This window comes from Mobula hypostoma, chromosome 9, assembly GCF_963921235.1.
Source record: "Mobula hypostoma chromosome 9, sMobHyp1.1, whole genome shotgun sequence".
NCBI classification, from domain to species: Eukaryota; Metazoa; Chordata; class Chondrichthyes; order Myliobatiformes; family Myliobatidae; genus Mobula; species Mobula hypostoma.
Genome location: NC_086105.1, coordinates 107,268,426 through 107,340,514, shown reverse-complemented (window position 1 = coordinate 107,340,514; position 72,089 = coordinate 107,268,426). Strand labels below are relative to the sequence as shown.

General features: G+C 44.1%; 1 long non-coding RNA gene across 1 annotated transcript; it reads left to right on the top strand.

Annotated features, from left to right (window-relative positions):
* Positions 1 to 59,156: 59,156 nt before the first annotated feature.
* Positions 59,157 to 67,087, top strand: LOC134351349 (uncharacterized). Its single transcript, XR_010019132.1, has 3 exons — positions 59,157 to 59,447; positions 60,912 to 61,065; positions 66,297 to 67,087. It is a non-coding gene; the product is annotated as an uncharacterized LOC134351349 (long non-coding RNA).
* The last annotated feature ends 5,002 nt before the right edge of the window (positions 67,088 to 72,089 follow it).

Sequence of the window (72,089 nt, the reverse complement as noted above, 5' to 3'; positions counted from 1 at the left end):
TACATTCCCCCCATGACTGTACATCACACCCCTTGACTGTACATTCCCCCATAACTGTACATCCCACCGCATGACTGTACATTCCCCCCATGACTGTACATTCCACCACATCACTGTACATTCCCCCCATGACTGTACATCCCCCATGACAGTACATTCCCCCCATGTCTGTACATTCCCCCCATGACCGTACATCCCACCCCCATGACTGCACATTCCACCCCCCCATGACTGCACATTCCACTCATGACTGTAAATCCCACCCCCATGACTGTACTTTTCCCCATGACTGTACATTCCCCCCATGACTGTACATCCCCCCATGACTGTACATCCCACCCCATGACTGTACATTCCCCCCATGATTGTACATCCCACCCCATCACTGTACATTCCCCCATGACTGTACATTCACCCCATGACCATACATTCCACCCCCCATGACTGTATATCCCCCATGACTGTTCATCCCACCCCCCATGATTCCCACATGACTGTACATCTCCCATGACTGTACATCCCCCATGACTGTATATCCCACCCATGACTGTATATCCCCCATAACTGTACATCCCACCACCATGACTGTACATCCCCCCATGTCCGTACATCCCACCCCCATGACTGCACATTCCACCCCCCCCATGACTGTACTTTCCCCCAGGACTGTACATCCCCAATGACTGTGCATCCCCCCATGACTGTACATTCCCCCCATGACTGTTCATTCCCCCATGACTGTACATCGCACCTCCTTGACTGTACATTCCCCCATAACTGTACATCCCACCCCATGACTGTACATCCTCCATGACTGTACATCCCCCCATGACCGTACATCCCACTCCCATGACTGCACATTCCACCCCCCATGACTGTACATTCCCCCATGACTGTAAATCCCACCCTGATGACTGTACTTTTCCCCATGACTGTACATCCCACCCCCATGACTGTACATCCCCCCATGACTGTACATCCCACCCCATGCCTGTACATTCCCCCCATGACTGTACATTCCACCACATCACTGTACATTCCCCCCATGACTGTACATTCCCCCATGACTGTATATTCCCCCCATGTCTGTACATTCACCTCATGACCATACATTCCACCCCCCTATGACTGGATATCCCCCATGACTGTTCATCCCACCCCCCATGATTCCCACATGACTGTACATCTCCCATGACTGTACATCCCCCAATGATTGTACATCGCCCATGACTGTATATCCCACCCATGACTGTACATCCCCCATGACTGTACATCCAACCACCATGACTGTACATTCCACCCCCTCATGACTGTACATTCCCCCCATGACTGTACTATGACCCAGGACTGTTCATCCCCCAATGACTGTGCATCCCACCCCCATGAACGTACATCCCACCCCCATGACTGCACATTCCACCCCACATGACTGTACGTTCCCCCCATGACTGTACTATCCCCCAGGACTGTTCATCCCCCAATGACTGTGCATTCCACCCCCATGACTGTACATCCCACCCCCATTACTGTACATTCCCCCCATGACTTCATCCCACCCCATGACTGTACATTCCACCTCATGACAATACATCCCACCCCCCCATGACTGTACATCCCACTGCATGACTGTACATTCACCCCCATGACTGTACATCCCCCCCATGACTGTACATTCCCACATGACTGTACATCCCACCCCCATGACTGTACATTCCCTCCCATGACTGTACATCCCCCATGACTGTACATCCCCCCATGACCGTACATCCCACCCCCATGACTGCACATTCCACCCCCCATGACTGTACATTCCCCCATGACTGTAAATCCCACCTTCATGACTGTACTTTTCCCCATGACTGTACATTCCCCCCATGACTGTACATTCCCCCATGACTGTACATCCCCCCATGACCGTACATCCCACCCCCATGACTGCACATTCCACCCCCCATGACTGTACATTCCCCCATGACTGTAAATCCCACCCTCATGACTGTACTTTTCCCCATGACTGTACATTCCCCCCATGACTGTACATTCCACCACATCACTGTACATTCCCCCCATGACTGTACATCCCCCCATGACTGTATATTCCCCCCATGTCTGTACATTCACCCCATGACCATACATTCCACCCCCCTATGACTGTATATCCCCATGACTGTTCATCCCACCCCCCATGATTCCCACATGACTGTACATCTCCCATGACTGTACATCCTCCAATGATTGTACATCGCCCATGACTGTATATCCCACCCATGACTGTACATCCCCCATGACTGTACATCCAACCACCATGACTGTACATTCCACCCCCCATGACTGTACATTCCCCCCATGACTGTACTATGCCCCAGGACTGTTCATCCCCCAATGACTGTGCATCCCACCCCCATGAACGTACATCCCACCCCCATGACTGCACATTCCACCCCCCCATGATTGTACGTTCCCCCCATGACTGTACTATCCCCCAGGACTGTTCATCCCCCAATGACTGTGCATCCCACCCCCATGACTGTACATCCCACCCCCATTACTGTACATTCCCCCCATGACTTCATCCCACCCCATGACTGTACATCCCCTATGACTGTACATCCCACCCCCATGACTGTACATTCCCCCCATGACTGTACATTCCACCTCATGACCATACATCCCACCCCCCATGACTGTACATCCCACTGCATGACTGTACATCTCCCCATGACTGTACATTCCCACATGACTGTACATCCCACCCCCATGACTGTACATGCAACCCATGACTGTATATTCCATCCATAACTGTACATCCCCCAATGACTGTACATCCCACCCCATGACTGTACATCCCACCCCCATGACTGTACATTCCCCCATGACTGTACATCCCACCCCCACGACCGTATACTCCCCCAATGACTTTACATCTCACCCCCATGTCTGTACATCCCCTATGACTGTACATCCCACCCTCATGACTGTACATTCCCCACATGACAGTACATTCCTCCAACGACCGTACATACTACCCCCCGATGACTGTACATTCTCCCTATGATTGTACATTCCTCCCTATGACCGTACATCTCACCCCATGACTGTACATTCCCCCCATGACTGTGCATCCCCCAATGACTGTACATCCCCCCATGACTGTACATTCCCCCATGACTGTACATCCCACCCCCATGACTGTGCTTTCCCCCCGTGACTACACATCCAACCCAACCCCATGTCTGTACATTTCCCCATGACTGTACTTCCCCCCATGACTGTACATCTCCCATGACTGTACATTCCCCCATGACTGTACATCCCACCCACCCTATGACTGTACATTCCCCCCATGACTGTACATTCCCATGTCTGTACATTCCACCCCATGACCATACATCCCACCCCCCATGACTGTACATCCCCCATGACTGTTCATCACACCCCCATGACTGTACATTTACCCCTATGACTGTACATCCTCCCATAACTGTTCATACCCCATGACTGTACTTCCCACTCCCATGACAGTACATCCCCCCATGACTGTACATCCCACCCACCCCATGACTGTACATCCCCCCATGACTGTTCATCCCACCCCCATGACTGTACTTCCCCCATGACTGTACATCCCCCAATGACGGTACATCCCCCATGACTGTACTTTTCTCCCATGACTGTACATCCCCCATGACTGTACATCCCACCCCCATGACTGTACATTCCCCCATGACTTTACATCTCACCCCCATGACTGTACATCCCCCACATGACAGTATGTTCCTCCAATGACCGTACATACCACCCCCGCCCCCCGATGACTGGACATTCCCCCCATGACTGTATATTCCCCCCATGACTGTACATCCCCCATGACTGTTCATCCCACCACCATGACTGTACATCCCCTCATGACCGTACATCCCACCCCCATGACTGCACATTCCACCCCCCATGACTGTACATTCCCCCCATGACTGTAATATCCCCCAGGACTGTACATCCCCCAATGACTGTGCATCCCACCCCCATGACTGTATATTCCCCCCATGACTGTACATCCCACCCCCATTACTGTACATTCCCCCCCATGACTTCATCCCACCCCCATGACTGTACATTCCCCCCATGACTGTTCATCCCACTCCATGACTGTACATCCCCCCATGACTGTACATCCCCCATGACTGTTCATCCCACTCCATGACTGTACATCCCCCCATGACTGTACATCCCCCCATGACTGTTCATCCCACTCCATGACTGTACATCCCCCCATGACTGTACATTCCCCCATGACTGTACATCCAACCCATGACTGTATATTCTGCCCATGACTGTACATCCCAGCCCCATGACTGCACATTCCACCCCCCCCCATGATTGTACATTCCCTCCATGACTGTAAATCCCACCCCCATGACTGTACTTTTCCCCATGACTGTACATTCCCCCCATGACTGTACATCCCCCCATGACTGTACATCCCACCCCATGACTGTACATTCCCCCCATGATTGTACATCCCACCCCATCACTGTACATTCCCCCATGACTGTACATTCACCCCATGACCATACATTCCACCCCCCATGACTGTATATCCCCCATGACTGTTCATCCCACCCCCCATGATTCCCACATGACTGTACATCTCCCATGACTGTACATCCCCCATGACTGTATATCCCACCCATGACTGTATATCCCCCATAACTGTACATCCCACCACCATGACTGTACATCCCCCCATGTCCGTACATCCCACCCCCATGACTGCACATTCCACCCCCCATGACTGTACTTTCCCCCAGGACTGTACATCCCCAATGACTGTGCATCCCCCCATGACTGTACATTCTACCCCCCTCATGACTGTACATTCCCCCCATGACTGTTCATTCCCCCATGACTGTACATCGCACCTCCTTGACTGTACATTCCCCCATAACTGTACATCCCACCCCATGACTGTACATTCCCTCCCATGACTGTACATCCTCCATGACTGTACATCCCCCCATGACTGTACATCCCACTCCCATGACTGCACATTCCACCCCCCATGACTGTACATTCCCCCATGACTGTAAATCCCACCCTCATGACTGTACTTTTCCCCATGACTGTACATTCCCCCCATGACTGTACATCCCACCCCATGCCTGTACATTCCCCCCATGACTGTACATTCCACCACATCACTGTACATTCCCCCCATGACTGTACATTCCCCCATGACTGTATATTCCCCCCATGTCTGTACATTCACCCCATGACCATACATTCCACCCCCCTGTGACTGTATATCCCCCATGACTGTTCATCCCACCCCCCATGATTCCCACATGACTGTACATCTCCCATGACTGTACATCCCCCAATGATTGTACATCGCCCATGACTGTATATCCCACCCATGACTGTACATCCCCCATGACTGTGCATCCCACCCCCATGAACGTACATCCCACCCCCATGACTGCACATTCCACCCCCCCATGATTGTACATTCCCCCCATGACTGTACTATTCCCCAGGACTGTTCATCCCCCAATGACTGTGCATCCCACCCCCATTACTGTACATTCCCCCCATGACTTCATCCCACCCCATGACTGTACATCCCCTATGACTGTACATCCCACCCCCATGACTGTACATTCCCCCCATGACTGTACATTCCACCTCATGACCATACATTCCACCCCCCCATGATTGTACGTTCCCCCCATGACTGTACTATCCCCCAGGACTGTTCATCCCCCAATGACTGTGCATCCCACCCCCATTACTGTTCATTCCCCCCATGACTTCATCCCACCCCATGACTGTACATCCCCCATGACTGCACATTCCACCCCCCAAGACTGTACATTCCCCCATGACTGTAAATCCCACCCTCATGACTGTACTTTTCCCCATGACTGTACATTCCCCCCATGACTGTACATTCCACCACATCACTGTACATTCCCCCCATGACTGTACATCCCCCCATGACTGTATATTCCCCCCATGTCTGTACATTCACCCCATGACCATACATTCCACCCCCCTATGACTGTATATCCCCATGACTGTTCATCCCACCCCCCATGATTCCCACATGACTGTACATCTCCCATGACTGTACATCCTCCAATGATTGTACATCGCCCATGACTGTATATCCCACCCATGACTGTACATCCCCCATGACTGTACATCCAACCACCATGACTGTACATTCCACCCCCCATGACTGTACATTCCCCCCATGACTGTACTATGCCCCAGGACTGTTCATCCCCCAATGACTGTGCATCCCACCCCCATGAACGTACATCCCACCCCCATGACTGCACATTCCACCCCCCCATGATTGTACGTTCCCCCCATGACTGTACTATCCCCCAGGACTGTTCATCCCCCAATGACTGTGCATCCCACCCCCATGACTGTACATCCCACCCCCATTACTGTACATTCCCCCCATGACTTCATCCCACCCCATGACTGTACATCCCCTATGACTGTACATCCCACCCCCATGACTGTACATTCCCCCCATGACTGTACATTCCACCTCATGACCATACATCCCACCCCCCCATGACTGTACATCCCACTGCATGACTGTACATCTCCCCATGACTGTACATTCCCACATGACTGTACATCCCACCCCCATGACTGTACATGCAACCCATGACTGTATATTCCATCCATAACTGTACATCCCCCAATGACTGTACATCCCACCCCATGACTGTACATCCCACCCCCATGACTGTACATTCCCCCATGACTGTATTTTCCCCCCATGACTGTACATCCCACCCCCATGACCGTATACTCCCCCAATGACTTTACATCTCACCCCCATGTCTGTACATCCCTTATGACTGTACATCCCACCCTCATGACTGTACATTCCCCACATGACAGTACATTCCTCCAACGACCGTACATACTACCCCCCGATGACTGTACATTCTCCCTATGATTGTACATTCCTCCCTATGACCGTACATCTCACCCCATGACTGTACATTCCCCCCATGACTGTGCATCCCCCAATGACTGTACATCCCCCCATGACTGTACATTCCCCCATGACTGTACATCCCACCCCCATGACTGTGCTTTCCCCCCGTGACTACACATCCCACCCAACCCCATGTCTGTACATTTCCCCATGACTGTACTTCCCCCCATGACTGTACATCTCCCATGACTGTACATTCCCCCATGACTGTACATCCCACCCACCCTATGACTGTACATTCCCCCCATGACTGTACATTCCCATGTCTGTACATTCCACCCCATGACCATACATCCCACCCCCCATGACTGTACATCCCCCATGACTGTTCATCACACCCCCATGACTGTACATTTACCCCTATGACTGTACATCCTCCCATAACTGTTCATACCCCATGACTGTACTTCCCACTCCCATGACCGTACATCCCCCCATGACTGTACATCCCACCCACCCCATGACTGTACATCCCCCCATGACTGTTCATCCCACCCCCATGACTGTACTTCCCCCATGACTGTACATCCCCCAATGACGGTACATCCCCCATGACTGTACTTTTCTCCCATGACTGTACATCCCCCATGACTGTACATCCCACCCCCATGACTGTACATTCCCCCATGACTTTACATCTCACCCCCATGACTGTACATCCCCCACATGACAGTATGTTCCTCCAATGACCGTACATACCACCCCCGCCCCCCGATGACTGGACATTCCCCCCATGACTGTATATTCCCCCCATGACTGTACATCCCCCATGACTGTTCATCCCACCACCATGACTGTACATCCCCTCATGACCGTACATCCCACCCCCATGACTGCACATTCCACCCCCCATGACTGTACATTCCCCCCATGACTGTAATATCCCCCAGGACTGTACATCCCCCAATGACTGTGCATCCCACCCCCATGACTGTATATTCCCCCCATGACTGTACATCCCACCCCCATTACTGTACATTCCCCCCCATGACTTCATCCCACCCCCATGACTGTACATTCCCCCCATGACTATACATTCCACCTCATGACCATAATACCACCCCCCCATGACTGTACATCCCCCATGACTGTTCATCCCACTCCATGACTGTACATCCCCCCATGACTGTACATCCCCCCATGACTGTTCATCCCACTCCATGACTGTACATCCCCCCATGACTGTACATTCCCCCATGACTGTACATCCAACCCATGACTGTATATTCTGCCCATGACTGTACATCCCAGCCCCATGACTGCACATTCCACCCCCCCCCATGATTGTACATTCCCTCCATGACTGTAAATCCCACCCCCATGACTGTACTTTTCCCCATGACTGTACATTCCCCCCATGACTGTACATCCCCCCATGACTGTACATCCCACCCCATGACTGTACATTCCCCCCATGATTGTACATCCCACCCCATCACTGTACATTCCCCCATGACTGTACATTCACCCCATGACCATACATTCCACCCCCCATGACTGTATATCCCCCATGACTGTTCATCCCACCCCCCATGATTCCCACATGACTGTACATCCCCCATGACTGTATATCCCACCCATGACTGTATATCCCCCATAACTGTACATCCCACCACCATGACTGTACATCCCCCCATGTCCGTACATCCCACCCCCATGACTGCACATTCCACCCCCCCCCATGACTGTACTTTCCCCCAGGACTGTACATCCCCAATGACTGTGCATCCCCCCATGACTGTACATTCTACCCCCCTCATGACTGTACATTCCCCCCATGACTGTTCATTCCCCCATGACTGTACATCGCACCTCCTTGACTGTACATTCCCCCATAACTGTACATCCCACCCCATGACTGTACATTCCCTCCCATGACTGTACATCCTCCATGACTGTACATCCCCCCATGACTGTACATCCCACTCCCATGACTGCACATTCCACCCCCCATGACTGTACATTCCCCCATGACTGTAAATCCCACCCTCATGACTGTACTTTTCCCCATGACTGTACATTCCCCCCATGACTGTACATCCCACCCCATGCCTGTACATTCCCCCCATGACTGTACATTCCACCACATCACTGTACATTCCCCCCATGACTGTACATTCCCCCATGACTGTATATTCCCCCCATGTCTGTACATTCACCCCATGACCATACATTCCACCCCCCTGTGACTGTATATCCCCCATGACTGTTCATCCCACCCCCCATGATTCCCACATGACTGTACATCTCCCATGACTGTACATCCCCCAATGATTGTACATCGCCCATGACTGTATATCCCACCCATGACTGTACATCCCCCATGACTGTGCATCCCACCCCCATGAACGTACATCCCACCCCCATGACTGCACATTCCACCCCCCCATGATTGTACATTCCCCCCATGACTGTACTATTCCCCAGGACTGTTCATCCCCCAATGACTGTGCATCCCACCCCCATGACTGTACATCCCACCCCCATTACTGTACATTCCCCCCATGACTTCATCCCACCCCATGACTGTACATCCCCTATGACTGTACATCCCACCCCCATGACTGTACATTCCCCCCATGACTGTACATTCCACCTCATGACCATACATTCCACCCCCCCATGATTGTACGTTCCCCCCATGACTGTACTATCCCCCAGGACTGTTCATCCCCCAATGACTGTGCATCCCACCCCCATTACTGTTCATTCCCCCCATGACTTCATCCCACCCCATGACTGTACATCCCCTATGACTGCTCATTCCACCCCCCATGACTGTACATTCCCCCCATGACTGTACTATCCCCCAGGACTGTTCATCCCCCAATGACTGTGCATCCCACCCCCATGACTGTACATCCCACCCCCATTACTGTACATTCCCCCCATGACTTCATCCCACCCCATGACTGTACATCCCCTATGACTGTACATCCCACCCCCATGACTGTACATTCCACCTCATGACCATACATCCCACCCCCCCATGACTGTACATCCCACTGCATGACTGTACATTCACCCCCATGACTGTACATCCCCCCCATGACTGTACATTTCCACATGACTGTACATCCCACCCCCATGACTGTACATTCCCTCCCATGACTGTACATCCTCCATGACTGTACATCCCCCCATGACCGTATATCCCACCCCCATGACTGCACATTCCACCCCCCATGACTGTACATTCCCCCATGACTGTAAATCCCACCCTCATGACTGTACTTTTCCCCATGACTGTACATTCCCCCCATGACTGTACATTCCCCCCATGACTGTACATCCCCCCATGACTGTACATCCCACCCCATGCCTGTACATTCCCCCTATGACTGTACATTCCACCACATCACTGTACATTCCCCCCATGACTGTACATCCCCCCATGACTGTATATTCCCCCCATGTCTGTACATTCACCCCATGACCATACATTCCACCCCCCTATGACTGTATATCCCCCATGACTGTTCATCCCACCCCCCATGATTCCCACATGACTGTACATCTCCCATGACTGTACATCCCCCAATGATTGTACATCGCCCATGACTGTATATCCCACCCATGACTGTACATCCCCCATGACTGTACATCCAACCACCATGACTGTACATTCCACCCCCCATGACTGTACATTCCCCCCATGACTGTACTATGCCCCAGGACTGTTCATCCCCCAATGACTGTGCATCCCACCCCCATGAACGTACATCCCACCCCCATGACTGCACATTCCACCCCCCCATGATTGTACGTTCCCCCCATGACTGTACTATCCCCCAGGACTGTTCATCCCCCAATGACTGTGCATCCCACCCCCATGACTGTACATCCCACCCCCATTACTGTACATTCCCCCCATGACTTCATCCCACCCCATTACTGTACATCCCCTATGACTGTACATCCCACCCCCATGACTGTACATTCCCCCCATGACTGTACATTCCACCTCATGACCATACATCCCACCCCCCCATGACTGTACATCCCACTGCATGACTGTACATTCACCCCCATGACTGTACATCTCCCCATGACTGTACATTCCCACATGACTGTACATCCCACCCCCATGACTGTACATGCAACCCATGACTGTATATTCCACCCATGACTGTACATCCCCCAATGACTGTACATCCCACCCCATGACTGTACATCCCACCCCCATGACTGTACATTCCCCCATGACTGTACATCCCACCCCCATGACCGTATACTCCCCCAATGACTTTACATCTCACCCCCATGTCTGTACATCCCCTATGACTGTACATCCCACCCTCATGACTGTACATTCCCCACATGACAGTACATTACTCCAACGACCGTACATACTACCCGGGATGACTGTACATTCTCCCTATGATTGTACATTCCTCCCTATGACCGTACATCCCACCCCATGACTGTTCATTCCCCCCATGACTGTGCATCCCCCAATGACTGTACATCCCCCCATGACTGTACATTCCCCCATGACTGTACATCCCACCCCCATGACTGTACTTTCCCCCCGTGACTACACATCCCACCCAACCCCATGTTTGTACATTTCCCCATGACTGTACTTTCCCCCATGACTGTACATCCCCCAATGACTGTACATCTCCCATGACTGTACATTCCCCCATGACTGTACATCCCACCCACCCTATGACTGTACATTCCCCCCATGACTGTACATTCCCATGTCTGTACATTCCACCCCATGACCATACATCCCACCACCCATGACTGTACATCCCCCATGACTGTTCATCACACCCCCATGACTGTACATTTACCCCTATGACTGTACATCCTCCCATAACTGTTCATACCCCATGACTGTACATCCCACTCCCATGACAGTACATCCCCCCATGACTGTACATCCCACCCACCCCATGACTGTACATCCCCCCATGACTGTTCATCCCACCCCCATGACTGTACTTCCCCCATGACTGTACATCCCCCAATGACGGTACATCCCCCATGACTGTACTTTTCCCCCATGACTGTACATCCCCCATGTACATCCCCCATGACTGTTCATCCCACCACCATGACATTACATCCCCTCATGACCGTACATCCCACCCCCATGACTGCACATTCCACCCCCCATGACTGTACATTCCCCCCATGACTGTACTATCCCCCAGGACTGTACATCCCCCAATGACTGTGCATCCCACCCCCATGACTGTATATTCCCCCCATGACTGTAAATCCCACCCCCATGACTGTACATTCCCCCCATGACTATACATTCCACCTCATGACCATAATACCACCCCCCATGACTGTACATCCCCCATGACTGTTCATCCCACTCCATGACTGTACATCCCCCCATGACTGTTCATCCCACTCCATGACTGTACATCCCCCCATGACTGTACATCCCACCCCCATGACTGTACATCCAACCCATGACTGTATATTCCGCCCATGACTGTACATCCCAGCCCCATGACTGCACATTCCACCCCCCCATGATTGTACATTCCCCCCATGACTGTACATCCCACCCCCATGACTGTACATTCCCCCCATGACTTTATATTCCCCCCATGACTGTACATCCCACCCCCATGACTGTATACTCCCCCAATGACTTTACATCTCACCCCCATGACTGTACATCCCCTATGACTGTACATCCCACCCCCATGACTGTACATTCCCCACATGACATGACAGTAATTTCCTCCAATGACCGTACATACCACCCCCGATGACTGTACATTTTCCCTATGATTGTACATTCCTCCCCATGACCTTACATCCCACCCCATGACTGTACATTCCCCCCACAACTGTGCATCATCCCATGACTGTACATCCCCCCATGACTGTACATCCCACCCACCCCCATGACTGTACATTCCCCCATGACTGTACATTCCCCCCCATGACTGTACTTTCCCCCCCAACCCCATGACTGTACATTCCCCCATGACTGTACATCCCACCCAGTCTATGACTGTACATCCCCCCATGACTGTACTTTCCCCCCCAACCCCATGACTGTACATTCCCCCATGACTGTACATCCCACCCCCATGACTGTACTTTCCCCCCATGACTGCACATCCCACCCAACCCCATGACTGTACATTCCCCCATGAATGTACATCCCACCACCATGACTGTACTTCCCCCCATGACTGCACATCCCACCCAACCCCATGTCTGTACATTTCCCCACGACTGTACTTCCTCCCATGACTGTACATCCCCCAATGACTGTACATCCCCCATGACTGTACATCCCACCCAGTCTATGACTGTACATCCCCCCCCATGACTGTACATTCCCCCCATGACTGTATATTCCACCCCATGGCCATACATCCCACCCCCATGACTGTACATTTACCCCGTGACTGCACATTCCACCCCCCATGACTGTACATTCCGTCCATGACTGTACATCCCACCCCATGACTGTACATTCCCCCCATGAATGTACATCCCACCCCCATGACTGCACATTCCACCCCCCATGACTGTACATTCCCCCCATGACTGTACATCTCACCCCCAGGACTGCACTTTCCCCCTATGACTGTACATCTCCCCATGACTGTACATCCTCCATATCTGTACATCCCAGCCCCATGACTGTACATTCCCCCATGACTGTACATTCCCCCATGACTATATATTCCCCCCATGACTGTACATCCCACCCCCATGACTGTACATTCCCCCCATGATGGTGTGGTAGCTTCTGGATACTCCCACACTACAAGGACATAGGGATAGTAAGATGTGGGCGTGTTATATTAACAGTTGGAAGCATGACAATTGTCCAGAATAATCCTTGCTGATTTGTTGCAAATGATGCATTTCACTCTATATTTGTACATGTGACAAATAAAGTCAATCTTCAATCTTTAATCTGTAGAGTGCATAGGTAAAGAGGAGAGTGGATAGATATAAAGTGGATCCAAAGGGCAACTTTTTCACACAGTATACAGAACAAGCTGCCAAATGATTTAATAAAAGGACATTGCAGTGTTTAAAAGATATGGTACATTACAGTGTTAAATAAACATTTGGACAGGTTCATGGATAGAAGCAGTTTAGAAGGATATGGACCAAATGCAAGCAAATGGGATTAGCGCTGATGGGCATCTTGGTCGATGTGAATGAATTGGGTTGAAGGTCCTGTGTCTGTACTATACAACTGGATAACTCTATGAACCTGTTACTCGAAGTTGTGTACTTTCAGAAAGAAAACTGCTGCTGTGAAAGTTTACCATCAAGATGGATCAAAGATGTAGTATATCCTCAATGACTGCGTAATGAATATTTTGACATACAAGCTTTTGTACTCTTTCTGCATTAGGCAAGATTATTTTTGGATAGTGTAAGTATAAACTTAGCTTGAAATACTGGAAATAATTTTGACTGTGTGATTATGCAAAATGGACAAAAGTAGGCTGACAGCTTGTTTTACATCGTCCTGACTTTCTCTTGAACAAAAAAGTGGGGCATAGAAATGCACGCAGATTCCTGTGATACACTACCATCCAGCTAATGTTCTTGCTCGAATCCAAAATAACTCTCATTAGATGTGGAGTTAATATATAGTCAAGGACTGGGATCACAAAGCAGTGTTAGGGTTTATTTCCTCTTTTCATGTCCATCCTTGTACATCTAAATAATTGTCTATTATTATTATTATTATCATTATTATTACTGTTATCATATAACCATATAACTATATAACAATTACAGCACGGAAACAGGCCATCTCGGTCTTTCTAGTCCGTGCCGAACTCTTACTCTCACCTAGTCCCACCGAACTGCACTCAGCCCATAACTTTCTATTCTTTTCCAGTCCATATATCTATCCAATTTAACTTTAAACAACAACATCCAACCTGCCTCTACCACTTCTGCTGGAAACACGTTCCACACAGCTACCACTCTCTGAGTAAAAAAGTTCCCCCTCATGCTACCCCTAAACTTTTGTCCTTTAACTCTCAACTCATGTCCTCTTGTTCGAATCTTCCCCACTCTCAATGGAAAAAGCCTATCCACGTCAACTCTATCATTCCCCTCATAATTTTAAACACCTCTATCAAGTCCCTCCTCAACCTTCTACGCTCCAAAGAATAAAGACCTAACTTGTTCAACCTATCTCTGTAACTTAGGAGATGAAACCCAGGCAACATTTTAGTAAACCTCCTCTGTACTCTCTCAGTTTTATTGACATCTTTCCTATAATTCGGTGACCAGAACTGTACACAATACTCCAAATTTGGCCTTACCAATGCCCTATACAATTTCAACATTACACCCCAACTCCTATACTCAATGATCTGATTAATAAAGGCCAGCATACCAAAAGCTTTCTTCACCACCCTATCCACATGAGATTCCACCTTCAGGGAACTATGCACCATTATTCCTAGATCCCTCTGTTCTACAGCATTCTTCAATGCCCTAGTATTTACCATGTATGTCCTATTTTGATTAGTCCTACCAAAATGTAGCACCTCACATTTTTCTGCATTAAACTCCATCTGCCATCTTTCAGCCCACTCTTCTAACTGTCCTAAATCTCTCTGCAAGCTTTGAAAATCTACCTCATCATCCACAACACCACCTATCTTAGTATCACCTGCATACTTACTAATCCAATTTACCACCCCATCATCCAGATCATTACTATATATGACAAACAACATTGGACCCTGTACAGATCCCTGAGGCACACCGCTACACACCATCCTCCAATCTGACACACAGTTATCCACCACTACTCTCTGGCGTCTCCCATCTAGACACTGCTGAATCCATTTTACTACTTTACTATTAATGCATAAAGATTGAACCTTCCTAACTAACCTTCCATGTGGAACCTTGTCAAAGGTCTTACTGAAGTCCATATAGACAACATCCACCGTTTTACCCTTGTCAACTTTCTTAGTAACCTCATCAAAAAATTTAATAATATTTGTCAAACATGACCTTCCACGCACAAATCCATATTGACTGTTCTTAATCAGACTCTGTCTATCCAGATAATTATATATTCCAATTCTAAGAATACTTTCCATCAATTTACCCACCACTGACTTCAAACTCACAGGCTGATAATTGCCAGGTTTATGCTTAGAACCCTTTTTGAACAATGGAGCCACATGAGCAATACGCCAATCCTCCGGCACCATCCCCATTTCTAATGACATTTGAAATCTTTCTGTCAGAACCCCTGCTATTTCTACACTAACTTCCCTCAAGGTCCTAGGGAATATCTTGTCCGGACCCGGAGACTTATCCACTTTTATATTCCTTAAATCGCCAGTACTTCCTCTTCTTTAATTGTCATACTTTCCATAACTACCCTTCTTGTTTCCTTTACCTTACACAATTCAATATCCTTCTCCTTAGTGAAAACAGAAGAAAAGAAATTATTCAAAATCTCCCCCATCTCTTTTGGCTCCACACATAGCCGTCCACTCTGATTCTCCAAGGGACCAATTTTATCCCTCACTATCCTTTTGCCACTAACATAACTGTAGAAACCCTTTGGATTTATTTTCACCTTACTTGGCAAAGCAGCCTCGCATCTTCTTTTAGCTTTTCTAATTTCTTTCTTAAGATTCTTTTTACATTCTTTATATTCCTCAAGTACCTCATTAACTCCAAGCTGCCTATATTTATTGAAGATCCCTCTCTTTTTCTGAACCGTTTCCAATATCCCTTGAAAACCATGGCTCTCTCAAACTTTTAACCTTTCCTTTCAACCTAACAGGAACATAAAGATTCTGTACCCTCAAAATTTCACCTTTAAATGACCTCCATTTCTCTATTACATCCTTCCCATAAAACAAACTGTCCCAATCCACTCCTTCTAAATCCTTTCGTATCTCCTCAAAGTTAGCCTTTCTCCAATCAAAAATCTCAATCCTAGGTCCAGTCCTATCCTTCTCCATAATTACACTGAAACTAGTGGTATTGTGATCACTTGACCCGCAGTGCTCCCCAACACATACCTCCGTCACCTGCCCTGTCTCATTCCCTAACAGGAGATCCAACACTGCCCCTTCTCTAGTTGGCACCTCTATGTATTGCCCCAAAAAACTGTCTTGCACACATTTGACAAACTCCAAACCATCCAGCCCTTTTACAGAATGGACTTCCCAGTCTATGTGTGGAAAATTAAAATCTCCCACAATCACAACCTTGTGCTTACTACAAATATCTGCTACCTCCTCACAAATTTGCTCCTCCAGTTCTCGGTCCCCATTAGGTGGTCTATAATACACCCCTATAAGCGTCATAACACCTTTCCTATTCCTCAATTCCACCCAAATAGCCTCCCTAGACGAGTCCACTAATCTATCCTGCCAGAGCACCGCTGTTATATATTCTCTGACAAGCAATGCAACACCTCCCCCTCTTGCCCCTCCTATTCTATCACACCTGAAGCAGCGAAATCCTGGAATATTTAGTTGCCAATCACACCCCTCCTGTAACCACGTTTATCATTATTATCTATTTTTTGCCAGCTCAAGCTGGTAAAACCTGAAGTGCGGGCATAGCCAAGCACACTCATTTGTCAATTGCTAGGAACTTTCAGACTATTCTAGAGTTGAATTGACTTTATTTCTTGCATCCTTCACATACATGAGGAGTAAAAATCTTTACATTACATCTCTGTCTGAATGTGCAATGTGTAACTTATAGTAATTTGTAATAAATAGTGTGTACAACTGGTCAGTCAATATAGCAAAGAAATACAATTGTATCAGCATGAATTAATCAGTTTGATGGCCTGGTGGAAGAAGCTGTACCAGAGCCTGTTGGTCCTGGCTTTTATGCTGTGGTACCATTTCTCGGATGATAGCAGCTGGAACAGTTTGTGGTTGGGGTGATCGGGTCCCCAATGATCCTTCGGACCCTTTTTACGCACCTGTCTCTGTAAATTTCCTGAATAGTGGGAAGTTCACATCTACAGATGTGCTGGGCTGCCCAAACCACTCTCTGCAGAGTCCTGCGATTGAGGGAAGTACAGTTCCCATACTAAGCAGTGATGCAACCAGTCAGGATGCTGTCAATTGTGCCCCACTAGAAAGTCCTTAGGACTTGTGGGATTCATGCCAAACCTCTTCAACCATCTGAGGTGAAAGAGATGCTGTTGTGCTTTTTTCACAACACACCCTGTACGTACAGATGATGTGAGGTCCTCAGTGGCATGTATGCCAAGGAACTTAAAGCCATTCTCCCTCTCAACCCCATATCCACTGATGTCAATAGAGGTTAGCCTGTCTCCATTCCTCCTGTAGTCCACAACCAGCTCCTTTGTTTTTGTGGCATTGAGAGAGAGGTTTTTCTCTTGAAACCACTGTGTCAGTGTATTTAGTATTGTGGCTTCCTGGAGATTTACAGAGATATTGTTGTGTAGTCCTAATTGTCAAATGCTATTGTGTAGTACCTTTGGGATGACACCATTTGTAGATATTACTATTGGGATATTGTATACCTTGTTATGTTCTAAAGTTTTTCAGTTTCCTCTTTTAATTCAGCATAATTCTAGTGTTTTTCACTTATTGTTTTCTGTATGTTATGTAGGTTTGGAATGACTAATATCTATTATGAAATTTGTTCTTGCTTGTTTATCCTGTATTATTTTATTCAGATGATTATTATGGATTGTCCAATCTGTAATAACTGATCAGTCAGACTCTAAAACTGGATCAGGCTTGTATAAAAAGTAGGGTATTTTTTTTATGAATTTGTATTTTAAAACAAGATTTTATTGAATGATGCTTGCCGCTTGATACTGCCTGTGTAAAGAATCAAACTGAGTTAAACTGCTGCAGAATCTTGTAATATGTTGGACTGTTTCCGGTTTCTTTTAGCATTTTCCACATTTATCATCATGAATTTGTTGGTGTTTTATCATGTATTTTTGACCATTTTTTGTGTAAACCACCTGGTCCTGTATTGCTTCAAGGAACCCTTCAGTTTCTATGAACAGGTCTCCACCTCTGGAGCCAGCCGTTATTATTATTATGGTCATTATTATTTATTACTTCTCAGCTCAAGCTGGTAAAACCTGAGCTATGGGCATAACCAAGCATGCTCATTTATCAATTGCTAGGAACTTTTAGACTATTCCACTAGTGTTTAGTATTGTAGCTTTCTGAAAATTTATATAGACATTACTGTGTGGCCCTAATTGTTTAATGCTATTTTGTAGTGACTTTGAGATGATACCATTTGTAGATATTACTATGGGGACAATGTATACCCTGTTCAGGTTCCAAACTCTTTCTATTTCCTCTTTAATTCAGTATATTTCTGGTGTTTTTCACTTATTTATTTCTGTACGTTATGTGTGTTTGGAATGGATAACGTGGTGATAAAACATATGCTAGGCATTTAAATCCAGTCATTTCTAAGACAACTGGTTATTAATTGAAGCTCACAATGTGCTGGAGGAACTCAGCAGGTCAGTCAGCATAAGTTGAAAAGATTAGTCGACATTTCGGGCCGAAACCTGAAACAGAGAGCTGCTTCCCATTCCCATTCAGATATGTCCATACTTGGCCTCCTCTACTGCCATGATGAGGCTAAACTCAGGCTGGAGGAGCAACACCTCATATACCATCTAGGTAGTCTCTAGCCCCTTGGTATGAACATAGAATTCTCCAACTTCTGGTAATTCCCTCCCCCTCCCTTCCTCTATCCCTATTTCACATCACCTCCCTCGTAGTTCCACCTCCTTCTACTACTTCGCATTGTTCTCCTGCCAATCATCTCCCTGCTTCCCCTCCCCCACCCCTTTGTCTTTAAAATTACAGTTTTTTTCAACTACCAGCATTCTTCAAACCCTCCCCAAAGTTATTCCTTCAGTCCTGACGAAGGGTTTCGGTCCGAAACGTCGACTAATCTTTTCAACTGATGCTGACTGACCTGCTGAGTTCCTCCAGTGCATCGTAAGTGTTCCTTTGACAACAGTATCTGCAGATTATTTTGTGTTTGTTATTAATTGAAGCTGCAAGTTTTCAAGTTAATTTAAAAAAAGACATGCTTAAGCTACAGTATCTCAACATTGGCCCACTTTGTGTTCAGTTTTCCCCACAGAAACACCACAGTGCTTTTCCTTCTGCTTACAAGTTCACTGGTGTGCTATTTATATAAATTTGTTGCTCTCTTGATTTCATCAACCGAGCAAATTCAGGTCACAGTACACCACAGGATATTTATGGTACACTACTCACAAATCTATACTGTTATAGAAGTATTTGGATTATTGATGAGTTTAAAAATAATCTTTACAAATGGAGCTGGCCGGCCTGAATCAGTAGCGAAGCTTTAAAGGAGCCCAAATAAACATTTATTAAATGTGAACTATAATCTTATAATGAACATATACAAGCATAACGAAGCTAATTCACTCTTCCTTGCTGTGCTAGTGGTCGGTTATTAAGCTCAGAGCAATGTGCTGATCCTCTATAGAACATGGAACATAGAACATAGAAACCTACAACACATTACAGGCCCTTCTGCCCACAATGTTGTGCCAACCATGTAACTTACTCTAGAAACTGCCGAAAATTTCCCTACCGTATAGCAACACACATCAAAGTTGCTGGTGAACGCAGCAGGCCAGGCAGCATCTGTAGGAAGAGGTGCAGTCGACGTTTCAGGCCGAGACCCTTCGTCAGGACTAACTGAAGGAAGAGTGAGTGAGGGATTTGAAAGTTGGAGGGGGAAGGGGAGATCCAAAATGATTGGAGAAGACAGGAGGGGGAGGGATAGAGCCATTTTCTAAGCTCCATGTACTTACCTAAGTGGCTTTTAAAAGACCCTATTGTATCTGCTTCCACCATCGCCACGAGCAGTGCATTCCACACACCCATCGCTCTCTATGTCATTTTTCCTAAAGGTTTTATTATATGACATAATGTTATGTAAAATTAAGCTTGGTCTGTGTTCTGAAAAGATTAATGTGGTTGGATTTCTAATGAGTTCAGCAATCATTATCATCTCTGTCTGATTTAAAACCCATGTTTCACTTTTTGATCTTAATGGCCATACTTCTGTCTGATCTGGAATAGAGTATGTGAGCAGCCATTAAAGACAGGCCTGAACCTGCGCTCACCTGTCTTAAATGCGCGTCCTAGCATGGGTCACTGCGTAGCATTGAGGGTCAACATTTCTGTCATCTGACACATTCCAGCCCAGGGATAATGGCAAAAAAATAACAATGGTCATTCTTCAGTGATCATGTTTTGCAGGGTAAGCAGTGAAAAGGTGAATTGAAATATGGAACACAGTCAAAAATGTTCTTAAATATTAAGTTGCAACAGGATATAATCAAGCAAGGGACCCATGTTACCAGCATATGATCACTTCGTACATAATAGGATTTTATTATGCCAGAGAGTGCTTATCCATAAAACTATATGCTTGTCTGTCTCTTGTAAAGTATCACCTAATTGGCTGCATGCTATAATTAGCACAGACCTAGGTAGATTGAGCAAACTGATCCTCTTTCCAAGATCAACCACTGGAATTAGGTGGGGCAGATTGCTTTTCTTCCTTTTCTCTTTCTTCCGCCAATTTTCTTGTTGCCATTTTCTTCTCATAAAATTTATTTGTTGACAGGTTAACTTTTAGCAGCTATCAATTTCCCTGGTATACCTCACATAAATGAGAATCGGTGGGCTGTTCAACTGATAGGAATACCATCCGCTGTCCCGTCCTGGGCGCCTCCGTAGCTTGGGGGGGGAGGGGGGTGCAGGGGTGATTGCATTTTCACTTGTAGTGTGTTGACTTTCCTGTAAGGCTCTGTTTCTCTTCGCTTAATGCTCCATCAAGGTATATCTGTTTACAAACACTAGAATGTAGAAAGGATTTCCAATTGCTTAATGAAATTATGCTGCACAGACTCACTGAAAAGTTGTGACGGATTTCATTTGGAGAATGTTATGCTACAGTGCGTCCAGTTTTTAATCTTTCCCCGAAGCAAAGGAATATAGGCATATACCTGTTTGCAAGGGAAAACTAGCAAAGATTCTAATAATTCTATTAGCTCGGCCCACTTCAGAGTCTTGGCCATGAAACTTCCTGGCTAACTGCATTACTGAGAGAGTAGTGCAACATCAGAAGTGCCACTTACGATAGCTCTGTCAATGTTCTTTCACAACTCAAACTGCAGAAGTTCAAAAAAATGCTTAATACCCCTGGTTCATGTGCAACTTGGAATGGACAGTTAATACTAGCTCTACTGCCCTTGCAGTGCAGATATACAAAGCTACGCAGCTTTAAAACACCTTTTAAAAGTCACCTGAGACAGAAACTTCTTTCAGGGTTTTAATGAGACCTTACTTGTGAAAAGACAAGGGCAAATAAAGAGAACATGGAGATGGATGTTATTTCACCCTATATTTCAAGTTGAAATCAAAATTAATCCACGCAGGAAATGATGTAAAAAGCAGCTTACGACCAGGAAGTGACGTCCGCATGAAACAAACTACATACACAATGGACTGCACCTCGAGAAGTCAAAACACTCCCCACCTGGCCACAGAACATCACACTTAACTACTGAAACTAAAATTCTAATAATTATTTAATTAAGTCTTTGGCTGAAGAAGGATCATCTCAGAGACTAGTCTTGAAAGCAGTCTTACTACACAGTCTTTAACATTTCTCATTTTAAAAATACTGGCCTTGATGATTTTCCTGTGGGGGGGGATCAGCAAGAAATGCTGGACCGGATAACCACGAGGAGAGGGGGAGCTGATTAGCTTGGAGCCCTCTCTTGGCATGATCATCTGGACTGAGATCTGTAGGAACATAGTTTGACTAGTTTAATTTCACTATATCTGGCAGTGTTTGTGAGCTTCAGGTATGCAACAGCAATATCTTCTTTTTTTGGTGTGTGCATCCGTGCGTCCGTGCATGTGCGATGTTGGCGGGATGATGTCTTTTTCATGCCTTTACAAGGCGCAGAGCGAGAGAGAGAGAGGCTGTGTGGTGCGCCACTCCTCACACAGACAATTCGCAGCATTTTCCCCTTTATTTTACGAGGATGAGTTGCGATCTCGACGCTCAACCCAGCACGGATGGAAAGCATACTCGGGAGTGGCCCTGACTGGATTCGAACCCCGGTACCTCCGTTCCAGAGTCCGGCGCTGATGCCATTGCGCCACCATCCGGCCCGCAACAGCAATATCTTTAGTTCACGCATCGCAGAAGATGACGTCCTCTTTCGTTTAAGCTGCAGATAGCAGAATTGTTGAGTATGTTTTTGGAATTTCCAACCTTTAAGATCCTGAAGGGACGAACACCATGGTTCATATTTCTCTTTAGGGAGTGGGACATCCCATCCATAAGTTGTCAAGGTCAACTTTCTTAATATGAAGTGTCCCTGGATACTGACTGGAGGAACAAATCCAACAGGGTCAGATAGACTGCTGATAGTTGATAGCATGCCATAATGCGTAATGGGTCTTTCAGTATTAGCAACCTGGAAAGCAAAGGTGTCAGTAATGAGACCCCATCCAAGGCCCGGACGGCGCTCCACAGGAGGGAAATCTTATCCAAAATCGGGATTATGTTGAGCTTTGGTCAGGTGATCGATCCTCTGTCACTAGGAAGATGTGAAACATTTGTTTGATGTCTGTTATCACTGTGACAGGCTCAGTTCTGAAGTGGATGAGGACCCCAAGCAGACCGCTTTTGAGGTCTGGACTTCACAAAAGCACATTGTTCAGTGATACACCTCTGAAATGCACACTTGAATCAAAGACAACTCGTATGTGTGCAGGTTTCTGGGGTGGTAAATTCCAACGTTGGGTAAATACCAGTTTTCTTCTTTGGAATCTATTGGAGTCATTAACTCAGCATAGTTGTTCCTGAAGAGCATCTCTATGAACTCCACGTAATGATCTTCCTTTTCTGGTTTCCTTCTCAATGTGCGACTGAGGAATATGAGTCAACTGTTGTTTGGTAGGAGTTGTGGTGGAGAGCAAAAAGGAAGGGGAGCTACCCAACTGTTTGACTTGTCTTTGCTAAATTCTTTGATCATGATTGGAAGAAAGACCTCATCTTCAATGGAAGGTGCCTATAATCATCTTCAGAGTGACAGAAAACCAGCTTGTCTAAATCTGGTTGAGCAGTAAGTATGTCAGAGCACTTGGTTTGCTTACCTACAATCTTCTCTTTCATACAAATTCTGCTTTCACAAGTTCTGAAATTACTCCTGTTCTCCAGGATATTAGTCTTAAATATACTGACAGTGGGCAGATGAGTACCAATGGAACAGGCTTCACTCACTTTCTTCTCCTCGTCAACCCCATTCATCGGCCTTCTTCCCATAACCTTTGATGCCATGTTCAATCAAGAACCTATCAATCTCTGCCTTAAATAGGGCGAATGATCTGGCCTCTGCAACTGCCTATGGTAACAAATTCCACAAATTCACCACCTCCTGGCTAAAGAACTTTCTCTGCATCTCTGTTTTAAATGGATGATCGTCTACCCTGAAGCAGTGCCCTCGTGTCCTAGACAACACATCATGAGAAACATCCTTTCCACATCTACTCTGCCTATGCCTTTCAACATTCAAAAGGTTTTAATGAGATCCCCCGCTTCCTTCTGAATTCATCCTTCTGAATTCCAGCGAGTACAGACCCAGAGCCATCAAACCTTCCTCATATGATAACCCTTTCATTCCCAGATCCTTGTGAACTATCTCTGGACTCACTCCGATGCCAGCACATTTTTTCTTATACGAGGAGCGCAAACCTGTTCATAATGCTCAAGGCCTCACCTGTACCTTATAAAGCCTCAGCATCACATCCCTGCTGTTGTGTTCTGGACCTCCGGAAATGGATATGAATATTGCATTTGCCTTCCTCACCAACGATTCAACTTGCAAGTTAACCTTTAGGGCGTTCTGCACAAGGACTCCCAAGTCCCTTTGCATCTCAGATTTTTGGATTTTCTCCCTGTTTAGAAAATAGTTCACATTTATTTCGACTACCAAAATGCACAACCAGGCATTTTCCTTTCTTTATCAATCTTTTTATTAAACCATGCATTTTCCAACATTGTATTTCATTTCCCACTTTCTTGCCTATTCTCCTAATCTAAGTCCTTCTACAGCCTACCTGTTTCCTCAACACTACCTGCTCCTCCACCAATCTTCGTATCATCTGTAAACTTGGCAACAAAGCCATCTATTCCATCATCTAAATCATTGACAGACAGCATAAAAAGAAGTGGTCCCAACACTAACCCCTGCGGAACACCACTAGTCACTGGCAGCCAACCAGACAAGGATCCTTTTATTCCTACTCACTGCCTCCTAGCAATCAGCCAATGCTCTAACCATGTTAGTAGCTTTCCTGTAATACCATGAGGTCTTAAATGGTAAACAGCCTCATGTGTGACACCTTGTCAAAGGTCTTCTAGAAGTCCAAATGTACAACATCTACAACATTCCCTTTATCTATACTACTTGTAATATCCTGAATGAGGGTGGAGTGGAGTGATGATGGCACTAAACAGCGACTCCTCTGCTTACACCTTTGGAAACAGCTCTGTTTCCTTCTTTAATATCATTTTTCCCTTTCAGGGTTCTTTTGAAGACCCTGACCTGGAGTTAAACGCAGACTACGGTTCTTTGCAGGAATTGGACCCACTCTCGGGGTTTCATGACTGGCCGTTGTCCAGCACGCCAAGGGCTCAGCCTAGGTATTTGGCTCGGATTTGGAAGACTAGGATCTCGTAGTTCTGGAGGCAGGTGGATCGAGAGTCAGTGTCATGAGAGGAGAATCGTGTGTTATCAGGGGAGACGGAATATCTGCGGCTGTGTGCCCAGAGACTCGTGATCTCTGGGCACAGAGCTTGAAAAAAGCGACATGGCGGACTTTTAACATCATAAAACAACGAGTTGTTTGTTATGTCTCCCCGCTCACTGTGAAAACGGAAACACCTCTTTTTCCCTTATTAGTGAGAGAGCGAGCCTGTGGTATGTGAAATACCGGGTGAAACGTGAAGTCTTTGGGGTAACTGAAAGTCTGTGACTTTGCTGTTGCTTTGCTCACGCTTGCGTGCTCAGTGCCAGGTGCTGATATTCTTTTTGCCAGTGGGGGGGAGGGGGATTGTTGTTTGCTGCTGCTTACATGCGGGAGCAGAGAGCTGGTGGGATGGAGACTTTGGGGTGCTAACATTTGACTGTCGTTCATCCTTTGAGGAAGTCCTCCGTTTTTGTGGATGGTTGTGAAAAAAAAAGCATTTCAGGATGTATATTGTATACATTTCTCTGACATTAAGATGTGTCTTTGAAACCTTTGAAGAATTCCAACAGGTTCGTCAGGCAAAATATTCCCTCAAGGAAACCATGCTGACTTTGTCCTGTCTTGTCCTGTGTCACCAGGACAAGACAGGACAAAAAAATATGCCTTTATTTTTTTGCTCAGAATGTCCTTCTGAGTAGATGTTGGCCAGACATATTTTAGAGCAGGATTTGCCTTAGAAGCCTTTCCCACGTACCCCTGTGCATGCAGAAGTAGCTACAACTGATGGATATTCAACTGGCTCCATACTGTGCCCTGCTGCACATGTGCTGGAATCCATTGTAGTCCAAGGTGCTGGCTCTGAATGAAATGCTGATATATGTTGGTCACTGTCACACTCAGAACAGCTTGTGATGGTTTTACTGTCCTTTGCTTGATGCTCTGTTAAAGCACAATATTTGAAACATATTGAGTGCTCTTTTAGAAAGCATCCCCAATCTGTAAATGTTTCTTCTCTGAATCCACTGTATTTTGTTAAGGGGCGAGGTTTCTTAGGGACATGGCATTGTCTATCAGGATGGAATTTTCTGCTTCAGTTTTGTTGATGGTGAATCAAAGGTTATGATGAATCAGCATATAGGAGGGAGATTGAAAATCTGGCTGAGTGGTGCCACAGCAACAACCTCTCACTCAATGTCAGCAAGACCAAGAAGATGATTATTGACTTCAGGAGGTCCATGAGCCAGTTCTCATCAGGGATCAGAGACGGAGAGGGTCAGCAACTTTCAATTCCTTTGTTTTATCATTTCAGAGGATCTGTTCTGAGTCCAGCAGTAAGTACCACCATGAAGAAAGCAGAGCAGGGCCTCTACTTTCTTAGAAGTTTACGAAGGCTTGGCATGTCATCCAAAACTTTGACAACCTTCTACAGATGAGTGGTGGAGAATATATTGACTGTTGCATCACGGCGTGGTAAGACAAAAACGATGCCTTTGCATGGAAAAGCCTATAAAACATAGTGGATACAGTCCGGTCAATCACAGGTAAAGCCCTCCCCACCATTAAGCACATCTACAAGGAGCAGTGTTGCAGGAAAGCAGCATCCATCAACAACTCCCACCACCTAGGCCATGCACTTTTTTCTCTGCTACCAACATGAGCCTCAGGACCCTCACTATCATGTTCAAAAACAGTTATTACCCCTCAATCATCAGTTTCTTGAACCAGAGGGGATAATTTCACTCAACATCACTTGCCCCATCATTGAACTGTTCCCACAATCTGTGGACTCACTTTCAAGGACTCTTTATCTCATGTTCTTGATATTTATTGCTTACTTGGACCATTAGACCATAAGACATAGGAGTGGAATTGGGACATTCAACCCATCGAGTCTGCTCGGCCATCCCATCATGGCAGATCCTGGAACCCACTCAACCCCATACACCTGCCTTCTCACCATAACCATTGATGCCCTGACCAATCAGGAAACTATCAATTTTCACTTTAAATATACCCAAGGTCTTGCCCTCCACAGATCAATTACCCTCTAGCTAAAAGAATTCCGCCTTACTCTGTTCTAAAGGGTTGCCCCTCAAATTTGCCCCTCTAGTTCTGGATACCCCCACCACAGGGAACATTCTCTCCACATCCACCTTATCTAGACCTTTCAACATTCAGTAGATTTCAATGAGATCCCCCCTCATTGTTCTAAGTTCCAGTGAGTACAGGCCCAAAGCTGCCAAATGCTCCTCATATGTTAATCCCTTCATTCCCAGAATCATCCTCATGAGCTTCCTCTGGACCCTCGCCAATGACAACATATCCTTTCTGAGATATGGGGCCCAAAACTGTTGACAATACTATAAGTGCAGCCTGACTAGTGTCTTATAAAGGCTCAGTGTTACTTTGTTTTTATATTCTAATCCCCTTGAAATGAATGCCAACATTGCATTTGCTTTCTTTACCACAAACTCAACCAGTAAATTAACTTCCTGGGCGTCTTGCATGTGGACTCCTAAGTTCCTCTGCACTTCTGACATTTGAACCTTCTCCCCATTTAGATAACAGTCCTCACTATTGTTCCTTTCACAAAAATGCATTATCATACATTTCCCAACACTGTATTCCATCTGAAACTTTTTTGCCCATTCTTCCAATTTGTCTAAGTCCTTCAGCAATCGCATTGCTTCCTCAGCACAGTCTACCCCTCCACCTATCTTTGTATTTTCTGCAGACTTTGCCACTAAGCCACCAATTCCATTATCGAAATCAATGACAAACAATGTGAAAAGTAGCGGTCCCAATATTGATCCCTGAGGAACACCACTAGTCACCAGCAGCCAATCAGAAAAGGCCCCGTTTATTCCCTCTTGCTGCCTCCTGCCTGTCAGCAATTCCTCTATCCATGTTGGTATTGTTCCTATAATGCCACTGGATTTTATCTTATTAACCAGCTTCATGTGAGGCACCTTATCAAATGCCTTCCGGAAATCCAAGTAAATGACATCCACTGCCTCACCTTTGTCCACCCTGCTTGTTACTTCCTCAAAGAACACTGTAAAGGTAAAATTTCCTTTTACATGTGACTTTGACTTATTTTATCATTAGTCTCCAAGTACCTCAAAAACCTCATCTGTAATAATGGACTCCAGCACTTTCCCAACCATTGAGTTTAGGCTAACTGGCCTATAATTTCCTTTCTTTTGCCTTCCACCCTTCTTAAGGAGTGGAGTGATACTTGCAGTTTTCCAGTCCTCCAGAACCATGCCAGAATCAAATGATTCTTGAGAGATCTTAACCAATCTGCTATCTCTTCAGCAACCTCTTTCAGAACTGTGGGTTATAGTCCACCTTAAGACTTCTCAGTTTGCTTAGCACTTACTCCTCTGTAGTAGCAATGGCACTCACTCCTCCTTCCTGACACTCACGGGCCTCTGGCACACTTTTAGTGTAATCCACAGTGAAGAATGATGCAAAATACTTAGTAAATTCATCAGCCACTTCTTTGTCCACCATTACCACCTCACCAGCATCATTTTCAAGTGGTCCAATATCAACTTTCACCTCTCTTTTACTCTCTACATAACTGAAAAAACTTTTGGTATCCTGCTTTATATTATTGGCTAATCTGACCTCATATTTCATCTTTTCCCTTCTTATAGCTTTTTTAGTTGCCTTTTGTTGGATTTTAAAAGCTTCCCAGTGATTCAACTTCTCACTCACTTTTTGTACCTTATATGCCCTTTCCTTGGCTTTTATGTAGTTCTTAACTTCCTTTGTCAGCAACGGTTGCCTACCCCTGCCATTTGAGAACTTCTTCCTCTGTGGAACATATCTATCCTGCGCCTTATGAACTACTCCCAGAAACTTCAGCCATCTCTGCTCTGCTGTCATCCCCACCAGTATCCTCCTCCAATCCACCTGGGCGAGCTCCTCTCTCGTGCCTCTGTAATTCCCTTTATTCAATTGCAATACTGATACATCTGACTTATGCTTCCCCCTCTCAAACTGCAGTATAAATTCAACCATATTATGTTCACTGCCTCCTAATGGTTCCTTTACCTCAGGCACTTGAACTAAATAAGGTTTATTACACAATACCCAATCTAAGGTCATCTTTCCTCAAGTAGGCTCAAGCCCAAGCTCCTCTAATAAGGCATCTTGTAGGCATTCAACAAGCTCCCTCCCTTGGGTTCCAACACTAATACTTATTATTATTATTTCTGTTTTTTTCTTGTATTTGCACAGTTTGTTGTCTTTTACACATCGATTGTCTGTCCATCCTGTTGGGGGCAGTATTACTTTTTTACTCTGAACTTTGAGCTTTGTGATAAGAGTTCTGGTTTCCCATGCTTTTGCTGAAGATCTGTGAATGATGTGTTACTGGAAGTTGTGAGCATAAAACTAGGGTCACTTTGCATTTCTATGTGGCGGTAGAGGAATTCCACAAAGAATTACAACTACGGATAGTGAAACCACCACAGTGGGCTTCACAGCTGAACAGGTGAGAAGACAGCTGAAACATCTCAACTCAAACAAGGCTGCAGAACCGGATGGTGTCAGTACCAGGGTGTGCAAAGCCTGTGCCTGAGGCTCTCACGGGTTCCTGTACTGTGGAAGACATCCTGCCTCGTCCCTGTGCCGAAGACGCCACACCCCAGCGGCCTCAATAACTACAGACTGGTGGCATTGACCTCCCGTATCATGAAGACCCTGGAGAGACTTGTTCTGGAGCTGCTCCGGCCTATGGTCAGGCCACACTTAGATCCCCTCCAGTTCGCCTACCAGCCCTGACTAGGAGTTGAGGATGCCATTGTTTACCTGCTGAACCGTGTCTATGCCCACCTGGACAAGCCAGCGAGCACTGTGAGGGTCATGTTTTTTGACTTCTCCAGTGCGTTCAACACCATCTGCCCTGCTCTGCTGGGGGAGAAGCTGACAGCGATGCAGATGGATGCTTTCCTGGTATCATGGATTCTTGATTACCTGACTGGCAGACCACAGTACGTGTGCTTGCAACACTGTGTGTCCGACAGAGTGATCAGCAGCACTGGGGTTTCAAAGGGGACTGTCTCATCTCCCTTTCTCTTCACCATTTACACATCGGACTTCAACTACTGTACAGAGTCTTGTCATCTTCAGAAGTTTTCGGATGACTCTGCCATAGGTGGATGCATCAGCAAGGGAGATAAAGCTCAGTACAGGGCTACAGTAGGAAACTTTGTCACATGGTGTGAACAGAATAATCTGCAGCTTAATGTGAAAAAGACTAAGGAGCTGGTGGTAGACCTGAGGAGAGCTAAGGCACCAGTGACCCCTGTTTCCATTCAGGGGGTCAGTGTGGACATGGTGGAGGATTACAAATACCTGGGGATACGAATTGACAATAAACTGGACTGGTCAAAGAACACTGAGTCTGTCTGCAAGAAGGGTCAGAGCCGTCTCTATTTCCTGAGGAGACTGAGGTCCTTTAACATCTGCCGGACGATGCTGAGGATGTTCTACGAGTCTGCGGTGGCCAGTGCTATCATGTTTACTGTTGTGTGCTGGAGCAGCAGGCTGAGGGTAGCAGACACCAACAGAATCAACAAACTCATTCGTAAGGCCAGTGATGTTGTGGGGTTGGAACTGGACTCTCTCACGGTGGTGTCTGAAAAGAGGATGCTGTCTAAGTTGCATGCCATCTTGGACAATGTCTCCCATCCACTACATAATGTACTGGGTGGGCACAGGAGTACATTCAGCCAGAGACTCATTCCTCCGAGATGCAACACAGAGCATCATAGGAAGTCATTCCTGCCTGTGGCCATCAAACTTTACAACTCCTCCCTTGGAGTGTCAGACACCCTGAGCCAATAGGCTGGTCCTGGACTTATTTCATAATTTACTGGCATAATTTACATATTACTATTTAACTATTTATGGTTCTATTACTATTTATTATTTATGGTGCAACTGTAACAAAAAACAATTTCCCCCGGGGTCAATAAAGTATGACTATGACTATGATGCATCATTTTGTACCTGAAATGTTAGGTTATCCACTGTACTTGAATCTTGCTTGGCAGTGTCTCCATTATGGTGTTTATTCCTCTTGTTGCATCCAAGAAACTCAGCCTAGTAAGTATCCCTCATCTCTTACAGCTTGCAGTTCCGACAACAGATCTGCAAGCTCTTGAGGCTTCTGTGGTTCTCTGTGTGAGAGCTTTGAAAAATTATCCAGTCTGCTGAAGAGAGATTCTTTGATTGCCTCCAGAGGGCCAGAGCATTTGTCCAGCCTCTGCCTCAGCATTTGCAAAACATAACTTGATTATTAATGTAAACTGCCCTAAGCATTTTTGCATGTTGCAGTAACTCCCTATCAAACCACTTGCAGAGAAGTTCTAGCTCTTTTCTAGGTTTGAGACTTAGTGCTCCAATGGCATTGCAACAACTTGACTTCCAGGACAGACAACTGGCAAACCATTTGTTAAACACTTTTAATCCTGTTGAGACTAGTTTTCAATGAGCCAGATACCAAGCCAAATCTAATGCACCTGCAGCTCCTGATTGAGGGAATTGTGGAAACTTGATTGTCAAATATGTGCCCTGGGATTGATGGAAGTCCACGTCTGTGCAGATAGAGTTGCCATCAGTGGCAACTTTAGTCTGAAGACTTTGCTGTGATGAAACTGTAGAAAGGGGTGGTGGGGGTCTTTGCTGCTGTCAATTCCTGGACCATGTGAAAGGCATGTTGGCTGCATGGTGTGGACAACTTCTCCTTGTAGAGCTGGATTCTGCTTGTAGACTCACTACCGTCTAAATCAACAGCTGCTTCATACAACCTTGCCTCTTCTGAGGCAACTTCAGCTTCACACACTTCCCTGAGTGCACTTAATGTAGCCTCTACTTGTGCTCTCTCCGTGTCTATACATGATCTCTCTGTGCAAGCTTTCTCTCCATCTCAACTTTGTGCATTAGCATACACTGCCCTCATTCTTGCTGCTTCAGCCTTGGTGTGAGCTCCTACTGCGACTATGCCCGGCAATCATGGACTTGTTCAAGTGTCGCAATGGCATGATTGATGCACCACATCCTGACCTGACATTGCTCAAGTCAGAAGCAGACATTGTTGTGTTTGGGTTCAGACGTGTCTCCAGTCCGCGGGTGATGTCTTTCAAGATGAGTTATCTTTTCACTCTACTGCCCTTGCAGTGCAGATATACGAAGTTATGCAGTGAGTTAAACTCCTCGAAAATCACCCGAGACGGAAGCTTCCTTCAGTGGTTTGTTGGGCTCTTACTTGTGAAAATGCAGAAAGTTAAGTAAAATATGTATTAAATTCGATGCAGAATTGGCTGAATACAGCTGTTTTGGTAGTTTTGACGGCAAAGCATGACTGATTCTGGTTGTAGACTCACCAACGTCTAAGTCAGCAGCTGCTCCACACACCTTTGCCTGTGCTGAGGCAGCTACAGCTTCATGCTATTCACTGAGTGCACTTAGTGTAGCCTCTACACGCACTCTCTCCATCACGGTACATACTTTCCCCATGTCTATTGAGTTTTCTCTGGTTGCATCTCGACTTCGCGTTTCGCATAAGCTGCTCTCATTCTTGCCACAGGTTCTTACTGCAGTTATGACAATCATGGATTCTTTCGAGCACCACAACGATGTGATCGTTGCACCACACCCTGATCTCACTTCCAGAAATTGGTGATCGACATTGCTAACGTCGGAAGCTGACATTGCCGTGTACAGCGTTCAGACACTTCTGTAATCCACAGGCGATGCCTTGAAGGTGAGTTATCGCTTCAATCTATGCCCTTGCATTACAGGTATAAAAAGCTGTGCAGTGAACTAAACTTAATCCAAAGGAATCCACACAGGAATTGATCTTAAAACAACTTTCATATAGGAAGTGATGTTCATACAAAATGAACTGCACCTCTAGCCCTGATGTCAAAGTCAGGTTTATTGTCATATGCAGAAGTACGTGTATGCACAAGCACAATGAAAAGCTTCTTGCAGCAGTATCACGAGCACGTTGCATCAGGAGAAGCAGCATTCACAATAAAAACATAAGTTAAATATAAATTATACACTATTTTTACAAGAAAACACCAAAAGCACCTCATATTAGCGCAAACATGAGGAAATCTGCAGATGCTGGATTTTCAAGCAACACACATAAAAGTTGCTGGTGAACGCAGCAGGCCAGGCAGCATCTCTAGGAAGAGGTACAGTCAACATTTCGGGCCAAGACCTTTCATCAGGACTAACTGAAAGAAGAGCTAGTAAGAGATTTGAAAGTGGGAGGGGGAGTCCAAAATGATGGGAGAAGTTGGAGAAGTCAATGTTAGATGTTAAATGTTTGTCTATCCACGGCCTCCTCTACTGTAAAGATGAAGCCACACTCAGGTTGGAGGAACAACACCTTATATTCCGTCTGGGTAGCCTCCAACCTGATGGCATGAACATTGACTTCTCAAACTTCCGCTAATGCCCCACCTCCCCTTTGTACCCCATCCGTTATTTATATATTTATTATTATTAATTTTTTCTCTCTCTCTCCTTTCTCTCCCTCTGTCCCTCTCCCTATACTCCTTGCCCATCCTCTGGGTTTCCCCCCTCCCCCTTTCTTTCTCCCTAGGCCTCCCGTCCCATGATCTCTCATATCCCTTTTGCCAATCGACTTTCCAGCTCTTAGCTCCATCCCTCCCCCTCCTGTCTTCTCCTATCATTTCGGATCTCCCCCCCCCCTCCCTCCCACTTTCAAATCTCTTACTATCTCTTTTTTTCAGTTAGTCCTGACGAAGGGTCTCGGGCCGAAACGTTGACTGTACCTCTTCCTATAGGTGCTGCCTGGTCTGCTGCGTTCACCAGCATTTTTTATGTTGTTGCTTCATATTAGCAGAAAGTGATTGCAGTGGTCACACTGTTGTTAAACTGCAGTGATGATTAGGGTTTGGCTGGTTAGTTCAAGAACTGAACTAGTTGTAGGAAAGTAGCTATTCTTGACTCTAGTGACGTAGGACTTTAGGTTTTTATACCTCCTGTCTGATGGTAGCAACAAAAAGATGGTATGGCCAGGATTATGGGGATTTTTGATAATGGATGCAGCATCTTTGAGGCAGTGGTCCCTGTAGATACAAGCAATGGGGAGAGATCTGTTCATGATGTATTAGGCAAAGTCCACTATTCTCTGCAGCTACTTGCGAGGGGTGATTGATAAGATCATGGCCTAAGATAGAAGGAGTCAATTTTAGAAAATCTAGCACATTTATTTTTCAACATAGTCCCCTCCCACATTTACACACTTAGTCCAGCAGTCGTGGAGCATACAGATCCTTCTTTGTAGAAGTCGGCGTCTTGGACCTCCAGAAATGGTCCACAGCAGGGGTGATTGATAGGTTTGTGGCCTAAGGTAGAAGGATATGAGTTATTAACTTCAAACTTTCTGCATATTCACTTTAAGAGTTGACCTGCATGTGCATGTAATGAGAGCTGTATAACTCATCTTCTTCTACCTTAGGCCACAAACTAATCAATCACCCCTGCTGTGGATACTTTCTGGAGGTCCAAGATCGGTATTCTCCACGACCGCTGGACTAAGTGTGTAAATGTTGGAGTGGACTATGTTGAAAAATAAATGTGCTAGGTTTTCTAAAATTCTGCCTTCTACCTTAGGCCACAAACTTATCAATTATCCCTCGTATGTTCCTACACCTTGCCATACCAAGCCATAATGCAATCTGTAGATGTACAGTATGTTAGTATCTGATGACAAGTTGAACCTCCTTAATATCCTAAGAAAGTAAAGACATTGCTGCATGTTTTTTTTATAATTCCATCTACATGAATTTATAACTTGATGTATGCCATCTAACATCTTAATGCCCAGGAATTTAAAACTGCTGATCCTCTCCACCACAGATGCCCCAATGTAGACTGGCACATGTTCATCCCTTCTTGTTTTTCCTCCATACAGAAAGTGAACCAAGTTCCTGGGAGTTCACACCACAGATGATCTCACCTGGTCCCTTAATATCACCTTCCTGAACAAGAAGGCACAGCAGTGTCTCCACTTCCTAAAGAGACTGAGGCAAGCAATGTTTCCCACCTTTCCATCTTGACCGTACGTTACAGGTGCACACTTGAAAGCGTCCTGACAGGCTGCATCTACATCTGGTTTGGGAGCAGCTGAGCATCGGACCGGAGGTGCCTACAAAGGACTGTCAGAATGGCTAAGAGGATCATAGGGGTCTCCCTACCATCCATCAGGGACATTTATCAGGAGTGCTGTACACAGGGCCCTCGGTATTACTAAGGATCCCACCTATCCATCCAGCATCCTCTTTGACTTTCTACCATCAGACAGAAGACCCGATGAATAAAGACAGGAACGGTCAGGATGGGAAACAGTTTCTTCCCTCAGGCCTTTAGGATTCTGAATTCCCTGCCATGTCACTGGTTAATATGTTCTGTACCTTAAAATATTTAATTTATGCACTTTAGTTCATTTATTTATGTGCAATCCATCTGTAAATATTATCCTTACTTTCATAAGTTATTGGGTGTTATATATGTTAAGGTGCTTACAGAGCAAAATAGTGAGGTTGTGTTCAGAGTTCATGAAATCTGATCACAGAGGGGAAGAAACTGTTTCTAAAACACTAAGTGTGTGTCTTCAGGCTCCTGTACTACCTCCTCCCTCGTGGTAGTAATGAGAAGAGGGTGGGTCACGGATGGTGTGAGTCTTTAATGATGGATGCTGCCTCATTGAGGCATTGCCTTTTGAAGATTTACTGCAGGAAAGATATCAATAAGATTGAAGGAGTGCAGAGAAAATTGACGAAGATGTTGCTGGGACTTGAGGACCTGAGTTATCGGGAAAGATTGTGTAGGTTAGGACTTTACTCCCTGGATTGTAGGGAAAGGAGGGAGATTTGTTAGATTATGAGCGAGTATAGGGTAAATGCGAGCAGGCTTTTTCTACTGAGATTGGGACAGACTAGAACTAGAGGTCATAGGTAGAGGGTGAAAGGTGAAATATTTAAGGTGAACCTGAGGAAGGAACTTCACTCATGGGTGGTGCAAATGTGGAACAAGCTGCAGTGAAAGTGATGGATGCAAGTTCAGATGCAACATTTAAAAAACGTTTGCATAAGTAACTAGATGGAAAGGATGTGGAGGGCTATGGTCCAGATGTGAGTCAATGTACGAGACAGTTCAGCACAGACTAGATGGGCCAAGGGGTCTGTTCCTCTGCTCCATGACTATGACCCTATGCTGTACATTCTGAAGGTATTCTACTTAAAAGTAAAAAAAACCAACAAAAATACATGCAAGATACTTGCTGAAGAGAAATCTTTGCATATTCCCTCCTTGCACCAGCATTTGCTTTTTATATTTCAAAAATAAACTTTATCCATAAAAATATATACACAAGAAATACAAAACAAAATAGAAATACAAGACTTTCTTTATATTTGTAATGTTATCAAGTTCGTATATTCATTGTGCCCTCAAGTTAATAACTTCTATAAATGGCACCAGCACTTACGCACCTGTACAAAGTATAGGCTTCACAGTTTTCTATTGAACAAGAATGAGCTACATGATTATAATTCATTGGTAATTCATTGCACTGCTATTTTGTTCAAGGATTCAAATATTCACAGTACTTATGTTATCAATGTACATATGCAGTATACAACCCTGAGGTTTGTCTTCTCTCAGGCAGCCCCAGAACAAAGAAAACTCTAGAACCCATTCAAAAAAAGACATTAAAAACCTCCCCCCATGCGCAAACGGCAAAAAAAGAAAAAAAAGAGTGAAAACCCCGGAATATAAAACACAAAATTGAAAGAGTCTAGGCATATTCAGTTCAGGTCAGTTCAGTTCAATCTAGTGTATGTAGTTCGTTATCTGCTGGCCTCCTCGATCAAATTGTTCAAAATAGCAACTAAAAAAAAAAGCAATGACCAGAAACCAGAAACATACCATAAAGCGTACTAGAGCGCAATCTACAAACAGCATCGATTGAACTTTGCCCTAGACCCAGGACTCCGGCACAATCCTCCAGCAGCTTCGAGCAAGCAATGCACATAGCTTAGGGGAATCCATACCAATAGCCACATTCCCTACTAATCCCAGTGCCACTCCACCTTGCCTCATCTGATTGTTCTGATGCTCTCCTCTTCTCAGGTTGGATATCTTGCAATGAATGCATGAGAAAGTTACATTCAATGTCACTGGTTGCCTTTTTGCTGTCGCACAAAGAGATGTGTGACAGAGATGTGGAAGAGATGTGAGAAGGGTTCCAGAGGAGCAGAGCTTGCATGTCACTTGCCACTGAAGGAGCTCACCACATGGTTATCTGACATCTGCTACCCCTCTGCAACTTCCTTTTCTATTAGTAATGTCCCTCCCTCTCTGGCCCATGGGGTCCTGACATCTGACGGGTGTTCCCCGTTGCATTCTCTCTATACGAAGTAAAAGCCAGTTTTATACCTTGTGACATGCAATAAAACCCATGTTTCTGGATCTAGCCTATAAGAACTATGATGAACACTGTAGTTGTATGGCAAGAAAAACATTTGCAAACAGCATGCACGTAAGGGTGGGAAAACAGTTCTGTAAAGGGGCCGCTCCTCTCTGGATCCTACAATTTCGGTTACACTCTCCAAACTGACTGGCTGAAACAACATTTCCTGCAGATTAATGTTACTGAAAGCAAAGCTCTTCTCTCTGGTTCTTGCCAATGTCAATTGGCTCTGGCTCTGTCCCCATTAGAATCCTGGCCTCTACATGTGTCCCAAGTTGTGGAATGCAGTACAGCTAGGCTTGTGTGGAGTACATTCTCACAAAAGCTTTCCTTGACTTCAGTGACAGCAAAATTGAGTGCCTTTCCCTTTTGAATCCCTCAGTGCAGCTAAACTGTGACCCAACTGTCCATCCTTGCTGTTCTCAGACGAACTCATGCTGTGATTCATGAGTATGGAATTCTTGTGCTTGTGAATTGGATTTCACGCTTTTTGATACAGTGTATCCATGCCATACCGGGATTCCCCCACTGCAAATCATGAATTAGACATTAGCAACAGTGTTGATCAGGTTTATAGCATGAATCAGGCACTAACACAGGACCTTCATGTTTTTCATTGGGACCAGACCCAATAAAATGCAGCTTCCCGTGATCCGCTATGCACCAAACTGGCCCTAGCTTTATCACTTGCACATTCTCCACAAGCAGCCTAACACTAGCATTGGCAGCTGTGGAAGCAAGTGGGTCCAGTAGCGAGAGAAAGACAGAGAGATAAATGCTCCTACTTTCACTCAAAGAGACATGATATCTGCATCAGAAAGAAACATGGCAAGAAGGAGGCTTTGACCGCAGGGGTTGGGATGGGTGCAATGGAGGTGGACGTAAAGGAGAACAAACAGGGCCACCATAGGAAGGGCCTGGAGGAGGCAGCTCCAACTTATCTCCTCCAGGTGTGAGAATCCCCACTCATTACAACAATATAGAAATAAATTGTCTAACACATCAAGTTAAGTCAGAGTGAGTTCATGCCACTGAACATTGTGGTATTGAACTATTTCACAAATTAGATCAGGGGTTTGTTGACTGAGGTGATCCAACAAAAAGCATGTGATAGGATATGATGTAGCATCCAGAAGCTCTCCGATGCTTAGTGCTGAACAATGTTGATATTAAGGTTTATAGTGTGTTTAGGGTAAATTTGTCTGCATTGTTAACCCTTGTGGGAGAGTGTAACCCTGTAAGGGAGGCTGTAATAACACTTGCACTCTTCCTTCTTGCTGTGCTCTATTGAGAGCTGAGGCCAGTGATGTTCTACTGGGAAATCTTCCCAGTAGCATCTCATATCTTCCAGCAGCTCCAGCCACCATTTCATGTTCCTTTTTCTCCGGTTTTGTATTCTGTTCTTCTTCTGACACTAGCAGACAGCGTTGACCAGCTAGGCTGTATATCATACACAACAGCAAGGTTCTGCACCTGCTGGGCGCCCCAGGATTGGTGCAGGCACTGGGATCTTATTTTGAGAAAAAACAGTGATGCTTTGCACATTTTTACTACTGATAAGGTTCTCAGAGCACTGCTCAGCTGCCCTAGTTCTTGAAAAATGTCACATGCTCTTTAATGGAGATGACGTCCTTGGAAAATCCACATCTACACTATTGTTCAGTACAGATCTAGAGATATGATGTGGTGTCTCTTAAGAATCAGTAGGAGTAAGTTCTTCACAAATCAACATGCCTTTTCCTCTTTACTAAGATTGTTCACTTCGGCTGCATGGCTTGTCATTATCACACTGGTACCTCAGCAAGCAGAGTCCACCATGAAGACAAGTATTTTGCATAAGAGGCTTCTACCAGCCATAAGGGCAGAAATGAGTGCAAGTGCAAACTGTAACATTTTTTTGTACTACGTAAGTATTACACTTTCTGGAGGACATCAGAAAAACGTGATGAATAGCGCACTCAAAGTGCCTAGTCCAATATCCTGTGAGGCATGACACCATCCAGAAATAATCACCGACACAATCTACCCTGGTTGAAATTATCTGTGATTGGTACATAGAATACAACTGATCCAGATCCTCAGCTGGATTTCCATTGCAACATTGAATTAAAGTACAGTATTAGCTATTCATGATCTGAATATTGGAAACAGGAGTCTGGTGGAACAACTTACTTCACTGATAGTTACAATTTACTCAAAAGTTGCCAACTCTTTAGAGGTAGATTTCAGACAGCAATTTCTGGCTTAACCCTATGGAAGACCAAACTTTCTCAAGCATCTGACTGGCCACGTAAAAAGATGGATATGAGAGAACCTCAGAGATTTGGTCTGCCTATGAATGTGCAGAATTAAAAACTGACACAGTTCCTCTTCAAGCAATGGAAGTACATCTTTTAGAACAATTCAAACATGTCCAAAAGCCTGATTCTATTTAAATTGGATATGCCAGGAAACAAAATGTACACGGTGAAGCACATCACCTTTCTATGTGTGGACTTGGGACAGGAAAATGAGTCAGCTGTATCATTTTGAAATTCACAGCCTCTTGAGTTAGTGTAAGGAATATCTGAAGTGACTTACTTACAGAAAGTAAATATTTACTTAAAAAGCACACAACAAAATTACAAAGACATAGGAAAAAATAAACAAGTCATTAAACAGATGTTGTTAGAAAAGAGCTGGTACAGGCACGATAGATTGAATTTCTTCCTCTTTCCCTTTTTCTCCTCTGTCAGGGTGCTCCATTAGATATATCTCTTGATTATCTGTCCTTGTCAAGCAAACTTTTTATTGAAGTTATTCTTGCTAAGCGTCTTGGTACACATTTCATTTAAAGCACTTTATAAATGTCATCACCATTAAACAATTCAATTAGTCTGTATATCTAAATCTATTAGAGACATCAGAGTTCTAAAGACTGCAATTTGGAACAAGGTGTAACTAGTTGAAATAAAAGTCTTCCAGGCTGCAAAAGAATTGTTGCTCGCTCCTTGGTTTTAGGGGATTCATTTAGTCTCTAATTGTCTCCTGTGGTTCAAGAAAAGTGGTCATCTGTGACCTAACACAAAACTCTGTGAAAAGCTTCTCTGATCTTCAAATCCCGCCTTTAAAGTCTTAAGAAAACAGGGATGGTTTTGAACCAATCTGCTCTTACTTGAAAGTTAATAGTTTAAAAGCCTGGAGATTGAACCAAGAAGCAGAGACAATAGCCACTTTTGTTGTGTCTGAAAGACCGACCATGTATAGCATTAATACCATACTCCAGTACAGACAAGCACACCACTGGTTTTGTATTCAGCCTTGATTAGTGAAGCTATCAGGGTTCGTTTAACTATGGATGATTTCCCCCTTGGAGCCTCAGGGTGTGAGAATGGATGAGAGAGTGAGTGGACAGGCCAACAGGCTGGTACCGGCCAATTGCCATGAATTGTAGGTCACTGCAGAACAGTGTTCCCACAGTAGCAACAGGTCTACTGAGAGGTCATGTGACCCTCCCCTGGGCAGTTGGCTCAGGGGATGTGTGGGAACCAGCATGGTGACAGACTATGATAGAGAATTACAAGGTTCAGTAACCAGGCCTTTTCAATCTGTGCACTGTGCTGTGCGCACAATAGAAGACTCCCACAGGCCCTCTCTCTCTGTAGGCTGTCCTGAATTAAGTGGAGCTGATTAAGACAGACATGGAGGGGAAACCCTATAGGAATGAAAGCCACTGTCTGAATAATCTATTGGAGAGCTACAGATTGAAATTGTGCCTTTACACCTGCTCTTGCCAAGAGTAGGTAGATTTGACCCAAATATTAATAAATATGCAAGGGCAAGATTTAACTTGGCAAATTCAACCCAGCTCTGCTGGGTTTCAACTAGGTGACTGGGACTACAAAAAATTTATCTTTAGATATAATGGATCTAATTTGAACATATTTAGGAGCAATGGAAAAGTTACTATTTTGGTATTTTGAACACTGCATTTTATTGATCAAACAAGCAATCTGACTGTATCATGTAAATTGATTGATTGATCAAAGAATTGATCAGGGGAAGGGGAAGTGGAGGGAACTCACACCAGTCCTCATTAAGGGATCAGAAGTGGGAAGTGTTATGTTTCGTAACTTCAAAATATAAAACTAATTGAAAGAAAAACACAGAGCCATGGACACGCACGTGCATTCTTCCTTTTTATTTTAGTGAGGTGCATACATGTGATGTGGTGATGTGATAACGTATGCCATTCACATACTTTTACATATAACACATAATGAATTATGTAATCAACAAAGAATGTTTAATCAAACAATGTATTTACAATATTACTCAAATATTAAATACACAACACTCTTCCCTGCTTAGCTATAAACTCCAACTCAATATAGAATGCACCCCAGTTTCTATATAGACATCCACGGCATAGTAAATTTTAAATTGTTCTATTCAGGCCTAAAGATTTAATTGCTGTGACAATTTCTTACTCGTGTATGATGATGTCTCTCCTGACAAGGTGGGGTGGGGGCGGGGTCACTCTCCTTGGCAGCTGAGATGTGGCTGTGAAGGAATCTCAGGTTTTGGGGCCTGCTTGGTAATAATTGTCGAAGTTGACGCTGTGACTGCAGGAGGTGTTTCTGACAGCTCGGGAGACCTTACTTCTCTAACAATTGACTCTGCTACTCAATTCAAATACCGCATTTTGGGAGGTCTGACTACTTGACTGATGTTCTCCAAACTGCAGAGGCTAAAGAGCAAAGTTCCCGTGATTAGGGCAACAAAAAGGTGGTTGCAGGAAGCAAAGGAGCAGCTACGGAACTGCTTCAGGTCAGTGGACTGAGCCGTGTTCAAGGATTCATCAGTGCATCTCAATGGTTGTCACAAACTTCATTAAGGCAGTTGTAGAAGAGTGTCTCCCAATGAAATCATTCAGAATCTTCCCCAAGCAGAAGCCCTGGATGAACCATGAGATGTGCAGTCTGCTGAGGGCCAGATCAGAGGCATTCAGTTTTGGTGACCAAGAAACAAGAAGTCCATGTACTATCTCTGGAAGGCCACCTCATGGGTGAAGTGGCAATGTTGGACTAAACTTGAATCAATGAAGGATGCTCGCCAGTTGTGGCAGGGCTTGAATGCTATCTCCTCTTAGAAAATTAAATTAAGTAACATAAGCGACAACAGGGCTTTGCTTCCAGATAAGCTCATTGCCGTCTATGCTCACTTTGACCTTCAAATCATGGAGGAACCTTCATGAACTTCCACAGACACAAATGATCCAGTGATTTCAGTCTCTGAGACCGACATGCAAGCAGCCTTCAGGAGGACGAATCCAAGTAAAGCTGCCTAGACGGGGTATCTGGCCAAGTACTAAAGTCCTGTGCTGAACAACTGGCTGGAGTGTTCGCTGAGATCTTTAACCTCCTGCTTTAGCAGTGTAACATATCCACCTGCTTAAAGCAGCCTTCACTTATTCTGGTGCCTAAGAGGGCTGTGGTAATCTGCCTCAAAGACTAGAGTGCAATAGCACTTACATCCACAATGATGAAAGGTTTTGAGAGGTTGGTGAAGAAGCATATCAACTCCTGCCTGAGAGGCGACTGGATCCATTCTATTTTGCCTACCAGCGCAACAGGTTCCCAGCAAATGCCATCTCATTGATTCTTTACTCAACCCTGGAACATCTGGACAACAAAGATGCACACATCAGAATGCTCTTTATTAACTACAGCTCGGCATTCAATTCCATCTTTCCGCCAAAACTAATCAATAAGCTTCAAGACCTAGGCCTCGATAGCTCCTTGTGCAATTGGATCATTGATTTTCGAGCCCCTGCTGTACTCACTTTTTATACTTATGACTGTGAGGCTAAGCACAGCTCCAATGCCATATTTAAGTTTGCTGATAGCATCTCTGTCGGAAGCCACATCAAAGGGGGTAACGAAGCAGCATGTAGGAGGGTGATTAGAAATCTACTTGAGCGATGCCATGACAACAATCTCGCACCCATTGTCAACAGGACCAAGGAGCTGATTATTGAATTCAGGAGGAGGAAATCAGAGGTCCATGAGCCAGTTCTCATCAGGGGATCAGAGGAGGAGAGGGGCAGCAACTTTTAATTTATTGGTGTTACCATTTTGGATGATCTGTCCAGCATGTAAGTGCAATTATAAAGGAAACAAGGCAGCTCCTCTACTTCCTTAGGAGTTTGCGAAGATTCAGCCTGACATCTACTACTTTGACAAACTTCTATAGAAGTGTGGCGGAGAGTATATTGACTGGCAATATCACAGCCTGGTATGGAAGCACCAACGCCCTTGAATGGAAAATCCTACCAAAAGCAGTGGATAAGGCCCAGTCCATCAAGGGTACAGCCCCCCCCCCCACTATTGAGCACATCTACACAAAGCATTGTCACAGGTAAGCAGCACCCATCAGGGAAACCACGACCCAGGTCATACTCACTTCTCACTGCTGTCACCAGGAAGGTAGAGGAGCCTCAGGTCCCACACCACCAGATTCAGGAACAGATATTACCCCTCAACCATCAGGCTCTTGAAACTGAGGGGATAGCTTCAATCAGCTTCACTTGTCCCACCATTGAAATGTTTCCATAACCTATGGACCTCACTTACAAGGACTCTTCATCTCATGCTCTCAATACTTAATACTTACTGATTTATTATTATTACTTCTTTCTTTTTGTATTTGCAGTTTTTTTGTCTTTTACACACTAATTGAATGTCAAAGTTGGTGCAGTCGTTCATTGATTCTATTATGGTTATTATTCTGTTATTGATTAATTGAGTATGTCCACAAGATAAGTTGTACATGGTGACGCATATGTACCTAGATAATAAATTTACATTGAATTTTGAACTTTTACCCACTTTTGTTCATCTCTGTAGTCCCCCACCTGGGCAGCTTGTCCAGGAGGGAAACATTGAACCTCCTTGTTTGAGGAGCCCTCAATTTGTCTCAGCTGTTGATGCTGCATACTCCTTCTGCAATTGAGTCTGAGGAGGTCCAAGCGTGAGCACAAGGGACAACCCAGGAAAAGCATAGCTTGTGAGACGTTGGTTGTGGAGTGATTTGCAAAGAGGAAATTGGTGAGCTTCTGATTCATTATCAGTGCAGTATGTACTGCTGACATTGCTTGCAGTGCATTGTTCACACGCTGGACAAAACTTTCTGCCAAGCCATTTGTAGCTGGGTGGTATGGTGCAAATGTATTAAGTCTTATTCCATTCATTTTTAGGAATGACTAAAACTATTCCTCAAAAAAAATGTGGTCCATTGTCACTGACTAAATGTTCTGGAGCACCAGTCCTTGAGAAGAGGCTTCTCAACATGTCAGCAGTATGTGAGGCTGCAGTGGAGGCTATTGGGAGCACTCCTGGCCACTTTGTAGCTGCATCCACTACTACCAAGAAATTTGTGCCCATGAACGTTCTGGAAAAATCCACATGAATTTTCTGCAGGTGCAATGTGGGCCATTCCCAGGGGTGAAAAGGTGCTGCCCTTGGCATCTTCTGGACATGTTGGCATCCCATACAGTGCATGGTGAACTCCTCGATCTGCTGATCTATCCCATGGCCACCAGACAAAAGCTTTGAGTCAATGCGTTCATTTTGGCCACATCTAGATGACAGTCATGTAGTTCCTCCAACACTTTAGCTCTTGGCTTGGATGGTACAACAGCTCTCAATTCCCACACAAGGAAGCTCCATCAAGGGCAAGTCCATTTCAGCACTGGTAAAAAAAAGGGAAGTGACTGGGATTTCTGCTGCACATTCCAGCTACTTTGAGTGGCAGTATAGACCTGAGACAGTATGAGTTCTTTCCTGGTTTCCCTTTGAATCAGCTCTGCCGTACTTGGGAGATTTCAAATTTGCATTAGTAAGAATATGTCAAGAGGAGAGTCCTTTACTCTAAACTTTTCAGGAATTTCCATTTCAAAGGGTAAACAGGATAATCCATCATCATTCCTGTGTTTAGTTGTCCTCTTGAATTCAATTTTGTAATTGTGCCCTCCAAAAAACAGAGCCCATCTCTGCCTTCATACTGCTGCTGTTAGTGGAACACTCTTCTGTGGATTGAAAATGGTCACCGGTGGTTGATAATCAGTAATGAGGGTAAATTCTCTCCCATGCAAGTAATAGTGGAAATGTTTTACACCCCAAACTGGACTCAAGGCCCCTCTGTCAATTTGTGTATATTTTTTTCTCTGCAGTGGTAAGGGAATGTGATGCAAAGACTTTGGGGTGTTCATCTCCATCAGTTATAACATGTTACATGACTGACCTACACCATAAGGTGAGGCATCTCAGGCAAGATTCATTGGACTATGTGGATCATAATGTGTGAGTACTCTGTCTCCTGTCACCCTTTTCTTTGCCTTTTGGAAATCCACCTCACACTGTTTTATCTTTTGCAATTTCTTCCTGATCTGTAGTAATGAGTTCAAGGGATGGAGCACACTAGCTTTGTGTGGCAGGAACCTGCTATAGTCATTGACAAATTCTAAAAAGGACCACAAATCTGACACGTCCTCTGGCCTTGGTCGTCCACCACTGCATCAATTTTCTCAGCACATTTGGGTAGTCTTTGTGCATTAGTAGTGTTACCACATAAAGTGATGCATGGTTTAAAGAATTCACACTTGTTATGCTATGTGGTGAACCCATAATCTTCTAATCCTTTTAACACTGCCTTGAAATTTGGAGTAATTTCTTGTCATCCTCACTGGTAACAATGAGTGCCTTGAAGCACCTCGATCATAGCTTTCTGCCAGAGTGAAGGCATAGTTGCTATTATAGCGAAAAAGTCTTTTTTTGGGGTATTTATGGTGAGAAGCACTTTGGACTCTTTTTCCATCCCCATCTGTAGGTAAGGCTTAGCTCAGTCCACTTTGCTGAAGTGTGTCCCTCCAGAAAGGTTTGCAAAGGTACCTTCTATCCTGGGCAGAGGGTATTGATCTACTTTCAGTACAGGGTTGATGGAGATGCATCCTCCTTGGCTAAGGGATCACTGGCAAAGCCCAGAGACTTAAATCAATCTTGGAAAGAATTCCTTCAACCTCCGTGTGATCGAGCTCACTGGCTACTTCATCACGAATGGTATAAGGAACCGGATGGGCTTTGTAAAACTTGAGTGTGGTATTTTAATTTAACACTATTTTAGTCAGAGTCATAGTCATAGTCATACTTTATTGATCCCGGGGGAAATTGGTTTTCGTTACAGTTGCACGATAAATAATTAATAGTAATAATTGCTTGATATGCTTCAGTTTTCCAATGCCATCCTTGAATACTGGGGTGGCATCATCCAGTACCTTCCTTAATTTGCTTTCAGTTGACCCTTTTGCAGGGCATGTGGCATGCAAATGGTAGATAGATCTCCAATTAAATTGTAGTTGTCTCAGCCAGTTATGGCCCCACAATGCTGAATCTCCTGTTTTTATCACGTACAAGCCTAATGTAGCTTGTTGGTTGTTGTATTTCACTATTATGAATGTCATTCCCATAGGAGTTACCTTTTCTCCAGTATACGTTCTTAGATCGATATCCGCAGGCTTCAGTTCAGTATTTTTGAAATGCCATTCAATCTCCTTTCTTGAGTTTCCTTTTCTTACTCACCTGGTTTCACCTATCACCTTCTAGCTATTCTCCTTCCCCTCCCCTCACATTTTTATTCTGGTATCTTCCCCCTTCCCTTCCAATAGCGGACCAAAATGACTACTCTTCATTCATTTCCATAGATGCTGCCTGACTTGCTTAATTTCTCCAGCATTCTGTGTGTGTTGATTTGAATTTCCAGCATCTGCAGAATTTCTCATGCTTATGATTTGTTTGTCTCATGTAAATTTTCATATCATAAATCTCAAGGCTACGCAGTCTTGTGTCTCTCTTCTTATCAGATTTTTCATCAATAATATGCAGATTAGTGCTCTTTTTGAAACTGCAACCTGACTTTTTATCTTTTTCTCTTCCCTGTGCAGTCCAACATGCTCTTTGAATGTGTCTTACTTTGTTGCATTTTCTGCACATATTGTCTTTAAACCTGCATTAATCTGGTGTATGTGAGCCCCTGCCACAATGGTAATATAACTTTTCAATCAGGCAGGCCCCCATCTAAACACTGCAATGTTGTTCACACTCATTGTCATTCCTGACTACAACTCAATTGCATCTCTGACTGCTGTTTCCATTGATACAACAATTTCTTTTTTTTTAATTTTATTTTTATTTGGATAAGGAATTCACAATTGTCATGTACTTTTTTCACACATATAACCTTTTCCATTTTTTTATATGTATAAAACTACAATTATTTATACATTCTTAAGTACACATTGAGATGATATAAAAGGAAAATAAATATTTAAATAGATAATTATGTACTGTGGTAAATCTAACCTATTAGGCTAAGTAATGAAATTAGTTGTTAAGAAAAATGGTAATAATAGTTTCCATACAACCCTTCTGGACCCTGGAGCCATTTTTGAATGCTTTTTTGTAAGATTCCACAAACTAAATAATCTCTCAGTGCATCATTAGACCCAGTACTGAACTGACGATGCTCAGACAATTTCTTCAATTCAGCAATGCAAGTGAGCTGAAATGGATTCCCCTGCCTTTTGATTTTGGTTATGAGAGCTTAAGCATTCTGCAATCAACAATGGCATCAGTTTGTAAATGTTCCTGTATTACTGCCACAATATCAGCAAAGCTCACCTTTGCTTGTTTAGCTGGAGCAGTCAAAACACCTGAGCAAACTATATGCTCTTCCACCAATAGCACTCTGAAACATTGTTACTAATTTTTCATTGACTAGTTACATTGCTTCAAAACACTGCTCAATCCATTCAGTGTACAACATCCAATTACCTGTTACAAAATCAAACATACTATCTTTCCAATGTAGCCAGCCATTTCAGCTTTTTACTTATTTATTATTATCTCCCAATATTCACTGCTTATGAAGCTATGAATTTCTTCCATTCTCTGCTTTTCTCTTTAATTTGACTGTCTTTCTCCCTCCTTGTGAAGAAAGCAAAATGTGCTGCGCTTTTTTTTAACTCAAACATCTTGTAGCTCTTCAACATGCAGGTGGTCATCTCGGGCTCATTTAAACTTCCTTGTCACCACTGTTAAGTTTTGTAACTCCAAAACATAAAAACGAATTGAAGAAACACAGAGCTGGAGATACGTGTGTTTACTCTTCATTTTTACTTTAAGTGAGGTGTGCAGATATGACGTAGTGGTGTAATGATGTATACCATTTACATACTTTTACATATAACCCTCAATGAATTATGTAAACAAGAAAGACTGCTTAATCAAATAATATATGTAACCGGGTGACCGTCGGATCTTATTCAGTATCGTTAAAAGTGTACTTAGGCATCCATCCATGTAATGCTAGAATAGTTGTCTGTGCCTTTAAGGGAGACAGAGATGTCATTATGCACGCGCGGGATAGTGGGGAGACAATTTTGCTTTCTGCTGAAGATGCTGGTAGGGCGTTGGAATTGGGGTCCTCCCAGAGTGTGCTGGGCATGGTGAGGAAAGGTGAGCATTAATTGACAGTATCCATGTGAATTCGTTTATGCTTGTTGGTGGATCGAGAATATCGGTAATTTGACATGTTTTACATGTGGATGCTTTAGATTTCCACGAGTGAAGGAATCGACGCTGGGTAGTATGGCTTATACGAAGTTCTTCACCATCCAAGTAGGTCAGTCTTCCTGTAATTTAACTACCAGGCAATATCTTGTAAAAGTTGTGCCAAAGTGTACCTTTTGTCTAACTTTATTGTATCGGGACTGATTGTGCATGTAACCGCGTAACGTGAATGTTTAGTCTCTGTTCGGAAGTTCAGCACGTGTGTACGTTTTAGATGAGATGTATTCACTTACATTTTTCACTGTTATGTATAAGATGCAGGGTGGGTGGGATTCTAATATTGTTTGTATTGTGTTCCTTCAGGATTGCCACTACTGTATTAGTACCATATTAGTTCTGGTATTTTTTGTACTGCATAAGCAATTCTGTCCATGCACAAGGGTGTGGATCGAAAGTTAAACTGAGATTGTAACGGCAAGAACTGGTTGTAAATTCGTTCGTTTTGTTTTGCGACCCTCTTCTGCTAATTAAACATCTAAAACAGATAAAGGAATTAAAACCCGAAAAAGTCTTTGTTGTCCTGAGTGTGTACTTTTTCCCAGGCTACATATACTTACAACAGCACTTAAATACTAAATACATGACAGAAAGTCGAGTGGTTTCAAGTTCCTGGGTGTCAGCATCTAACCTGAAGATCTATGCTGGGCCCAACATATTGATGCAATTACAAAGAAGGCATGACAGCGGCTATATTTCATGGGGAGTCTGAGGAGAATTGGAATGTCACCAAAGCCACTTGCAAATATCTGCAGATGCACTGTGGAGAGCATTCAAACTGATTGCATTACCATCTGGTAAGGAGGGGCCACTGCGTGATCAGAAAAAGCTGCAAAAGCTGTAAACTAATTCATTTCCATCATGGACACTAGCCTCTCCAGCATCCAGGACACATTCGAAAGGTGATGCCTCAAAAAGGCGGCATCCGTCACTAAGGACCCCCATCACCCAGGACATGCCCTCTTCTGATTGCTACCATCAAGGAGGAGCTACAAAAGCCTGAAGATACACACTCAACACAGGAGCAGCTTCTTCCCCACCACCTTCAGATTTCTGAATGATCAATGAATCCATGAACACTACTTCAGTATATTTTCCTCTCTTTTTGCATTACTTAATAAAACTAATTTTTTTATATATACTTATTGTAATTTATAGTATTTATTATTATGTATTGCAATGTACTGCTGCCACAAAACAACGGATTTCATGACCAATGATATTAAACCCAATTTCGATTCTGATTTTGAACTGGTTTTAATAAATCAAAAATGTGAAAAGCAGTATAAAATCTGCAAAATTTGAATCTGTCTCACAAATAATGGAAACATTGAGATAAATAGATTCTTACCCAACTTTGTGACTTCTTGGACACTTCAATAGTACAGAATTGCCCCTCAGTGTTCCCACTAGCCAACGTTACAAGAAATCTGTGGGTTTAGCTGATTTCTCCTTAAGTCAGAAACATCCATTTTCTATAGCCACCATATCACATCTCACTACATACACTTGTTATGATTTTTTCATTTCATTCAATATTCACCTGAACACTACACATATTTAAATTAACCATATATATATATTGCATCCGGTAATTAAAGAGCATCATGAAACATTTGATTATTTTCATTACTACTGGGAAAAGTGCTTTAAAAATGTATGGGAGATTTTGCATAAAGCTAAATATCCATAACTCAGGTCATTTGTGACCAGGGAGCCCCCGTGTAAATAAGAGTTGTGGGTATTTGTTTCCATCAGTGTACATAGCTGCTATCACGTGGGAGAGATGATAGTGAGCAGAAAGCAAAACAAACCAACTCACATTGAGAAAAACCAGCTAAGCTGCAACCATGCTTCAAACTTGTCAAATACTTTGAACATTTCACAATGTCTCTAGTTTTCAGAAGAGTTCAAAACGTTAAAAATAAAATCATTAAGAAATATTAAAAACAAAAAACAATAATGCCTTTAAAATTATAAAGAATATGATTGAGCTAGGGGTTTGGAGTGAAGGAGGATGAGAAGTGACTAGATGGAGGAGTAAAAGATGATAAGAGACATAGATTGAGTGGATCGTCAGAGACTTTTTTCCAAGGAGGAAATGGCTAATACAAGCGGGCATAATTTTAAGGTCATAGGAGAAAAGTATAGAGGGAGGATATTAGAGGTAAGTTTTCATTTTAAACAGAGTGGTGGGTGCATGAATGCACTGCCAGGGGTGCTAGTGAAGAAGATAGAAAAATAGAAGGGTCTGTAGGAGGGAACGGTTAGATGAATCTTGGAGTGGGTTAAAACAGCAGTATAGCATTGTGGGCTGAAGGGCCTATGTTAAGATTCAGAAGAACGTTAATGATCCAAAACTTCTCTTGTCCCCGCACAGCCGTTCCTCTTCAGGCTGTTATTCCAGATCTAACCAAGCACAGATTCTGTGGGCAAATTCCCCAGCACAGTCCACCTGTACTTTGCACTCTGCCATGGTCTCCAGGTCCAGTATCTTAGTGCTGTCAGGTGGAGTCTGAAGAAGGGCAGACAACTAGTTTGGAACTTTTGTGTTTGCGCACGAATCGCAAACTTGATTCACAGGGACATGCTGGCACACTAAACTGCTGGCATTTCCCCTTAAAATTGTGTTCATTATGCTGGAAGTACTATGTAAATGCAAGTTATTGCTAATTTTTTGCTGATATTTACAAATTCACTGGACAGGTAATTATTCCTCACCCTTCCATTGGCAAAATCTCTATTTAATGCACCAATAGGTGATGGTATATATATTTTATCTGCTTGACCTTCTAACCATTGTTACTCACCTGGATTGTTCCAACAGTGCTATCCAACTCTAACATCATGGCCTCTAACACCAAGAAAGACAAGGTGTTTAGGCACAAGGCCACCCACAGACTCCTCTCCAAGTACACATAATTCATACCACATGGCAAACTCACTAAATATGAATAAAAAAGTTGAACAAATAGTCTATTTAGGAGTTGATTGTAGGATATTATTCTGGGATACAGTAAGCAAGTAATCTGATACTTGGTAACAGAAGAAAAGATGATATCTGGCTGATGATTCTCAAAGTTTTCAACACCTCTCGTTTGTGATTTTATTCAAACTGACTGACAATAATCCAACTATTAGGATGATAAAAGGCAAACTAGAAGGACATCTTTCACTCATTAATCTGATGTCACGGTCCTGACCGTTAATTGCCCATTTTCTCCTAATTCCTTTTGATTGTGCCATGGTTCCGATGGTTAATTCCCCACTTTCTCCTAATTCACTTTGATGTCGGCACACCTGGTTTTCATCAAGACCTGCAGCATAAGAACCCCAGCTTTGCACCCACTAGTTGCCAGATCGTTGGTTTTGCCAGTGTGGTAATTAATGCTTCCCGGCCGCTTAGGATTGTGTGTCCTAGGTTTTGCTTCAGTACTGTGATTTATCTGTGAAACTCAGTCTCTCCGTGTCAAGTAGCATCTCTAGGAAGAGGTACAGTCGATGTTTCAGGCCGAGACCCTTCGTCAGGACTAACTGAAGGAAGAGTTAGTAAGAGATTTGAAAGTGGGAGGGGGAAGGGGAGATCCGAAATGATAGGAGAAGACAGGAGGGGGAGGGATGGAGCCAAGAGCTGGACAGGTGATTGGCAAAGGGGATATGAGAGGATCATGGGACAGGAGGCCCAGGGGGAAAGACAAGGCGGGGGGGTAACCCAGAGGGTGGGCAAGGGGTATAGTCAGAGGGACAGAGGGAGAAAAAGGAGAGTGAGAGAAAGAATGTGTGTATAAAAATAAATAATGGATGGGGTACGAGGGGGCCCACCTTTGCCAAGTCACACACTGCACACCACCCCTGTCTCTCCTTCTCTCCGGGTACCATCAGGAACTGGAACGATTCAATTTAATTTCCTCTCCTCAAGCTCTTTTAGCTCTTGAGTATCCCTGCTTAAGCCGTCATAACCCCCACACTGACTGGACCACCGGGAGGATAGTCAGCTGGAGTTCATTCTATCACTCCACTTTGTTTACAATCAGCCCTTTCCCCAGGGGAGGTCACCGTGACCTTGTCTGCCTCTGAATCCCCCCGACTTATCCCAGGTTCCAGCGGAGTATCACGATCTGGGAGAAGTGTTTAGCAAACAATGGGCTCTTTCCCTGCCTCCACACTGCCACGATTATGCAATTGACCTTCTGCCCAGAGCCCCTCTATCCACCATTCGACTGTATAACCTGTTCTGACCAGAAAGGGAAGCAATGGAGGCTTACCTAAATAACTCTGTTGTGGCTGGCATTATCTGACCCTCATCTTCCCCCGTAGACGCAGGTTTCTTCTTTGTGGGGAAGAAAGATGGCTCACTGCACCCCTGAATTGACTACCGTGGCCTAAATAGCATCACCATAAAGAAAAGTATCTACTGCCCCTTACCAACTCTGATTTTGAGCCCCTTCACGGAGCCATAATTTTCTCTAAGCTGGACCTGCGGAGTGCCTACCACCTGGTCAGGATAAGGGAGGGAGATGAGTGGAAAACAGCTTTTAACACCCCTCTTGGTCATTTTGAATACCTGGTCACACCATTCAGTCTCACCAATGCCCCCACCGTCTTCCAAGCCTTGGTAAACGATGTCCTTAGGGACTTTATTAACCGTTTCATTTTCATTTATTTGGACAACATCCTAATCCTCTCCTGCAGTCTTCAGGAACACACCCACTGTGTCCATCAGGTTCTTCAGAGGCTTTTGGAGAACAAGCTATTTGTTAAGGCAGAGAAGTGCGAGTTCCAGGCCAGCTGGTGGCACAATGGCATCGGTGCCGGACCCGAGAGTGGAGGTTCCCGTGTTCGAAACCAGTCGGGTCTGCTCCTGAGTACGCTTTCTGTCTGTGCGGGGTTGAGTGTCGAGATCACAACTCGACCTCGTAAAATAAAAAGGGAAAAATACTGCGAAAATGTGTGTGAGGAGTGGCGTGCCACACAATCTCTCTCTCTCTTGCTCCGCACCTTGTACAAGCCATGAAAAAGACATCATCATGGGCGCACGCATGGACGCACACAAGCACACGCAGATGCGCACGCATGCACACGCAAACGCACAAACACGCACGCACGCAGGCACACGCCAAGAAGAAAGAGAAGTGCGAGTTCCATATCCCTTCTGTCAGTTTCCTGGGGTACATCATTGAGAGCGGGCAGGTGAGGGCGGATCCCGAAAAGATCCGGGCGGTGGCAGAGCGGCCAAAACCCACGACACTCAAGCAACTCCAGCGATTTCTGGGGTTCGCAGACTTCTACTGTCACTTTCATCAGGGATTACAGCCGGGTGGCAGCACCCCTTACTCGACTCACCTCTCCTGCGACCCCTTTTCACTAGACCCCCGAAGCGGACTCAGCCTTCTCAGAGCTGAAGAGGCGTTTCACCATCACCCTCATCCTGGTCTAACCTGACCCCTCTCACCAGTTCATTGTGGAAGTCAACACCTCCAACGTTGGGTTGGGAGCAGTCCTCTCCCAACACTCCGGCCCTGACCATAAGCTCCACCCCTGCGCCTTCTTCTGTCGTCGTCTATCCCCCACCGAACAGAACTATGGTGTTGGGAACCAGGAGTTACTGGCTGTCAAACTCACTTTGGAGAAGTGGAGGCACTGGCTGGAGGGAGCTGAACATCCATTCATCATCTGAACGGACCACAAGAACCTCGCATACATCCATACCACCAAAAGCCTAAACTCCCACCAAACCCGTTGGGCATTATTCTTTGGCCATTTCAGATTCATACTCACCTATCGTCTTGGCTCCAAGAACAGGAAGCCTGATGCTCTCTCTCATCGATACGTCTCCAAAGAGGGCCTTCCCAACCCCGAGACCATCCTTCCACCATCCTGTGTGGTGGCTGCACTCACCTGGGAGATGGAATCCATCGTCACAGAGGCCCAACGGACTCAACCTGACCCTGGCAAAGGACCCTCCAATTGCCTCTTCGTGCCTGACTCGGTTCAGTCTCAGGTTCTTCAGTGGGGGCCTACTTCTTGTTTTGCCTGCCATCCCAGAATCGATCGAACTCTGTCCCTTCTGAAGAGACATTTCTGGTGGCCCGCCATGGATGCTGACACTCGCTCCTTCGTCTCTGCCTGTTCGGTTTGTGTCCGCGGAAAAGCCTCCCATCGACCACCTGCTGGGTCGCTTTGCCACCAACCTGTCCTTAATTGCCCTTGGTCCCATATTGCTCTGGATTTCGTTACTGGACTACCCCCTTCACATGGGAACACTGCTGTACTCACCGTGAGCACTTCGAAGCCCTTCCCAAATTGCCTACAGCCCATGAATCAGCCGACCTCCTTGTCTATCATGTCTTCCGCCTTCATGGAATTCCCTCTGACATCATTTCTGACCGGGGCTTCCAATTCCTCTCTCAAGTCTGGAGATCCTTTTGTCAAGCCCTTGGTGCCTCAGTAAGCCTGTCTTCTGGCTTCCATCCGCAGACTAATGGTCAAATAGAATGAGCAAACCAGGATTTGGAAGCAGCACTGCACTGCATAACCGCCAACAACCCGTCATCCTGGGGCACCCGTCTCACTTGGGTTGAATATGCCCACAACTCCCTGGTCAGCACTGCCAACGGAATGTCTCCTTTCGAAAGCTCCCTCAGTTACCAACCTCCTCTGTTTCCCACACATGAAGACGACATTGCTGTGCCTTCAATTCAGGCCCATCTCTGCCAGTGCCGCAATTTCTGGAAGGATGCACGCGCGGCCCTGCTCCACTCAGCTGATCACAACTGGAGAATCGCCGATCATCACCGAATTCCAGCGCCCAACTATCGGCCTGGTCAGAAGGTTTGGCTCTCTTCTAAAGACATCCCCCTCAAGAATGAATCTGAGAAACTCAGCCCTCGCTACCTCAGGCCGTTCGAGATTGAGAGCATCATCAACCCCTCGGTGGTCAGACTCAAACTGCCCAGGTCCATGCACATTCATCCCACGTTCCACATCTCCCAATTGAAACCTGTGTCTGTCAGCCCTTTGTGTCATCTGCTGAACCCCCTCCACCTGCCCGGATCATTGACGACTACCCAGCGTACACCATCCGGCGAATACTGGATATGCACTGCCAAGGCAGGGGTCTCCAGTACCTGGTCGACTGGGAGGGATATGGTCCTGAGGAGTGCACCTGGATTCCCTGCTCCTTCATCCTGGACTCTTCCCTCATCCGTGATTTCCATCGAGACAATTCAGACAAGCCTGGTGGTTTGCCTAGAGGCTCCCGTTGTGGGGGTGGGGTACTGTCACAGTCCCAACCATTAAGTCCCCATTTTCTCCTAATTCTCTTTGATGACGGCACACCTGGTTTTCATCAAGACCTGCAGCATAAGAACCCCGGCTTTGCACCCACTAGTTGCCAGATTGTTAGTTTTGCCAGTGTGGTAATTAACGCTTCCCGGCCGCTTAGGATTGTGTGTCCTAAGTTTTGCTTCAGTACCGAGATTTATCTGTGAAACTCAGTCTCTCTGTATCAAGATCAGTTTTCTAGGTTCTACTCCAGGTCTGAACTTTACCGGTGAAACCCAGGCTCTCCGTGTCAAGATAAATTCTGCCTACCTCCTGCCTTCCTGCTCTCCCTCCTGTTTGCCATTCAACGCACACGCCCACGTCTGCATCCTAACTAGATCTCCGTGCCTGTGTCCTGAGCTTGGGTTCGCCTCATTCGTTGCAGCATCTGAACTGTTCTCTCTTCCTCTATGAACAGAGTGTGTAAACCTGGCATTAAACCACACAGACCAGAAGCCTCAGGTTTAAACTGATTGCAATTGCACCATCTGCTCATTTCCTGCAGTTGGATTTGGTGCAGTGGTTTGGGAGCAGAGGAGAAACAAACTCAGTGATTGATCCTGCTGCTGATTTGTGTTCAATGAGCAGAACCTGAACACAATCAGACTCATCAAACAATGCCTTATGGTGGTCAACATGACTGATATTTATCGCTTGGCTACTTGTGATTTAACAAAGCTGCACTTTGCAATTTTGGTTTATGATGATTTATATATGAAAATTCACATGCTGTAAGATTACATGGAGAAATCTATTTCTTCAAATTTATGCCACTGATTTTGTCAGACCCTCTGACTTTTGAACAGAATGTGACTGTGAAGGAGGACAGATCCCACTGGTAAACGACAGTGCTTGTGTAAACTCAATTTAAAGGGGCAATTAAGCCTGTCAGAAAAGATTTAACAAACTCAAAAGAGACCAATTTATGCTCCAGTGCACCTACATTACAACATGGGATAAACTGCCACGCCTTTCAGAAACTAGAAGGCAAACAAGATACAGTGTGCACATTTGGATCTGTGACCAGACTGTGGGATTTCAATGAGCAATGATGTGCGATATTTGATCGGCTGATTGAGAGAGGGTTTCAGAAAATAGCTGAGTGGATTGCAGACATGGTGTTCTCTGGTAATCCTACTGATGTGTCACCACCTTTTATAATCCCGGACAACAAAATTGGGAAATCTAGTGTGAACTGAAATCTGATGTGAGAACGTTTTACCATGACTTCCTTGCCTCTTCGAAAAAAAACAGATATTCCCACCTCTTTAAGTGGCCACTCTCATATTGAATCAAATAGACTGTAAAATGTCATCTTTCATCTTACCCTGAGCAGGAATGGCAGGTAATGTTTGGTCTCAGTGCTCTAAATCTATGCAAGTAAATTATAAATCAGACAAGGTTTCCATCCTTGCATGCTAAAGGTGAGCCTAGGATCATCACCACCCATCTGCTCTAAACGGGAGCACAAAATAAAATTGGTCTTTTGATTGGGGGCCTGGAGGGCTTTCAGTGACAATGACATTTCTGCCTGTGTAATTCTGCATAACTTTTGGTGAAGGCATCTGTTTTATTTTTCTCCCTTTGAAAAGTACAAACAGTGGGAGACTGTTACATTATTCATGTCACATTGTCCAATCAAGTCTAAAATACATCTAAGATCTTCAGAAGAAGTAAAAAAGGATTTGTATGATGCCTTTCACATACTCATGACTTCATAATGAATTGTGCAGTCAATAAAGCAGTTTTGTGGTTTGCTCCCAAATGTGTTGGTAAAAAAGGTGGTGCTAATCTGCACACAGGAAGCTTCCACAAACAGCGATATAACGATCGAGTTAGTTGGCTTTTAGTGAAACACTGACTATGTCTCTTGTTTCTCGAAGGTTGGATCTGCCTCAGCCATCTAACAAGGGAGACAGGTCCATTTAAAAGTCTGAACATCAGCATTTCCTGAGAATGGCAGAGAAGCGTCAGGTCTAGACTTTTGTGCTCAGAACCTGGAATAAGAGAACTTCAGATTCCGAGGCGTGTATGCTATGCACAGAAGTACAACTGAAACTGAAGAGAGTAAAGCATTTCAACAAGGATAAAAACTGACGTGATCAATATGGGACATTCCAGTAAGTATTCCAATGATGTTTTAGAAGCAGCTTCTTCCCTTCCACCTTCAGAATTCAGATTGTGAAGTAGTGTTCATTCCTCATTATTTTGGTCTCATTTTACACTATTTATTTATTTTATATTTCTTATTGTAACTTATAGTATTTTATGTATTGCACTGTACTGCATGGTAGTGGTAATAAACCTGATTCTATTTAAACTTTAGACCCTCATGCTCTTTGTGTTTTAAATAACAGAATAATGTGTCAAGGAGGCTGTCACATGTACTTTAATTATATATTCATTTAGACTAACTAAATTTACTGGGTAACTGAAGGACAGCAATTAACTTAAACAAGAATCATCTATTTCCTACAAAGTTTTAAAGAGGCATTGACTGAATTTAATAGTATTAGAAAAATTGCTATAGCATGATCTGAGGTTAAAGTAGGTCAGGTGATTTTTACAACATTTATGAATCTCTTAAAAGCAGGTCTGAATTTTGACAATATACATTAAAAAGAAACAAAATAAGTCTCTGCCTTATGCAAGTTCTGCTTCTCAAGCTGTGGTTTTACCAGCTGAAACTAAAAAAAACAACTTCCACCTTTCTACCAATGAAAACATTATCAGCTTTTGCTCAGTCTGCCTTCCATGATCAAATCTTGGTCATGATCAGGTCACATTCATCTCAGTCATAAATAATATTTTCCATTCAAAGCAACAAACCAATTATAACAACTCCACTATCACCCTGTTCAGGTTAACCAACACAGTCACAATAAAGCAAATAATATCTAAGATCTTCTCGGCTGCACTGTACTTTGATCCACTGGAAATACCCAGAATGTTTATTTTTGATGTGTTGCAGCTGGCTCAGATATAAACCCAAGCCAACTCTTATTAACTATCATAGTCAATTATCTCCCTAAAACATTTCTTCACTCTATCTATCTTCCACTTCACGTAACTCAACTCAAACTCCTTTTCCTTTAAATGCCATTACCTCCTATCTCTTCCTTAAATTCCCTTGGTACAGTGTCTGTAATTCAGCAATAAAACAGCAGTGGTCACTGGCATGCATGGCATCCCCAGTGCCCGAAAATCATCAAGTTGTGGCAAACTATCACCAGCCTCAATCTTACTCTCAGGAATTCTCCCTGCCACCCTGCCACCCTGCCACCCTGTCTCCCTGTCACCCTGTCACCCTGTCACCCTGTCTCCCTGCCACCCTGCCACCCTGCCACCCTGTCACTCTGTCACTCTGTCACTCTGTCACCCTGTAACCCTGTCTCCCTGTCACCCTGTCACCCTGCCCAATTTTGAAAATATCTTTTCATGGATGGTGATTGATTTGAAATGTGAAATCTGTTTCTGTGTCCACTGATCCTCCAGTGTTTCCAGCAATTGTTGTTTTTATTTTTTATTTTCAACACATATAATTTTTTTTTGGTTCTCTTTTGCTGTTTGGTTCAAAAATTCAGGTTAAGCCTGGCAAACTCTCGGACAACCAGACAAGTTTTCTAGCAACACACATAAAAGTTGCTGGTGAACGCAGCAGGCCAGGCAGCATCTCTAGGAAGAGGTACAGCCGACGTTTCGGGCCGAGACCCTTCGTCAGGACTAACTGAAGGAAGAGTGAGTAAGAGATTTGAAAGTGGGAGGGGGAGGGGGGGATCCAAAATGATAGGAGAAGACAGGAGGGGGAGGGATGGAGCCAAGAGCTGGACAGGTGATTGGCAAAAGGGATACGAGAGGATCATGGGACAGGAGGCCTAGGGAAGAAAGACAAGGGGGGGGGGAACCCAGAGGATAGGCAAGGGGTATAGTCAGAGGGACAGAGGGAGAAAAAGGAGAGTGAAAGAAAGAATGTGTGTATATAAATAAATAAATAACGGATGAGGTACGAGGGGGAGGTGGGGCATTAGTGGAAGTTTGAGAAGTCAATGTTCATGCCGTCAGGTTGGAGGCTACCCAGACGGAATATAAGGTGTTGTTCCTCCAACCTGAGTGTGGCTTCATCTTTACGGTAGAGGAGGCCGTGCTTTCCTTGCTCGTCTCAAACATTTTGTGACTTTTATTTTGAGGACACTGCAAAAATGGAATTATTCTAGATTGTAGAATTTGACCTGCAGGAAGAGATTGAATAGGCTAAGTCTTTTTCCCCCAGAGCTACAGAGGCCAAGGGGTGACATGACAGAGGTCTACAGTATAAAATTATGAGAAGCACAGCTAGATTAGGAGAGCAGACTCTGTTCTGTTTAGGGGATTTTGAACAGCTAGGGACTAAATTAAAATGCAGAGCCAAAAAGGTAACAATCTCTGAATTGTTACCTGAACCACATACAACTAGGCACAGGATTCATTATTTTGGAGAACTAAATGCATGGCTCAAAGATTGGTATGAGAGAAGTGGGTTTGAATTCATGGAAGATTGGCACCAATATAGGGGAAGGCTGAAAAATGCTGGGACCAGGGTCCTGGCAAATCTCATAATTCTGGGTATGGATAGGGCTTTATCAAGCTTTCCAACAGCTTGGAAAATTATGGACAAAAATAAAAAGGATGGAAAGAGCAGGAGAAGTTATGGAAGTGTCTAAAGTAAAGAATAAAAAAAGAAGTTTAGAAAGGATTAAGAATTTGACTTCAGGCAACATGGACCCAAAACTGAAAAGGATGGTGAATAAAGGACTGATGGTGTTATATTTGAAAGCCACACAGTATACAATATAGGATAGATAATCTATTAACACAGTTTGAAATTGGCAGGTATGATGTTATGGGCATCACAGAGTCACGCTTGAAAGATCAGAGCTGGGAACTGAACATCCAAGGATACACATCATATCCAAAGGACAGGCTGGTGGGCAGAGGGGTGGGGTGATTTTGTTGGTAAAAAATGAAATCAAATCCTTAGAAAGAAGTGACATAAGATCAGAAGATGCAGATCCTTGAGGGTAGAGTTGAGAAACTGAAAGAATAAAAAGACCCTGGTGGGAGTTACATACAGGCTTTCCGAACAGTAGCCAGATGTAGGGTAAAAAATAGAATGGAAGATAGAAAAGGCATGTAAAAAGGGCAATGTTACAATGGTCCTGGGGTTTTCAAAATGCAAGTAGATTGGGAAAATCAGGTTGGAGCTGGATCCCAAAAGAAGGAATTCGTGGAATGCCTACAAGATGGCTTTTTTATAGCAACTTGTGATCAAACACTAGGAAAAGACAGCTGTGGATTGGGTGTTAAGCAATGAACCAGATTTGATTAGTGATCTTGAGGTAAAGGAAACCTGAAGGAAAACTGATCATAACACAGTATAATAAAACTCACCCTGCAGATTAAGAGGAAGAAGCCAAAATCAGATGTATTGGTATTACAATGGAGTAAAAATAATCACAGAGGCATGAGAGAGGAGGTGACCAAGTTGATCAGATGGAGACACTAGCAAAGGTGGCAGCAAGGCTGGAGTTTCTGGGAGTAATTCAGAAGATGCAGGATCAGGTCATCCCAAAAAAGAAGCAGCATTCTAAAGGGAGAATGGTGTAAGGGAAGTCAAAGACAGCATAAAAGCAAAAGAGAGGGCATACAATATGGCGAAAAGATACTGCAAAGCAGGAGGATTGGGAAGCTTTTAAAAATCAACAGTAGGCAGCTGAAAAGGCAACAAGGAGAGAAAAGATTGAATAGGAAAACAGCTAGCCAATAATATAAAAGAAGTTACCAATTTTTTCAGAAGTTTCAAGAGTAAAAGAGAGGCAAGAGTGGTCAACAGACAGCTATAAATTGACACTGCGGAGGTCATAATTGGGAGCAAAGAAATGGCAGATAAACTGACAAAGTATTTTGCGGTGGAAGATGCCAGGAATTCAAGTGTCAGAGGGCAGAACTGAGTGTAGTCGCTATTACTAAGAAGAAGGTACTTGGAAACCTGAAAGTTTTGAAGGCAGATAAGTCACATGGACCAGATGGACTACATCCCAGAGCTCTGAAGGAGGTAGCTGAAGAGATTGTGGAGGCAATAGTAGTGACCCTACAAGAATTACTAGATTCTAGAGTGATTCTGGAGGACTGGAAAATTGTAAATGTCACTTCACGCTTTAAGAAAGGAGGGAAGCAAAAGACTGGAAATTATAGGTTAGTCAGCCTGACTTTGGGAAGATGTTTGTGTCCATTACTAAGGACGAGGTTTCTAGTTACTTGGAAACATAGAATAAAAAGGCAGAGGTTAACATGGTTTCTTTAAGCGGAAATCCTGCCTGACATATCTGTTGGAATTATTTGAGGAAGTAGTAGGCAAGATGGACAAAGGAGAGTCAGTGGTTATTGTTTAGTTGGATTTTCAGAAGGATTTTGACAAGATCCTGCACATGAGGCTACTGAACAAGTTAAGAGCCCATGGTACTACAGGAAAGAAACTAGAGTGTACAGAAGATTGGCTGAATAGAGGGTAAAGTAGCTGTCACTCACATAGTATGCTCCAAATGAACACATCCAGATTGATGAGCAGAAAATCTTCATGAATATGGGAACACACTGCACGAAAGTATGGCTGCAGATGAATCCAAACTTAGATACACCCATGATTGACAAGCTGCAAAAAAAATAAAAGATTGAAGATTGTTCATTGTCATACTTCAGTACACGAGTGTAAGGGAGAACAAAGTGATTGCTGCAAACAGTTATTTAAACAAGTGGCAATGGAGCCCGGTGAATTACTATGCACTCGGATGTTAGTATTGTTGCTGTGAGAGAGTGTTGGTGAGAGAACAGACAGATAAAATTTGTGGAAGTGACGATGCAAGAAAAAAGGTTTTGTCCAGTGGCTTCCACCAAACCTCTTCTAAACTATGTGACGCTTGCCCTTCCATTGAGGCTGCTAGAGGAGAACAGAGGGGTTCTAGGAAGTTGTAGCTGCATGGAGAAGATATAATGCAAGAGAATTCACAGAAATTCTTACCCCTGTGCAGAGAACAGATCCGTGGGCTGTTGCCAATAGTTGAGTGATGATTAGTGTATACGAAGGCTACACTTTGTGGTGGACAGCAATATCATCTGCTGCAGGAATAACTGCAGGCAACCACAAGGTTAGAAGTACACTCAGATGCCACTTTATTAGCTACATCCTGCACCTAATAAAGTGGCCACTAAGTCTGTGCTCATGGTCTCCTTCTGCTATAGCCCATTCACTTTAGTGTTCGACATGTTGTGTGTTCAGAGATACTTTTCTCCACCCCACTGTTGTAACTCGTGGTTATTTGAGTTTCTCTTTGATTGAATTAGTTTGGCCATCCTTCTCTGTCTGACCTCTCTCATTAATGAGGCAGTTTGGCCCACTGGATGTTTTTTGCTTTTCATACAATTCTCTATAAACTCTAGAATCTGTTGTGCATGAAAATCCCGGGAGATCAGCAGATTGTGATATACTCTAATCACCCCATCTGGACCTAACTGTCATTTCATGGTCAAAAATCACTCAGATCACATTTTATCCCTGTTCTGATGTTCATTCTGAACAACAACTGAATCTCTTGACCATGTCTGCATGCTTTACTGCATTAGGCCTCTGCCACATGATAGGCTGATTAGATATTAGCAATAACAAGCAGGTGTACAGGTATATGTAAAAATGTGGCAATTGAGTGTATGTTTGCCAATGGCTCTTAAAGTTACTGTGACCTTGAACATCTGTGCTGCAGTCATTCTACACTATGGAGGTTATGTCTTCATAGTCGGCAAAGCAGCAGTGTTGGACTCCGGCTGCTTGAAAGCTTTACCTTCTTCTTCTTGGGCTCTTTCTCCCAGTGGTGCATGGTCCATTGATGACCTCCCATCTTCAATGTCCAAAGTTGATGGTATGGTTGGAGTTCATCAATGTTTCTGTAATCCATTGTATCCACTATACAGGGGATCGGTTTATACAGCTTCACCAGAGCCCTGTTGATTGGCCTTACCCGTTTCTACTTCTCACAATGGGGATGTAGGGTTGGACTTTGAGAGACGGACTCAGCTCCGTACTTGAAATCTTGCAACAGTCACTACACTTCAGAAAATACTTCACATGGTGTAAAATGCCTTTGAACAAACATAGGCTTTAAAAGGTGCATTTTACAGCTCTTTCTTTCATCTCTGCACCCTCAAATTCTATAAGCAGCAAGTCAGACCCTGGGCTTTTCTTGGACTGTGGGTTTTCCTCAAGTGCAGGACACAATTGACTCTATTGGTGGTCTATCTAAAGGGGCTGGCATGTACCTAATGAGAATTTAAACTTAATCTTTGTATGATAGCTGAAAGACAGATATATAATATTTTCGCTTTTGGGTTCAGTGTTCTCTGATGGTCACAGTATAACTGTATGGGACAAGAAATCATGTACACGGGTAGACAGTATAATAGAAGGTGCTGAAGGGGGATAGAGACGGATGAGGAAACAAAGAAATATTGTGCTTCCTGTAAATTTGTTCAGAATAGGTTAGGTCGACCATGTTAATCTGGATTGAATTAGGAAATGTCATTCAGCAAAAGCATAGATACAGCTGAGTCACAGGGGTGTTAATGGATGGATAGAAGAGAGGACAAGCAGTGTAGAGAAGCAGGCTGATATTTTAATGAGGTCTTCAATATATACTGAGCAGGTGGCAGAAACATGCTTCGGTTTTCTTTCCACTGCCCTTCAAGTTTTATTTTGAACTGTATAAACTTTTTTTTTAAAGGTACAATTCTTGGAGTATATCATATCACTAAAAATACAGTGACAGGTAACTGATGGTAAACTTTCCGTTTACTTTCATGTTTAACTGGATAAACTGCAGTAATTAGTCTTACACTATTATCTATCACATTTAATGATAATTATTTTTATCAACATTACACAGATCACCTTTCCTATGGCTGAGTGGAACAAGACCATCATTGTACCGACACGACGGCTGAAGGGCCTGTTCCTGTGTTTTTCTGTTCTATATTCTACCGTCTTAGACCAGAAATCTCCATGTGGGCTTTCCTATTTCTGAAGATCATGTTCTCTCACCTGCCGCTATTTCCACTTCCCTCTTCACTCATCTGCACGGGGCTTTTCGTTAAAGAGCTTTGAAACATCTTGCACCAAAGACTTAGAGAAACACACACTAATTGTGCCCACAATCTTACTTGCTGTAGATGCACCAATAAAGTTATACTGCTGCCAGCTGTGTCAGTAGAAAGGTGGGAGGAGGTTTACAGCAAAAGAGGAAGGAAGTCAAATCAATAAAACTTTAAACTTTTAACCACCACCAAATAAAAAGAGTATAACATTTCAGCAATACGGCATTGAATGATCGATTAAACTGTTTCATCTTAGAAGTTTCAGGCCTTTGTAAGTCTTATCTATTCATTAAAAAGAAACTCAGCAAGTAGCAGATCATGTATAACAGAACACTGAGAACATTCCTGCACAAAAAGGTAGATTGAGAATGAGCTGCCAAAGCTGAAACCCAGTCTCTTCACTCCCTTGATACAAACACGTTACAGTAGTTCTGGGACATTCACTTTAATTGTTGCTCAATGAATGGATGTGATGGATTGAGGCTTAAACCTACATTGTTTGGAGATACGGTATTGCAGAATTCCCACAGAGGTACCTTACAAAGGGAGACATAGAACTTTCCCTGGGGATGAACATCTAATATGGGAGGTACAGTAGTAAAACCTCTTCACAGAATAGCAAGAATGGAAATCTTTCCAGCTTACCCATTATCAGATGACAAGTGAGACTGTGTAGGCCCAGGCTGATTTGCTTTCTACCCACACAGGCCCCTCAATTATACAGCACATAAAGATGAGCTGAATACAATTATCAGGGAGGTCAGTGAGTGTTTTATTGTCAGGCTTTGATATTTAAAGTTTGCAACATAATCCTGAAAACTGTACTTTGTACTATATCAAGCTCTGGCACGCTGTAACATTGAAACTACAGTACCAGGAACAGTATGAAACAGCTCAAGAGATTATAACCAACCAGCCAAGTAACACTAGAGCAAAAAGGATAAAATAGTCGTTGAGAAATTGATCTTAGATCCATTTAACAGTGACATTTTGTGTAGACTGAAAATTCAGTCCAACTTAATTGTAACAGATTGGAGAAACTAAATGGAGGGGAGATCAACGGTTTTACTTATAAGGCAAAAACAAACAATACTCCATACTCTTGTCAGATAAAGGAGAAGAATTATCAGAAGCTAGTTAGTAAAGGAGTGATTTTTTTTAAAAAATCAGTTTTGCAAAATAGGTTCATTCATACAGCAAAGCATCAATAATTATCAGCAAGGAGCGTAGCAGTGAGCACAAAGCTTTACAGTACCAGCGACCCAAGTTTAATTCCCACACTGTCTGTAAGGAGTTTGTATGTTCTCTCTATGACTGTGTTTATTTCCTCCCACAGTCCAAAGATGTACCAGTTGGTAGGTTAACTGGTCATTATAAACTGTCCCGTGATTAGCTAGGATTAAAAAATGGGGGGATTGCTGGACGGTGTGACGCCAAGGGCCAGAAGGGCCGATTCTGTGCTGTGTGTCAGTCAATAAATAAATAAATAAACATCAGTTTACACGGACATTCATCTCTTTGCAGTTTGTGATAAATAATGGTGATTGTGTCTCAGTATCATCATATGAATATATTATTAATTAGTAGCAGAAAACTTACAGTACTGTTATTTTCATTGATTCGCTCATTTGACAAAGTGAATACAAGCAGGTGATTTTATTCGTGTTAAAAACCAGAGGAAAATATATCCTAGTTGTTCCATCCTACTTTCCAGTCAGATTTGGCATAAACTGGATGTGTAGCGCAAAGGAAGTAGTGTGGGATATTACATCCAGAAAAACATGGGTCCTCATGAGATTGGGGAATTGCAGCAGTGGGGTTCCATGTTGCTTTTCCATTACAGCACAACTCTGAAGAATATTGAGGCTTAAAATGTTTTGCTTCCAAACGTCAGCTTTTGGCTTAGTTGATTCATAGTTTGATTCAGAATATTGACTGATTATACGCACTCAGCTCTAGACTTAAAACCCAGGCTGCCCAGCCATGAGAATGAACCATAAGACCATAAGACATAGAAGCAGAGTTGGGCCATTCAGCCCATTGAATCTGTTTCACGATTCTTTCATAGCTGAAGATTCATTACCCTCTCAATCCCATTCTCCTACCTTCTCCCTATAACTTTTGACACCCTTACTAATCAGGAACCTATCAACCTCTGCTTTACATATACCCAATGACTTGGCCTCCAATGAATTCCACACATTCACCCTCTGGCTAAAGAAATTCTTCCTCATCTCTGTTTTAAAGCGATGTATTTGTACTCTGAGTCTGTGACCTCTGGTCTTAGACTCTCCCACTATAGGAAACATCCTCCCCATTTTCACTCTGTCTAGTCTTTTCAATACTCAATAGGCTTCAAAGACATCCCACCCCCCACCCCCACCATTCTTCTAAACTCCAGTGAGTACAGGTCCACAGCCATCAAATGCTCCTCATATGGTAACCCTTTCTTTCCCTGAATTATTTCTGTGAATCTTCTCTGGACCATCTCCAATGTCAGCACATAATTTCTTAGATATTTCATAGCCCAGAACTGTTCATACTACTTCTAAACAGTCTAAACCAATGCCTTATAAAGCCTCAACATTACATCCTTGCTTTAATATTCTAGTCTTCTTGAAATAAATGCTAACATTGTATTTGCCTTCCTTGCTACTGTCTCAACTTGCAAGTTTAGGGAATCTTGCACTAGGACTCCCATGTCTCTTTGTCCCTCTGATTTCTGAATTTACTCCCTGTTTAGAAAATAGTCTACTCCTTTATTTCTTCCACCAAAGTGCATGACCAGACACTTATCTGCATAGTAGTCCATCTGCCACTTCTTTGCCCATTGTTTTAATCTGTCCAAGTACTCCCGCAGAGACCCTGTTTCCACAACACTACCTGCCCCTCCACCTATCTTTGTATCACGCACAAACTTGGCCTCAAAGCCATCAGTTCTGTCATCTAGATCATTGACATATAATGTGAAAAGAAGCAGTCCCAAAACCAACCCCTGCAAAACACCACTAGTCATCGGCAAAGCTAACCGAGAAGGGTCCCCTTTATTCCCACTCTTGGCCTCCTGCCAGTCAGCCAACCTTCCATCTGCTGGATATTGGATGAATCTAATGCACAATTTCATATAAAAGATCCTATACCACCATGTTGAGATTGTCAGGAAATTCTACAGCTGCTCTGCAAACATAATCAGTAAGCCATGATGCATGATGAATCATGTAACTGCAGAATCAATACACATTCCCAGACTTGACTTGTTAGACCTCACATTGGTGGGCATGGCTGCAGTCCAGCAGACAGGGGATTACAAAATGCATGAAAAGAGTATGAGTAAGCGAAAGATCATTCTTTCACTTCTCTTGCTGTTTTCCTCTCCCTTCTGTAATTCATTGCTGGGCCAGATTGTTACTGATACAAGTTATCTTTCCAAGCTGCTATCTATAAATCAGAGTGGAAAGTATGAATAGTGTTGCTTGACTACAGGGACTACTTCAGCCAAGCCCAGTTGGAAATTCAGGCTTGTGTCCATCCGCCAAAAGTGGGACTTCCCAGTGGCCAAACATTTTAATTCCCATTCCCATTCTGACATATCAGTCCATGGTCTCCCCCTGTGCCAAGAAGAGCAACACCTTATATTCTGTCTGGGTAGCCTCCAACCTGATGGCATGAATATCGATTTCTCTGCCAATAATCCAATTTCTTCCCCCCCCACCCTTTCTTTGTTCCCCACACTGATCTTTTTACCTCCTCACCTTCCTATTTCTTCCCCTGTGTCCCCTCTTCCTCCCTTTCTCCTAAGGTCCACTCTCCTATCAGAATCCTTCTTCTCTAGACCTTGATTTCTCCCTCCCAACTAGCTTCACCTATCTCATTCCAGCTAACCTCATTCCCCTCCCCCTATCTTTTTCATTCTGGCATCTTCCCCCTTCCATCTCTGAAGAAGGGGCTTAACCTGAAACGTTGACTGTTTATTCATTTCCGTTGATGCTGCCTGACCTGATGAGTGACTCCAGCGTTTTGCATGCATCGCTTTATGAAGTTCAGGCTTGTTCACTTTCAGCAAGAGCAGCTTTGACCAACCCACTGACATGAGGGCGTCCTCAAATGCAGAAGGCCATATCTGTGTACAGCACAGAAACGGGCTTACAGTCCGAGCCAGAATCAGAATCAGGTTTAATATCACCGGCATATGTTGTGAAATTTGTTAACCATCAATCATACGCTTAAACTATTTCTACACCAATCCTAATTTGTTCTCCCTAAATTCTCATCAACACCTGTAGAACACATTAAAGCCAATCTAAACAGCAACACGCATGTTATTAGAACTTGGTAGAAATTGGAAGAGCAGACTTGATGGGCTGAATGGCCTAATTCTGCTTCTACATCACATGGTCTTATGACCAGGGCACCTGGAGGAAACTCATACAGTTCCAGGTAGAATGAGTAAACCCCACATTGAGACTGTCCAACGTCAGGGTTGGACTCGGATCTCCAGAACTGTGAGGAAGCCGCAATGAGAGGGGCACAGTAGCATAACGCCTTTCAGCGCCAATGACCAGATGATTAGGGTTCAGTTCCTGCCGCTGACTGTAAAGAGTTTGTACGTTCTCACCTTTAGTACGTATGTTTCCTCCAGGTGCTCCAGTTTCCTCCCACATTCCCAAAAGACGTACAGGTAAGTTGTGGGCATGCTATGGTGGTGCTGGAAGCACAGCGACATTTACAGGCTGGTCCTAGCACATCCTTGAACTGCATTGTCGTTGATGCAAACAACACATTTCAAAGTCTGTTTCAATGCTCCAATATACATGTGACAATTAAATCTGATCTCTTTAATCTTCACATATCTTACCACTGTTATGGAGACAAATATCACAACTCAAAGATCAAACCTCAACCTTACAGTCTTCCCTAAACTATGAAGAGTATTCTGGAATAACCTAAGACAACTGTCCTCTTCTTTTTCATTGCAGACTATCAATCCTTTATCTGTGGCCTAATGAATTAATGATGAATAAACCCTATAAACCATCAAGAGAAAAGAAAATTTCATTACTTTGTTTATTTGTTTTTAAGTAAAAATAGATGAACTCAGTGTATCTCATTGGGCCTGGAGTTCAGTTTTAATGATTCTTAGAGTAACTACGGAATGAAAGAAAATCTGAACTCCTGTAGACCATGCTTTTGTAACCAGCTGAACAATTAGTTTTGTGGAGTCCCAACAGAATCATAATTCTGTGTAATAACTGCAACAATCATTAAAGCACTGTCAGTTCTCAGGATGCAGCAAGCAGAGATTGTTTGATTAGTTATTCTTCTTCCCTCCCGTGATGTAGCATCCTCTCCCAGAGTGAGATGCCATCTGCCAGTCCCACCGAGAACAAAGCACACTTCAAACAGCAGCAGGTAACTCTGTATGATGACAGCACTATAATTGTGGGAATTGAAATCCACAGAAATCCTACAAGGAGGAGTTTAGTGAGTTCAGTGACTGGGCCATAACATTCCTGTCTCTTCAATCAATGTGAATTCCAAAGCTTTTTAACAACTGTGACCATATCAAGGAAGAATGCAGAATTCCA